This window comes from Narcine bancroftii, chromosome 11, assembly GCF_036971445.1.
Source record: "Narcine bancroftii isolate sNarBan1 chromosome 11, sNarBan1.hap1, whole genome shotgun sequence".
In the NCBI taxonomy this organism is placed as follows: Eukaryota; Metazoa; Chordata; class Chondrichthyes; order Torpediniformes; family Narcinidae; genus Narcine; species Narcine bancroftii.
In genome coordinates this window covers 35,177,576-35,249,664 of record NC_091479.1, presented here as the reverse complement: position 1 = coordinate 35,249,664, position 72,089 = coordinate 35,177,576, and the positions used below count along the sequence as shown (strand labels likewise).

At 44.3% G+C, this 72,089-nt stretch overlaps 2 long non-coding RNA genes across 2 annotated transcripts; one reads left to right on the top strand and one right to left on the bottom strand.

Annotated features, from left to right (window-relative positions):
• Positions 1-21,492: 21,492 nt before the first annotated feature.
• LOC138745724 (uncharacterized) lies at positions 21,493-51,496 on the bottom strand. Its single transcript, XR_011346451.1, has 3 exons — positions 51,368-51,496; positions 48,959-49,054; positions 21,493-21,635 (listed from the first exon to the last, which is right to left on the bottom strand). It is a non-coding gene; the product is annotated as an uncharacterized lncRNA (long non-coding RNA).
• On the top strand, positions 28,751-37,165 carry LOC138745723 (uncharacterized). The gene is made up of 2 exons (XR_011346450.1): positions 28,751-29,947; positions 35,056-37,165. It is a non-coding gene; the product is annotated as an uncharacterized lncRNA (long non-coding RNA).
• Positions 51,497-72,089: the final 20,593 nt, after the last annotated feature.

The window sequence follows — 72,089 nt, the reverse complement described above, 5'->3', positions numbered from 1 at the left end:
ACCTTAGTCTACCATATATCACCGCTAAATCCTATCCCCACTGTTTACCCAGTTTCACAGTATCTGCCTCATTCTACCGTACATCACTATTAAACCTTCTCGCCACTGTGTATCCAGTTTCACAAATCTGCTTCAGTCTCCCAAAAATCACCATTAAAATTTCTCCTCACTGTGTCACTGTATCTGCAACAATGTATCGCGTGTCACGATTAAACCTCCTTCCCACTGTTAACCCGGAGTCACAGTATCTGCCTCAGTCTACTCTACATTACCGTTAATCTATCTCTCAACTGTGAATCCAGTGTCACAGTATTTGCCACATTATATCATACATCACCGTTAAACCTTTTCCCCACTGTTAACCTGATGCCACAACATCTGCTGTAGTTTATTGTACATCACTATTAAACCTTTTTAATACTGCTGTGAACCCGGTCTCACGGTATCTTCCTCTTTCTTCTGTATATCACCGTTAAACCTTCTCCCCACTGTGAACCCGGTATAACAGTATCTGCCTCAGTCTGCCATACATCACCCGTTAAACCTTCTCACTACTGTAAGCCCGGGGTCTGAGTACCTGCCTCAGTCAACCATCCATCACAGTTAAACATTCTCACCTCTTTGAACCTGGTGTCTCAGTATCTGCCACAGTTAAATCACCGTTAAACCTTATCTCCACTGGAAACCTGTTTTCAGAGGTTCTGCCAAAGTTTATCATACATCACTGATAAACCTCCCCACTGAGGTCCCGGTGTAACTGTGTCTTGCTCAGTCTGCTGTACATCACCATTAAACCTTCTCCCAACTGTGAATCTGGTGTCACAGTATCTGCCACAGTTTATCGTACATCACTATTAAACCTTCTCACTTCTGTGAACTCATTTTCATGGTTTCTGCCAACATTTACCGAACATCACTGTTAAACCTTCTCACTACTGTGAACCCTGTGTCATAGTATCAGTCTCAATCTACCGAAAATCACCATTAAACCTTCTCCCTAATGTGAACCCACTGTCACAGGATCTGCCTAAGTCTACCGTACATTAATGCAAACCTTCTCCCTACTGTGAACCCGGTGTCGCTGTATCTGCCCCAGTTTAACATACATCACTTTTAAACCTTCTCCCCATTGTGAACCCAGTGTTTCAGAATCAGTCTCAGTCTCCCATGTATCACCATTAAACCTTCTCCACACTGTGAAACTGATGTCACAGTATATGCCAGAGTTTTTTGGACGTCACTATTAAACCCTCTCCCCACTGTGAACCCAATGTAACTGTATCTGCCTCAGTCTCCCGTATATCACTTTTAAACTTAGTCCCCACTGTGATCCTGGTGTCACAGTGTATGCTAAAGTTTTATGCCCATCACTGTTTAACCTTCTCACTGCTCTGAACCCAGTGTCACAGTTTCTGTCCCAGTCTACCGTACATCACCATTAAACGTTCTCCACACTGTGAACCTGTTGTCACAGTATCTGCCACAGTTTATTGTACATCACTGTTAATCCTTCTCCCAACTGTGAACCCAGTGCCACAGTATCTGTCTCAATCCACCACACATCTGAGTTAAACCTTCTATTCACTGTGAACCTGGTCTTCTAGTCTCTGCCACAGTTTATTGTACATCACTGTTATACCTTCTTAATACTCTGAGCTCGGTGTCACAGTATCTTCCAATTTCTACCAAACTTACCATAAACATTCTCCCCAATGTGAACCTGGTGTCAATGTACATGACACAATTTATCGTACATTACTGTTAAACATTATCCCCACTGTAAACCTGGTGTCACAGTATCTGTCTCAGTCTACCAGACATCACCATATTACCTTCTCCCCACTATGAACCTGGGTCACAGTATCTTCCTCTGTCTTTAGTACATCACCATTAAACCTTTCCCAACTGTGAAACTTGTGTCACTTTATCTGCCACAGCTTTTTTTTACATCACCATTAAATCTTCTTCTAACGGTGAACATAGTGTCTCAGTATATGCCAGAGCTTATCGTAAATCTCTGTTCAACCTTCTCACTCCTGTGAACTCGGTCTCACAGTTTCTGCCAAAGTCTACCGTACAGCACCCTTAAATATTCTCCCCACTGTGAACCTGGGATCACAGTGTCTGCCTCAATGTACTGTACATCACTGGTAAACCTTATCCTCACTGTTAACCTGGTATCAAAGTATCTGACACAGTTTATCGTACATTACTGTTCGATTTTCTCTGTCTCAGTCAACCATACATGATCATTAAAGCTTCTCCCCCTATGAACCTGGTGTCACAGTATCTGACTGAGTTTATCATACATTACCGTTAAACCTTCTCACTGCTTTGAATCCAGTGTTACAGTATCTGCCTCAGTCTACCTTACATCACCGTTAAACCTTCTCACTACTGTGAACTCGGTGTCACAATATCTGCCAAAGTCTTCCGTACATCACATTAAATATTCTCCCCAATGTGAACCATTTGTCACTGTTTCTGCCATAGTTTATCCTACATCACCGTTAAACCTTCTTCCTACAGTGAACCTGGTGTCACAATATCTGCCACAGCTTATCTTAAATATCTGTTCAACCTTCTCACTCCTGTTAACTCAGTCTCACAGTATCTGCCAAAGTCCACTGTACATCACCATTAAAAATTATCCCCACTGTCAACCTGGGGTCACACCATCTGCCTCAATCAACTGTCTTTCTTTCTTTGGCTTGGCTTCGCGGACGAAGATTTATGGAGGGGGTAAAAAGTCCACGTCAGCTGCAGGCTCGTTTGTGGCTGACCAGTCCGATGCGGGACAGGCAGACACGATTGCAGCGGTTGCAAGGGAAAATTGGTTGGTTGGGGTTGGGTGTTGGGTTTTTCCTCCTTTGCCTTTTGTCAGTGAGGTGGGCTCTGCGGTCTTCTTCAAAGGAGGCTGCTGCCCGCCAAACTGTGAGGCGCCAAGATGCACGGTTTGAGGCGTTATCAGCCCACTGGCGGTGGTCAATGTGGCAGGCACCAAGAGATTTCTTTAGGCAGTCCTTGTACCTTTTCTTTGGTGCACCTCTGTCACGGTGGCCAGTGGAGAGCTCGCCATATAATACGATCTTGGGAAGGCGATGGTCCTCCATTCTGGAGACGTGACCCATCCAGCGCAGCTGGATCTTCAGCAGCGTGGACTCGATGCTGTCGACCTCTGCCATCTCGAGTACCTCGACGTTAGGGGTGTGAGCGCTCCAATGGATGTTGAGGATGGAGCGGAGACAACGCTGGTGGAAGCGTTCTAGGAGCCGTAGGTGGTGCCGGTAGAGGACCCATGATTCGGAGCCGAACAGGAGTGTGGGTATGACAACGGCTCTGTATACGCTTATCTTTGTGAGGTTTTTCAGTTGGTTGTTTTTCCAGACTCTTTTGTGTAGTCTTCCAAAGGCGCTATTTGCCTTGGCGAGTCTGTTGTCTATCTCATTGTCGATCCTTGCATCTGATGAAATGGTGCAGCCGAGATAGGTAAACTGGTTGACCGTTTTGAGTTTTGTGTGCCCGATGGAGATGTGGGGGGGCTGGTAGTCATGGTGGGGAGCTGGCTGATGGAGGACCTCAGTTTTCTTCAGGCTGACTTCCAGGCCAAACATTTTGGCATTTGGCATGAGTTTTTCAAGCTTTGTTGGGACCAAGGTAAACTGCCTCAGGATCTTCGTGATGCCACCATCATCACCCTGTACAAAAACAAAGGCGAGAAATCAGACTGCTCAAACTACAGGGGAATCACGTAGCTCTCCATTGCAGGCAAAATCTTCGCTAGGATTCTACTAAATAGAATAATACCTAGTGTCGCTGAGAATATTCTCCCAGAATCACAGTGCGGCTTTCGCGCAAACAGAGGAACTACTGACATGGTCTTTGCCCTCAGACAGCTCCAAGAAAAGTGCAGAGAACAAAACAAAGGACTCTACATCACCTTTGTTGACCTCACCAAAGCCTTCGACACCGTGAGCAGGAAAGGGCTTTGGCAAATACTAGAGCGCATCGGATGTCCCCCAAAGTTCCTCAACATGATTATCCAACTGCACGAAAACCAACAAGGTCGGGTCAGATACAGCAATGAGCTCTCTGAACCCTTCTCCATTAACAATGGCGTGAAGCAAGGCTGTGTTCTCGCACCAACCCTCTTTTCAATCTTCTTCAGCATGATGCTGAACCAAGCCATGAAAGACCCCAACAATGAAGACGCTGTTTACATCCGGTACCGCACGGATGGCAGTCTCTTCAATCTGAGGCGCCTGCAAGCTCACACCAAGACACAAGAGAAACTTGTCCGTGAACTACTCTTTGCAGATGATGCCGCTTTAGTTGCCCATTCAGAGCCAGCTCTTCAGCGCTTGACGTCCTGCTTCAATCAACTGTATATCACTGTTAAACCTTATCCTCATTGTTAACCTGGTATCAGAGTATCTGACACAGTTTATCATACATTACTGTTAGATTTTCTCACTCTGTGCACCCAGTGTAACAGTGTCTGTCTCAGTCGACCGTACATGATCATTAAAGCTTCCCCCCCTGTGAACCTAGTGTCACAGTATCTGACTCCGTCTTCCGTACAACACTGTTAAACCTTATCCCAACTGTACACTTGGTGTAATGGTATCTTCCTCAATTTACCATACATCACCTTTAAACCTCCTCCCCACTGTGAACACAGTGTCACAGTATCTGCCTCAGTCTACTGTACATGACCATTAAACTTTCTCCTCACTGTGAACCTGGTGTCACATTATCTGACACAGTTTATCGTACATTACTTTTAAACCTTCTCACTGCTGTTAACCCAATGTCACAGTGTTTGTGAAAATTTATCGTACATCTCCGTGAAACATTCTCCCCACTGTGAAGCTGGGGTCAGGTTACCTGACTCAGCCTGCCAGGTACAGCACCAATTGCTCTCAGCCAAAGGTGCTGTAGTTGAGTTTGGGTGACCAGAGGTTACTGCTCAAGAAGGCCAGGGGCTGCCATTCCCCTTCAATGAATTGCTCCAGTGTGCCCCCTACTGCTGTGCTGGATACATCTACTGTGAGAGTGGTGGGTGTCTCTGGCCTGGCGTGTACCACAAGGATTGTGTTGGCCAGTGTGTCCTTGGCCCTCTGGAACACCTCCAAATCCTCATTGTCCCAGGTAATGTCTTTACCTTTCTCCGCATGATGTGGGCCACTACCAGTATGGATTGGTTATAAAAACTAATTGTACCGGTGAATTCCTGCAGCCCCTTCATTATGGGGGGTTTGGGGAAGCATTGAACAGCCTCTACCTTTTCAAGCAGGGGTTTAGTTCCGTGCCTGTTGATTTGATACCCCAGGAAGTCGAATGTTTCCAACCTGAACTGGCACTAAGTAAGGTTTATAGTGTCCAAATTGCTGCAGTCGAGTGCACAGACGCCTTAGATCACACATGTTAAACTCAGGCCCGCGGGCCAAATTTGGCCCATGATATAATTATATTTGGCCCGCAAGATCATATCAAATATGTATTAGAGCTGGCCCGTTGGCCGCCGTGCCAGTATAGCGCGTGCACAGCTAATACTACAAATCCCAGAATGCTTTGCAAATGCATTGGCACTGACCCATCAGCCTGCTAATCGTCCCCACCTCCTCTCTTTACTTTCATTAGGATCTGCGACCTGTCGCCAAACTCACGTGTAATAAACCCCTTATGAAAAATGGCCAAACGAAAAACAGAAAACAGGACCTTTCAAGACAGGTGGAAGGCAAACTCTGACCCCACAGTTTGATAAATTTGTATCTTTTTCCTATATCTGACATGATCATCTCTAATCTATTCATTTTTTCTTCTGTACTTTTAATTCTTCTTTTTATTTCATTAAATTCTTGTAATTGCCATTCTTTTACTGATTCCATATATTCTTTAAAAAAATATATCCATTGTCTTGCCCTTCCCTTCTTCTTCCATTTCTCTGTGTTCTTCTACTTCTTCTTCCTCTGGTTTGGTCATCTGTTGTTTCCTCGATTTATTTTTACTCTCTTCTTTCTTGTTCTCGTTGTTTTCTATGTTCTCTTCTTGATGTTGTGCTGTGGCTGTCATTCTCAGCTGTGGAGATCGACTCCTCAGCTGATCCCCCCTCCCGTCAGTGATTTTTTTTTTGTCTGCGCATCGCGCATGTGCGAGGAGTCGCGCCAGCGCAGTTGTGCACTTTTGCTTGGCTCCGCGAGCCATTTTTGTAGTCCAGAGCTCGGGACTTTGGGACTTTGACTGACCTGAGGGAGCGGGCTTCTCTCTCCACAGCGGGCTTCCTCGGACAGGTAAGGCCTTCACCTTCTTCTTCTGATGTCTTTTCTTCTTCTCTTCTTCCCGTTGCTTTCGACTTTTCTTTCTTCGCTGCCATTTTCTTCCCACCTTTACTTTCACTTTATTTTAATTTTTGTGTTTGTGCCTTTGTGTTTTCTGTGTTTTTTTTAAACTTATCCAGAAAGGGCTGGAGTTCCCCGACTGGCCACTACTCCATCACGTGACTCCTCCATGTGACACAGTTTATCGAACATTACTGTTGAACATTCTCCCCAATGTGAACCTGGCGTCACAGTATCTGCTACAGTTTATTGTACATCATGTTAAACATTCTCCCTACTGTGAACCTCGTGTCACAGTATCTTACACAGTTTGTCGTACATTACTGTTAAACATTCTCCCCTCTGTGAACCTGGTGTCACAGTATCTGACACAGTTTATCGTACATTACTGTTAAACCTTCACCCCACTGTGAACCTGGTGTCACAGTATCTGACACAGTTTATTGTACATCATGTTAAACATTCTCCCTACTGTGAACCTGGTGTCACAGTATCTGACACAATTTATCGTACATTACTATTAAACATTCTCCCCAATGTGAACCTGGTGTCACAGTATCTGACACAGTTTATTGTACATCATGTTAAACATTCTCCCTACTGTGAACCTGGTGTCACAGTATCTGACACAGTTTATCGTACATTACTGTTAAACATTCTCCCCAATGTGAACCTGGTGTCACAGTATCTGACACAGTTAATTGTGCATTAGGTTAAACCTTCTTCCCGCTGTGAACCTGGTGTTACAGTACCTACTTAAGTCTACTGTTTATCAACGTTAAAACTTCTACCCACTGTGAATCTAGTGTCACAGTATCTGACACAATTTATCGTACATTAATGTTAAACATTTTCACTCCCGTGAACCCATTGTCTCAGTATCTATCTCAGTCCACCGTACATCACCGATAAACATTCTCCCCACTGTGAAGCTGGTGTCAGAGTATCTGCGTACGTCTATCGTACATCACCATTAAACATTCTCCCAACAGTGAAAACAGTGTCACTTTCTCTGCCACAGTTTATCATACAGAACTGTTAAACGTTCTCCCCACCGTCAATCCCGTCAGTGTCGTAGCATCTGCCTCAGTTTCTCGTACATCACCAGTAAACCTTTTCCCCACTGTGAGGCCGATTTTACTGTACCTACCACAGTTTATCGTACATCACCATTAAACCTTCTCCGCGCTGTGCACCTAGAGCCATGGTATCTACCTCAATTCACCGTATATCATCGTTAAATCTTCTTCCCACTGTGAATAAAGTGTCACAGTATTTGCCTCAGTCTACTGTACATCACCGTTAAACTTTATCCCCAATGTAAACCATTTGTTAAAGTTTCTGCGAGCATTTATCATACATTACAGTTAAACCTTCTCTCCATTGTGAACACTGTATCATAGCTTCTGCCTCAGTCTACCATACATCACTTTTAAAACTTATCCCCACTGTGCACCTGGTGACACAGTATCTATCTCAATTTACCATACATCAGCGTTGAACCTTATCCCCCAATGTGAACAATTTGTCAAAGTTTATGCCAGCGTTTATTGTACATCACAGTTAAACCTTCTCCCCACTGTGAACACTGTGTCATAGTATCTTACACAGTTTATTGGACATGAGTACTAAACATTCTCACTACTGTAAAACAGGTATCACTGTATCTGCAACAATGAATCGTGTATCACTGTTTACCCTCCTTCCCACTGTGAACCTGGTGTCAAATTATCTGTCTCAGTCTATCGTACATCACCGTTGATTTATCTCTCAACTGTGAATCCATTGTCGCAGTATTTGCCACATTATATCATACATCACTGTTAAACCTTCTCCCTAATGTGAACCCACTGTCACAGAAACTACCTAATTCTACCGTACATTAATGTTAAACCATCTACCTACTGTGAAACCGGTATCACTGTATCTGCAACATTGAATTGTGTATCACCGTTAAACCTCTTTCCCACTGTGAACCTGGTGTCACAGTATCTGCCCCAGTTTATCTTACATCACTGATAAACCTTCTTCCGACTGTGAACCCGGTGTCACAATGTCTACCTCAGTTTACCATATATCACCAATAATTCCTCTCCCCACTGTTTACCCAGTTTCACAGTATCTATCTCAGTCAACCATACATCAGCGTTAAACCTTCTCCCCACTGTGAACCCGGTGAAATAGTATCTGCCTCAGTCTCCCGAAAATCACCATTAAAATTTCTCCCCACTGTTAAATCTGTGTCTCTGTATCTGCACCAATGTATCACGTGTCACCTTTACACCTCCTCCACACTGTGAACCCGGTGTCACAGTACCTGCCACAGTTCATTGAACCTCACTATTAAACCATCTCACTAATGTGCACCCGGTTTCACAGTATCCATCACAGTCCACCGTACATCTCTGTTAAACCTTCTCACTACTGTGAACTTGTCACAATATCTGCCATGTCTATCGTACATTAAGTTAAATGTTCTCCCCAATGTGAACCATTTGTCACTGCTTCTGCCATAGTTTATCGTACATCACAGTTAAACCTTTTCACTGCTGTAAACCCATTGTCTCAGTATCTATCTCATTATCATTAAACCTTCTCCCGACAGTTTATCGTACATTAGTGTTAAACCTTCTCCCTGCCGTTAACCCAGTGTCACAATGTTTGTGACAGTTTTTCGTACATCTCCGTGAAACATTCTCCCCACTGTGAAGCTGTGGTCAGATTACCTGCCTCAGTCTGCCAGATACAACACCGATTGCACTCAGCCAAAGGTGCTGTAGTTGAGTTCAGGTGGCCAGAGGTGTCTGCTCAAGAAGGCCAGGGGCTGCCATTGCCCTTCAATGAATTGCTCCATTGCGCCCCCTACTGCTGTGCTGGAAGCATCTACTGTGAGAGTGGTGGGTGCATCTGGCCTGGCGTGTACCAGAAGGATGGTGTTGGCCAGTGCGTCCTTGGCCCTCTGGAACACCTCCAAATCCTCATTGTCCCAGGTAATGTCTTTACCTTTCTCCGCATGATGTGGGCCACTACTGGTATGAATTGGTTATAAAAATTAATTGTACTGGTGAATTTATGGTGTGTTTGGGTAAGCACTGAACAGCCTCTACATTTTCAAGCAGGGGCTTAGTTCCGTGCCTGTTGATTTATGCCCCAGGAAGTCAAACGTTTCCAGCCTGAACTGGCAATAAGTAAGGTTTATAGTAAGTCCAAATTCCTGCAGCCGGGTGCACAGTCGCCTTAGGTGGTCTCTGTTTAGCTTCATTGCCACCAACTTGATATCTTGTGGTTACTGCCACCCTCTGCTGTTGGAGAATATATTCCTTGGTCTCAGCCCCTCAATGTGACTAAGAGCCCCTTAAATGCCCCAAATGTTTTGGCATTCACTCCTGGCAAGGCATTCCTGGCACCCACAACTCTGGGTAAAAGAAAATACCCCTGATATCTCCCCTAAATCTTCCTCCCTTTGCTTTAGACAGATGTCTTCTAGTGTTTGCTACTCCCATGTGCGTTTCAGGCAAATTGAAGGGCATCTTTCACCGAGTTTCTGGTTTTCCAGCAGTTCTGGATGTCTGTCTCTGGATGCTCAGCTCCGTGGACCACCCCGCAGTATCCCATCTAGTCCTAGAGTCTCTGTGTCAGACATTCTCTGCTGACCACTGCCTGATGGCTTTGTGGTCAAATGTGTTTGTCTATGAAACCGTTCCCAGGAAGGTAAAGGGGCAAAGTCTTGCTGACTGGAACATTGTGCAGCACCAGGGCCAGGCCAATCTTTCGCAACATCTGAGCCAGGTAGAACCTCAGCACATAGCGGCATTTGGTGCCCTTGCACTTTGGTTCCATGGACAGCCACACACAATGATGGCCATGCTGGTTACACCCTTGTCCCCATTGATTGAACATACATGGTCCTTCTCCAGACTATCCATTTTGGACCCCCACATGAATAGGAAATCTGTTTTGGGAATTGCCAGGGTGGAGGTGTGGAGACGGGCCACACCTGCCCCACGTGCAGCAGGACTGAGAGTTCCTTGCACCTTGCAACTGATGATCCGATTGACAGAGTTGGGCATCTCTGTGGTTCTCCCTGTCTCCTGGAGCTGGGGGTCTCTCTACTGCTCCCCATCTCCTTGAGTTGGTGCTTTGTTCTCCACCAGCCCCACAAGACAACCAAGACCCTTGGATGGAGAGCAGAGGTGCAGAGAGATCAGTGAGAACATGGGTAGTTTCAACAGGGTGGGGTCCATCCAGGTGCCTGATAACAGGTGGAAACCAAGGGGGAAGGAGAATGCAGGACATTCATTAGCAAGAAATTGCGAGAGAGTGGATTCCTCGAACTCTTGAGGGGGGAAGGTGTTGATTGATCCATCGGTTTAGGTGGGGCAGGGTATAGACATGGCAGCTGACTGGAATTGTCAGCGGGATACTGAGACTTGGGAGAGGAGGGGAAGTAGGGTGCAGGAGTGTTCTGACGAGAGAGTGCTGAGGGAGAGGCAACATTGGTGGAACCTCAAGGTAAGGGACCCCTGATTATTTGCAGGGATGGCATTTGTAAATAGGTTTCGAGCACAGAGCCTCTTTGTCCCCCTGCCATCAGGAAGGAGATATGGAGGAATAGAAGCAGGACAGCCAGTTAGCTTCTTCCCACAGGCCTTGAGATTGACAAGGCAACATGAGCTGTCTGGGAGCAAAGAATGAAAAGGGGGAGAGGAATATGGACTGATTACAACAGCTCAGCCAGCAAAAGAGAGGGGCCGAAGGTCCTGTTTCTGTGTTGTCTATCTGGATCAGCCTTTTGAGTTCAAGCTTAAAAAAACCCAACCATTTTTTAATTTAATAATAATGGTACAGAATGAATCAAGAGACAAGATGTCTGTCCAGCAGCGAGCATCGAAGGGACTTTCTGAAACGGAGGCTCTGAAACCACAGGGAGATTCTGGCTGGAATGAGGCCTGACTTCTGCTAGAAGGAGGAGAGGAGAAGCAGGGATAATGTAGGGGAAGGGGTGGGGAAGGGAGGGTGTAGAGATACCTTCCTCCATTCACCTCCCCTTTCCTCCACCCCGTTCCCTGTCCTGGTTAAACTTGTACCTCTCACTTTGTTCGTTTTAGATTGGTCACAGTGTTCGAGCTACCATAAGAAAATAGACATCCACACCGAGAGCAGTTCAGTTTAAACAAATGTTTATTACAAATTCAAAAGCTGATTTCAAACTAAATTATGCAAGCCCCTCCCAATTATACTTATCAACGCCTGGACTGGTCCCAACTGCCGAAGCAAGGCAATGACTGCACACTTGTAATAGGTTGTCGGTGCACTGGTTGCAGCTTCTCCACCTCCCTCGACCAGGACGTTAGCTGGACTCTAGAAGTTCTTCTTGCTGAAAGATGTTGCCACCACTCGGAGAGTCTCAAACTTCAGCAGCGGGACCATGGCTTATATTACCCAAAAACTGCTTACCCAAGCATGTATTCCCAGCGCAGTAAGAAAGATAAGCGAGCAAGCTAGCATGTTAGGCTTCTAAGAAATAACGTAATTTTCAGCTTATCACTTTGAATACAATGGTTATTTTGCATCAAGGCTAGGCCTCTGACAGTCTGTGACCAAAACAAGCAGGAAGATTAAATGTTCTTGGTACACAGATGTCCTTTTGTCAGATAACTGCATCTCTGGCCCCTTGGTGGAATTTAGCTTATGTCTGCTGATTGTAAAAAACAAGCAGGTTCTCAGCCTTGCAGAAGCAAAGGTTGCAAAGGTAAAAAAAAAAAAACACGGTTTAAATCTTCTATTACATTCCCTTCCCCATTCCCCTTCCCCTTTCCTTCCCCCGCTCGCCTCCCGGTTCCCCTCCCCCTTCCCATTCCCCTACTAACTCTAACCCCTAACAAACCCTAACCTTAACACTACCGATACCCCCTATCACTACTCCACATCCCCTAACTCTACCCCTACCCCGTCCCCTAACTCTATCTCTACCCCTACGACGTCCCCTAACCCCAACCCTAATTCTGCCCACCTTCCTCTAACCCAAACACTCACCGCACCTCTATCTCCTACTCCTAACCCCTTCCCCTAAACCTAATACAAACCCACTTCCCCGAACTCTCCTAACCCTAAACCTAGACCTAATCCTAGCCCATGTCTCCTAACCCTAACCATGATGTTACCTCAGTCCCGGCCCTAACCCTTACTCTCACCCAACCCAAGCCTAAACCCTACCCCTATCCTCTACACCTCTCTCCTTCCCCAAACCATACCCCTTACCCCTATCCCATACCCACACCCCCAAGCCTACCCCTTACTCACCCCGCTTCCATTACCCTCTTTCTCCTACCCCCCTTCCCCTCCCACTCCTTCCCCCGGTTAGGGTAGGAAGGGGAAAGGGGGGGAAGGGGAGGTGAAGGGAGGAGGGCTGAGGGAAGGGGAATGTAAGCAGGAGGGGGTTGGGATGGAGGAGGTGCAGGGGAGAAAGGGGGTGTGGGTAAAGGGACATAGAAAATGCAGGGAATGGGGTTGGCAGGGCCAGAGGGAGAAGAAGGGGAGAGATTCAGGCCATCATGATGTTGTCCATCCTCTGTTCAGCTGGGATGCGAGGTTCTTCTGGACTTGTGTCTTGTCTCTGAGATCACTCCTTCTCCTGGGAAGAGAAATACGAGTGATAGAGATGTGGTCTCCGAGGCCTGATCATAATGATTTTGGAGGGTCCCAATTCTTCCCCCATCACCCCCCTCCCTACCCCTTCACACTAGGGCCTTTCCACTTCCTCTGCTTTACCTGAGGAAGTGTGTTTTTGAGAAAAGCACAATCTATCTGTGCAGAGCTCAGAGCACCGTGTCCCCATCAGGCAACACCCTGGTTCACCACTACATGACAGCAAGATGCTGGACAAATCATGGATGGATCAGTCGAGTCCCTTCAGCTGACCCATCTGAACCTACCCCACAACAATATTACCCTTCCCTTCCTCACACCAGTACCCTCTGTTTTTCTTTTATTCCTGTCCCCATATTAAAATCTTTTTTATGCCTTTTTTGGACCAGCCTCCTTTAAATCAAATATTATAACAATTAATATCAAATCACAACGTTACAGTGTTTACAAATATATGTTGATAACATATAAAAAAGAAAAGAAAGGAAACGAAACTAAGATACGACTGTAGCGGCGGCTACTCTGTTACTGAATGACCTCACAAACAGACGGGTTGAGTTTAGTGAGCAAAAACTCCTTTATTCAGGTCTTATGCTCCGAGCCCGGACCTGGCTGAGAAGCACACCGGGGGCCCTGATGTCACTGGGGGGTCACGTGGGCCGCAGGTTGCGGGCTTCCGAGTCTGGTGCCGAGGTCGGCGAGAAACCCCCGACAGCGCCATTTTGGCTGGCTGCCCCGCCACGTGCGTGACATGAGGGGCTAGATCGCCTGCCTCATGGCTTGCCGCCACACACCCCCCCAGAACCGGCGTCAATGGCCTTTTTTGCCGGGCAGCCTCGCTTCTTGGTTTGAGCCGCAACCACTGCCTCGTTGGGATCGAGGTGTGCTTTCTTTAATCTGTCCACAGTAAACAGTTCCCTCTTACCACTGATGTCTGGTGTGAAGGTGGATCCCGAATGCTGGATGACTCTGTACAGCCCTTCATATAGTCTTTGAGGGAGTGCTGTGGAAGGGCCTCATCTGATAAAAAACATACTCTGTGGAATACAGCTCACTGGGGATGTAAGAGGCCTGTGTGCTATGTCTGGGCGGTGGTGGGGGTGTGAAGGAGTCCAACTGGGCCCGCAGGCAGAGAAGTAAACCGTGCGGTGACTGTTGCAGGTTGTGAGGTGCATTGATAAACTCACCAGGCAGGGCTAGTGGTTTACCGTAGACCAGATCAGCAGATGACATTTGCAGGTCTTCTTTGGGTGTCGAGCGGATTCCCAGGAGTACCCAAGGCAGCTCATCCACCGAGTTGGGGCCGGTGAGGCAGGCCATAAGTGCCGACTTAAGGTGGCGATGCAATTGTTCGACCAGTCCATTGGCAAGTGGGTGATAGGCCATTGTGTGATGCAGCTCAATTCCCAGTCTGTTGGTGAGCTGTGCCCAGAGTGAGGTGGGCCGGGATGCCGAACCAGGTAACCCAACCTGCTTGGGAACAGGAGTCTGTGGAGACATCTGGCATCGGGATCACCTCAGGTCAACGAGTGGTGCAGTCTACCAATGTGAAAGGATAACAGTTACTTCGGGAAACGGGTAAGGGGCTGGCAATGTCCACATGTATGTGGCTGAAAAGTCTCGGACGTGTTCAAAATCGAGCACGGGCATTCTGGTGTGCTTGTGTACCTTGGAAAGCTGGCAATGGGTGCAGGCTCTGCCCCAGTCCACAATCTGCTTTCGAAGCCCATGCCAGACGAAGTGTTCTGCCACCATATGAACCTTGGACCTGATGGAAGGTTGGAAAAGGTCGTGGATATGGTGAAAACTTGCCTGCGCCACTGCTGGGGAACCACTGGTCACATGGTGCTCATCACTGAGAGGCTTCGGGAGGATCTGGAACCGCAGGCCCATGATGGTAGTCCTGAAGGCCTGCATCTCCTCGTCGGACTTCTGATCCGGGACAAGCTGGTCGTAGTCTAGTCTGGGTATCAGCGAGCAAATGGCCGGTTGGGAGAGCGCTTCAGTAACCACATTGTCTTTCCCTGCCTTGTGCTGAATGTGGGTGGTGAGCTCCGATACAAAGGACAGGTGACGGTGTAAGTGGGCCAACCAGGGATCTCTAGCTATAGTGACAGCTTGAGTGAGGGGCTTGTGGTCGGTATAAATTGTGAAAGGCCTCCCCTCCAAGAAATAGCAAAAATGAGGCACAGCAAGGTACATGCCCAGCCACTCACGGTTGAAAGCACTATACTTGCAGTCTAGCGGATGAAGAAGTTGGCTAAAGAATTCCAGTGGTTCCACTGTCCATTAACCTGCTGCTCCAAGACAGCACCAATGGTAGTGGCAGAGGCATTGATGGAGAGCACCATAGGAAGGTCGGTGCGTGGGTGGAGGAGCAGGGTAGCCTTCACGAGGGCAACCTTCGTGGCTTTGAACGCCCTGTTGGCCTCTGGAGTCCAGGCGAGTATCTTGTCCTTGGCGAAGTGTGTCTGCATGATGTGTGCAGCTCCTGGAATGAATCGGTTGTAGGAGTTGACCATACCTGCGAACTCTTGTAGCCCCTTGTGGTTGTCCGGGCATGGAAAATCTCTGATTGCAGTGACCTTCATAGCAGCTGGTGTAGCTCCTTCGGCCATGATGATGTGGGCCAGAAACTTCATGGACTCTTTCCGGAACTGGCATTTGGCCAGGTTGATTGTTAGGCCAGATTCGGCCAGTCGGGAGAAGTGGGTGTGCAGGTGAGACTTGATTTGTGCCCAGTCTCTGCTGGCAACAAGAATGTCATCCAGATAAATGAACATGATATTCAAATCCCTGCGCACCGTATTCATGAGGTGCTGGAAAGTCTGGGTGATGTTCTTGAGCTCGAAAGGCATGCGTAGAAATTCAAACAAGCCGAAGGGGGTGATGATGGCCATTTTGGGGATGTCCTCAGGCTACAATGGGATTTGATGACACACACGCACCAGATCGACCCTGGAGAATAACCTCGCGCCATGCAGATTGGCCGTAAAATCCTGAATGAGAGGGATGGGGTAAGGGTCAGGTACTGTCGTGTCATTAAGCCATCGCTAATCTCTGCAGGGGCGCCAGCCACAGGAGGCTCTGGACCAGGTGGAGCGGCGAGGCCCCAGTTCCTGCAGATGCGAGAACTCCTCTTTCGCTATCTGGAGCTTATCCGGCAGGTTTAACAGTAATGTATAATAAACTATGTCAGATATTGTGACACGAGGTTCACATTGGGGAGAATATTTAACAGTGATATACGGTAGAGTTTGGCAGATACTGTGACATCAAGTTCACATTGGCGAGAAGTTTATGGTGATGTACGGAAGACTGACGCTGAAACGGTGACACTGCATTCACAATAAGGAGAAGGTATATCAGTGATGTACAATAAACTGTGGAATATACTGTGACACAGTTACACCAGGTTCACATGGTGGAGAATGTTTAACGGTGATGTACAATAAGTTGTGGCAGATACAATAACACCAGGCTCACATTGGGAAGAAGGTTTACTGGTGATGTACGGTAGACTTTGGCAGACTCTGTAACACCAAGTTCACAGTAGTGAGAAGGTATAATAGTGATGTACGATAAACTGTGCCAGATACAGTAAAACTGGTCTCACAATGGGGATAAGGTTTAATGGTGATGTGTGGTAAACTTAGGCTGATACTTTAACACCAAGTTAACAGGGGGAGAATATTTAATGTTGATTAAAGGTAGACTGAGGCAGAAACAGAGGACTGTGAAGGTTTAACAGTGATTTACTATAAATTGTGTCAGATACTGTGACAAGATGGCGCAGAGGGTAGACATGTGGTTCCACCCTTCCCCAGTTAGACTATTAAATGCTCAATTTTAAAAGTTGTAAAATTGATTAAAAATACTGTTTATAGACTTTGGAATAGTCGAGGATCGAAATAGCTGCAAATTTTTAAAAAAGTGAAAACTCAGTTACAGAAGAAATTACCTTACAAAAGTGTTGAAGAATCGAGGCCTAGTTCAAGTTGAAGCAATGGAGTCGTTGACTGGAGTCCCCAAGCCTCAGAAGACTCCTGCCCGGCTTAGTATTACAGCAGCGCCATCTTGTGCAATCGCAAGATGGTGCAGGCTCAGCGATGAGTTTGGCTGGTTTCAACTCATACGCTCGTTAACTCGGGGGCGAGGACGGGCCAACTGCGTGCCTGCAGCATTGCCTGGTGGTCCGGGGGTGCGCAGTGTAGCGTCGGAAGATACACGTGTGCGGTGGGTGGCCCGACCAGGCATGCGCCATGCGTCGAGGGTCCACGAACCTTTGGAGAAGGTGTGGGCTATGGGGGAGCCCGAGTGATGGCCAGCTGACGAGGTAGGCATGCTGTTGTCGGGTGTCCAGACCTGCAGCTGCACTGGAAGAGAACCTACTGCTTTGGAGGAAGAAGAGAGCTCAACTTCATTTGAATTTGAAGAACTGGGGACTGAGGCAAAAGACGGTCGGCCTCAAAGGGAGGTGATGGATCCTGGACTGGATTCTGTGTTTCCAATTCTTGAAGAGATTGCTTAGCTCATGGAAGATATGGCAAATATATCAATGCAGATGACTCATCAGATGACTCAAGGATTTTTGGAAATGAAAACTCAGATGAACACTGTGTGTGAAGAAAGAACTTTTCTGAAGCAAGATATTAATGTAGTTAAGAGTGATGTTACGAGATGGACACGATCAGTGGATACTGTGCAAAATCATTTTAAAAAGATTGAGGAGGCTTTCTTGAATGCAAGAGTCAAGTGGAGAGTAATAGAGAAAAAATGGAAATAGTGGAAGATCCTTTTGTAGATTGGGGGATTCAGAAGAAGGAATTATTGAAGAAGTTGGGCTCATTAGAAAACCAAAGTCGTAGAAATAATGTTATGATAGTAGGTCTTCCGGAAGACATGGAAGGTTTGGATCCGGTGAAGGTTTTGAAGAAATGGATCCCAAAAGTGTAGGGCAGGTAATTCATTCCAGATGGACTGGAATTAGATCGAGCAAACAGAGCGTTAAGGAAGAAACCGTTTCCAGGCCAATTACCACGAGCAGTTTTGATTCGCTGTTTTAAATATCAAGACAGAGAGGTGATCCTCCAATTGGTGGTGCAGAAAACACGGCAAAATCAGGCTCCACTGATGGTTCAAAATAATAGGTTTTTTTTTAAATGCAGATCTGAGTCAAGAAATTATCAGAAGATGCTGAGAATTTAATTCGGCTTAAGAAGTATTGTGGCGAAAGGGATATAAATTTGCTTTTCATTATGCATTTTTATGGGAATTTTTAATCTCAGTTTTTTGAAAATGACCATGATGCTTTAATATTTGCTAATTCATTGCCAGATGTACGAGGAAATGGGCGATCATCACCATTGTCACCGAAGGGAAGGGTCAATGGGAATGGAAATGGGAAGATTGGAAAATATGGAAAGAATGGGAAAAAAGTTGAATTGAAGCAAAGTCTTCGCAATATTGAAGATCCGGAACAATCATTGGGACTGGAATCACTGGGTTGAATGTTTTTGTTTCAGGACTTTGTGAAAGTCTGACTGGGGGTGGGTGACACTGAGTCCTTTAGTCACCTGCCACTTGTGGACTTTACCACCCCCAGATTTTTAGGGGGCTACTACTTTTGAGTAGATTGTTTTGGGATTGATTTTTCTCTTTTTTTTTGGAACTTTTAAAATAGGTGGGGATTCGAATACAGCGAGACTTAGAAGGGGAGCATTATTTTATAGTAGGATTCACATTTGTGAGAAGGTTTAACAGTGATATACTATGAACTGTGTCAGATACTGTGACACCAGGGTCACAGAGGGATCAGATTTAACGGTGATGTACAGTATGTTGAGGGAGATAGTGTGACACCAGATGCACAGTGGGGATAAGTTTTAATGGTGATGTACTGTAGACTGAGGCAGATACAGTGACACCAGGTTCAGAGTTGTAGAGGGTTTAACGATGATGTACGGTAGACTGAGTCAGATACTGTTACTCCGGGTTTTCAGTAGTGAGAAGGTATAAAAGTTATGTTCAATAAACTGTGGCAGATACTGTGAAAGCAGGTTTACTATGGGAATAAGGTTTAACGTTGATAAAAAAAAATAAAATGTGGCAGATAAAGTGACAGAAGTTTCACTGTAAGAAGAAGGTTTAACGGTGATGTAAAATAAAATGTGACAGATAAAGTGACACCAGGTTCACATTGGGTAGAGGTTTAATGGTGATGTACGGAAAACTGAGGCAGATACTGTGACACCGAATTCACAATGGGGATAAGGTTTATCAGTGATGTATGCTAAACTGTAGAAGATACTGTAATCGCAGGTTCACAGTGGGGAGCAGGTTTAGCGGTGATGTACGATAAACTGTGGAAGATACTGTGACCCCAGGTTCACAGGGGGAATAAGGTTTATCAGTGTTGTACAATAAACTCTGTTAGATACTGTGACCCCAGGTTCAGAGTGGGAAGAATATTGAAGATGATGTACGGTTAACTTTGACAGATATGCTTACGCTGGATTCACTGTAGTGAGAAGGTTTAACAGTGATGTACAATAAATTTTGGCATATACTTTGACATTGTGATGGTACAGATCTATCACCAATGTATATAGTGTATATAGTTACAGTATCTAGACTGTATTTACAGCGATTGGCTGAGAGCTTAGCCACGCCTACTGTCTGGGCCTTAAAGGGTTCTGTCCCTAGCCAGGTTGGATCATTCTGGACTGGTCGGCCACCTGTGAAGAGCTCCTGTCTTTTGCTAATAAAAGCCTTGGTTTGTATCAACAAGTCTTTGATTCTTTTGACGAGCTCTACAATTTTATTAGCAAAAAGAAAAAATATTTTTTTTTGAACAGGATAGAGCGTTTGACTCGGCAAGAAGAACTTGACATCGACCCACAGTCAGGTACAGCCTTCAAAGCCTTTAAGTTCTGGCTAATGAACTTTGAAAACTTCCTGAGATTCATTCGGGTGGAGGAGGATAACCAGCGTCTAACATCATTGCTGTCTATGGTGTCCTTGAGAGTCTACGAGAACATCCAGGATGAGACCACTTACACCACAGCCATAAAGGTACTGAAAGAACTGTATGATCAACCGGTGAACAGAGTTCATGCCCGGCTCATGCTTGCGTCGAGGAAGCAACAGCCCAGCGAGTCCAGCAGGGCATATTTACAAGTATTAAAGGGATTGGGCAAGGACTGTAACTGTGTGGACAAAACTGCTGCCGAGATCACTAGCGACCTTGTCCGGGATGCCTATGTGGCCGGGCTCCGATCGAACGAAGTGAGGCTGTGCTTGCTCGAACAAGGGGTAGAAAAACTAGAGGACATGGTCTGGATTTCGATCACAATGGAGGATGCAGCCTTAACGCCCAATGAGCTCTCTAGGGACTGGACCACACGTTCTGATGTCGGTAGAGTGCCCTTCTACCTACCACCCCCCGAGATACTGATGGCCTATCGGCTGCTGCTACACTGCCCCCTGCGAACCCAAAATGTTATTTCTGCGGGAGGGACAAGCACAGCAGGTCCCAGTCCCCAACAAGAAAAGCCAGGTCCCAGAAGTGCCTTAAAAAGGGCCACTTTGCTGCAGTCTGTAGGTCTAAAATGGCCGCCAGCAAACACAGTGCCTCGTGTGAAGCCCAACCACCACTATCCCATTCAAACTCTTCTTCCCCAGAGCTCTCGTCCAATGAGAGCGAGGGTTCCCTGCACGGCAACACCTAACGTCACGGAAATGCCAAACCCGGAAGGGGCAGCCCACCCTCGCAACCATGGTGTTGGCCCACCTCTCGCCCCCGTGCGGAACACTCGACCCAGCCACGGTCCCGACTGTGGCAACCGCTGCTGCTGCTGTCGCCACAGACACCCCCGGGGCCGACGCTACTGCTGCCCGCTCCCCGTCTGCCGCTGCCGACGCCGCTGCTGATGTGGCCACCACGACCGACTGGGACCGGCCGCGGCCAACGCTACCACTGTGGAATATACTGTGACCCCAGGTTCACAGGGGTAATAAGGTTTATCAGTGTTGTACGATAAACTCTGTTAGATACTGTGACCCCAGGTTCAGAGTGGGAAGAATGTTGAAGGTGATGTACGGTTAACTTAGACAGATAATGCTGACACCGGATTCACTGGAGTGAGAAGGTTTAACAGTGATGTACAATAAATTCTGGCATATACTTTGACATTGTGATGGTACAGATCTATCACGAATGTATATAGTGTATATAGTTACAGCGATTGGCTGTAACTATATTGGGGAGAAGGTTTAATGGTGATGTATGGTAGAGGGAGGCAGATATTGTGACACCAGGCTCATTGTATTGTTCATTTATCTTAATTACTATATCTAATTTATATGCTCCATTTTTTTGTGGTAACTTCCAAACATTCCATAAACTTCAATTCTAGTCAGATTTTGTTAATTTAAATAGGTCACCACTAAAAGCCCAAATTGTTTGGTTACTAAAGTACGCTGCACAAAATTAAATTCTTTACCTGGGTTTGGTTCAACGGCACTTCAGTCTCCTTCATTATTTTTTCAGTCCCATGTTTTGTGCTTTCTGCTTTGCTCAGCCAATTCCCCAAATGGGCATCCAGCCTCTGTCTTCTCAGCTTGACCCAACGTCTCCTCTGTAAACTTAAGCAAACCAAGGAGACCAAAGTTTTCACATCTGCATTTTCAAAAACAAAAATGACGCTGTGACTTGCAGTTTCAACAGATAGCAACCTGAAAGTTAAATACAATAATCTGCATCAGGAAGATTAACGGGCTTTTTAAAAAAAATAATTTCCACTATTGAAAGAAAACTCCTCTGGGAACACCAGGCTCTTGTTGAACAATTCCTGTTATATTCCTCAAAATGGTTTGAATCTTGATTTCAAGCAAAGTCATTTGGTGAGATTGTTGGTCCAGAACAAACCCTGCCCACACACTCCCTTAAACACCTGCAAAGTCCTGGTTCAGCTCTGCTCGATGCTAAAGCTATCAGAGATTTTCTGATGATATAACGGTTTTCAGATGATGATTCGTTGAGCACAAATAAACACTAATGCTTCCCTGAACAACACACCTCTATCTGAAAACCAACAAGAACCTTCCCGAGTGGTAAACATTCACCTTTTGTGCACCAAAGTCTGGTGAGCTTTTGATATGTTCAGTTCTGTGCACAGTATAAGAATGGCCTGCAAACAGTGGACTTGGAGGAATGAGAAGTGAGATTGGACTGTGAATCAAGGAACTTTTCTGAACTTACACATACATTACACACACGTGCACTTAGAATTAGAAGGGGGGGGTAAGTTAGGTAAAGTAAGTTAGTAAAATGGTGATAAGTTAAAGAGTAATTCTGTTTTCATGTTTAAAGATAATTAAAATCAACTTTTATTTAAGCAACCTTTTGTCTTGATGAATATCTATTGCTGCTGTGTTTTGGGATCCTCTGGTCTCGTAACAAAGCACCAAGCTTCAGAACAACCCGAATTCTTTAGGTTGTGATATTTGTTCATAATTGGGCCCCGGCATCTTTTGAAAGTTATTATTTGACTCTTCAATAATTTTTGGTAAATATCAACAAGACATAATATCATTTCACTGTTGTGTTTGTGTCGTTGGACAATTCCCTTTCCATTCAATCAGAAGTAGATTTTTGGGTGCCGTATTTGAGAAAAGATGTGCTGGTGTTGGAGAAGGTCAGAGATGATTTACTGGAATTATATCAGGAATGAAAGGGTTAGTGTATGAGGAGCAATTGTCGACTCTTCGACTGTACTAGTTGGAGTACAGAAGGATAAGGGGGTCCTCAGAGGCATTTCAAATAATGGAAGGCCTGGACAGAGTACATATGGCAAAGATGTTTCCCATGGTAGGGGATTCTAGGACAGGAGAGCATAATTTCAGGATAAAAGGGTGTCAATTTAAAACAAATGTGGAACAAATTATTTTGTCAGTGGATCGTGAATCTGTGGAATTGAGGTCATTGGGCGTATTTCAGGCAGAGATTGACAGGTATTTGATTAGTCAAGGAATCAAGGGTAATGGGGAGAGAGCTGGGCAGTGGGGCTGAGTGCAAGAATAGTGGAATAGACTCAAAGGGCGTACTTCTACTCCTTTATCTTGTGATCTATATCCTGCTGGAGACCTAGACAACCTTCCTGTTGTTTTCCATTCTTAGAAAACAGTCTGCATCATGTGTTTATGTCATGTGAACCCATTTCCGATTGAATCGCATGCTACACGTGACCCACACTCCTCCAGGATATTTGCTCTCATGTTATGCCATTTTAGCCAATTCAATAAGATAACTAAAGACAGCTGCGTTTCTCTCAATGCAAATTCTACATTGACAGGACTACATCTTCCTCATTTTGAAAATTAGTATCGAACAGCTCAAATGAGATTTCTTGCTTCTTTTTTTGAAAGGGAAAAAATTGCCATGGGTTAAATTTGAATCAAATAAAATAGGAGAGAGGAAAAGCAGAAGAATTTATATCCAAGTGGGAATTGAAATTAATGGTTGGTGATAAAGATAAACCATTGTTTAAACATTTGATTAATATATGGAATAAAATAAATTATGAAATTGGTGTAAGTGGATATACAAATCCTCGTATCTTTTTCAAAGGATCATCAATTTCTGGACAGCTGGTTTCGTAAGGGGATTATAAATGTTGAAGATTGTGATGAAAGGGGTAAAATAATGTCATTTGAGCAACTGAGAAATAAATATCGTATAACTCATTGCAATCTTTTTTGCTCTTTCCAACTAAGGAAATATTTGAAGGATAAGTTAGGACCAACCATGTTGTACTGAAATAGAAATTCCTTATAAAGAGGAATTGTTAAAATGTTTACTTCGATAATGTATTCTTTATTGCTAGTAGGAATTTTTAAATGAGGAGTTCATAAGTCTAGACAAATGTGGGAAATGGATTTGAATGTTGTAGTAATGTATGATATAAATTAGTTCAGTATAATTGTTTTTACATCAGTCATGTACCAGATGTCAGCAAGGATTTTATCTGAAAGCTACACCTAGAATCAGGTGACTCACGCAGTTGGATATGAAAAGCACTGCAGGAAGCTGATTTGGCAATAGGGATCACGTGATCCAGGGGAGTTGTATTAATTCACTTCAACTCAGCAGTCTGGAATTATTGACCAGAGTTCCACACTACAGCAGTGAGGAAGGAATTTACAACTAGTTTTTCTTCTACAGTTACTTCTTACACTAGAGAAATTGATTAGAATAAAATCAGAATTATCAGATCAATGTTTTAAGTGTGGTGAAGATGTAGCAACTTTCTTGCATTCAACTTATCTTTGTCCTAATGTAAGATCTTTTTAGGGAGAATTATAAATTTTTTGAAACAAGCTACAGGAGATGTTTTTCCGCAAAATCAAACTTTATTTTTATTAGGAAATATTGAATGAACAAGGCCCAAATTAAAACTATTAATATATCAATTGAAATTTGTTAAATTAGCCTTAGTGGTGATGAGGAAATGTATTTCATTAGTTGGAAATCAGATATATTTTTAGGGATGCCAAGATGACATGCAAACATTCAAAGTTGTATTCTTTTGGAAAAAATTACATATAGCTTGAGAAATATATACTCTATGCTTTTCCAAATTTGGCACATGAATATTCAAATATTAGGCTTCAATTTGTAATAATGCCCTTTCCATCCCTCTAGACATGGGAGATTCTCCTCTAAGTTGTAAAATTTTAATTTAGATGTGTTAAATTTCCTCGGCACCGCGAACTCTAGGGAAGCGCAGGACTAGCGCAGGGCACCAGAAAACAAGAAGACCAAACCCCATCAACATCTTAGAAGCAGAGGATTCAATCCACAGGTCAGTGACAATGGAAGCAGACCAGTGAGGGGTTCTGCAGCTGAAGGACCCACACAGGTGACAGGCTGTTGGTGACTTGAGGAGAGGAACCCACGCAGGCTGTGGGCTTCCGGATAAAGCAGTCAAGGAACTCACACCAGGCCGTGGATTCCTAGAGACTGGTTGAAAACTGGCTAAAAGGGTGTCAGACCTGGGATATGAGTGGGTGCTGAAGGATTCCTAATCGTGTCAGAGGTTCAAAACTGGAGCTCGCATTACCAATGGCTTGGATTGGTCTGTGAGCACTGAAAGAGAATCCACAGACCCTCAGTGACTTGACCCAGGATTCGGGATGGTGGGGGTGGGGGAGAGTGACTCTCTTTTCCTTCCTTCTCTGGCTGCAAGAGGCATTTCAGCCAATTTCTGCCAATGGCGAATCTGTCTGTCTTTCACCAAGAAAAAAACAATTTTGTGTGATATGACACATTTTAAATACATGAGAGTAAATTGTCTCCTGAAATAGAGAGAGAGGTTCAAGTTTCAAACTATTATAAACTCCACTCACCAGAGCTACCTGGATTATACCTCTTCCCACTTATTTTTTTGCAAGGACACCATTAATTTTATCACAACTCCTCTGCTGCATCTGTCCTGTGACAGATTATATATTTTACATTGTATATAGAGATGTTTTTGAAGGATAGATTGTAGGAGTTGTATAGGTCACAAACAAATACAAACACTTTGCAAAACAGCTCTTACTTAAAATGCAAGAGCTTTGCCGAGAGTGAGTCATGCAGGCGCCGAGAGCCGCCGAGAGCCTTTGCAAAGACTGTCTAGCTAAATAATTTTAAAAGCAGGTGCAAAATGGAATATTGTTTTTAAAACAACATATTATTGGACTCAGAAGTTAACTGTTCTAAGAAGGTCATGTGCTTTTGCAAGCAGAGAGGAGACACCAAATAGGCTTTTTGCTAAAAGAGAGAGAGATGGCAAGCTGGCATCTTGTTGAAACCCCATTTTGAAGACGGTTTGTGAGTTCTCAGTTCAGCCTGTTGAAAAACCTTGTTCTACATACAAGAGAAAATGGCTGGCTAGAAATGGTGTTTCACCTGAAATAAGTGAAACAAAAGGAACTCAATGGTGACCTGCAGAGGAGGTTATCATTTGGAAAACTCTGATGGTGAAAGTTTCTTTGGCAAGACACCAAAGTGGCTGATCAGAGGGAATCAGTTTTTGTGTGTCCAATGAGCAAGAAATCCCTCTCTGAAACCAACAAGAGCCTTCCTGGAGGGTAAACATTTACTTTTAAGCACCAGAGCTTGGTGAAAAGTCATAAATGTTGAATTCTGTGCACAGTATAAGAATTGATAGATACCGGTGAACTTGTAAGAATGTCAAAGAACTTTATACACATTAAATACACCTGTGCTTAGAATTATAAAGGGTTAATGTTAGGCAGTTACATTAATAGTGATAGTTTAAAGTTTGATCCTGTTTTTTTGTTTCAAGGAAATTAAAAAGACATTTGTTGAAGTATCCGTTTGTCTTGGTGATTTTCTATTGCTGCTAGGTTTTGGGGTCCTCTGGGCCTGTAACAACCCCAAGTTTAGGTCTTCATACCTGGATACCCAAAATGTCTTATTTCTTCAATAATTGCCGATTCCCCCATACATTCATTGATAAAGCCTGCAACCATATCTCCAATTATCTTTCTGCCTTTACCCCATCTCCTTTCTGGCAAAATACGGACAGAATCCCGCAGATTTCTCACTTACCACCCATCAGCTGCCACATCTGACACGTTATCCTTGGACACTTCCAACATCAGCACCATCCTCTAACCTGCTACATCTAACCCGCTCCACTCATATCCTTTTTTCATAGGTGCACGTCTTTCTGTGACTCCCTCGAAGGCACTTCCCTCTCCACCCACCACCACCTGATGCACTCCCCATTGGAACTGCAGAAATTGCCAAACTTGTCCCTACATCTCCTCTCACCTCCATCCAAGGCCACAATCAGGCCTTCCAGGTGAGGCAGTGTTTCACATGCATCCAATCCAACCTAATCTAATACATTTGGTAGACTCAGCTGACCTCAATATCAGCAAGACCAAATACAGACTGGGTGGCCATTTTGCTAAATACATGTGCTCCGTGGATCTAAACTTGAGCTTCCTGTGACCTACCATATCAATTCTCGAACCCTTCCAGCAACATGTCTGTTGGCCCCATCCTTCGCCAGGATGAGGGCAAACAATCTTAAAGAAAACACATTATATTCCTCCTGGGCAGCCTTAAACTCTATAGCATGAACACGAATGTTTCTAATTTAAGCAGCGACTCACCTCTGTCTGATTTCACTGTTTCCATCTCTTGATCTACTGCCCATTTGAATATAATTACTCCTTTAAGGCAGAAGACTTGACAGTGGTGTTTTCCCCATATAGCTTACATAGATACATAGAAGATAGGAGCAGGAGTGGGTCATTCGACCCTTCGAGCCCGCTCCGCCATCCAAAGAGATCATGGCTGATCTTAAAGTGCAGTACCCCGTCCCCGCCTTCTCTCCGTAACCCACAGATTCACCACCCTCTTGGTAAATAAATTCCTCCTCATCTCAGTCATAAATGGTTTGCCTATTATCCTCGAACCATGGCCCCGGGTTCTGGACTCCCCCACCATTTGAAACATCCCTTCCGCATCCATTCTGTCCAGTCCTGCCAGAATTTTATATGTCTCTATGAGATCCCCTCTCAATCTTCTCAACTCCAGTGAGTTCAATCCCAATTTGCGCAATCTTTCCTCATAAGTCATTCCTGCCATTCCAGTTATCAGCCTGGTGAATCGCCTCTGCACTCCCTCCATTGCAAGAACATTCTTCCTCAGATAAGGTGACCAAAACTGCACACAATACTCCAGGTGTTGTCTCACCAAGGCTCTGTACAGCTGCAGTAAGATATCCTTATTCATATACTCAAACCCTCTTGATATGAAGGCCAACATACCATTTGCCTTTTTAACCGCCTGCTGTACCTGCATGCTCACCTTCAGTGACTGGTGCTCAAGAACCCCCTAGGTCTCTCTGCACTTCCCCATCTCCCAATCTATTGCCATTCAAATAGTAATCTGCCCTCTGGTTTGTATTACCAAAGTGGATAACCTCACATTTATCCACATTGTAGTGCATTTGCCTGTATCTGCCCAGTCCCCCAATTTATCCAAATCACACTGGAGCTTCCTGACCCCCTCTTCAGTGCACACTAGCTTAGTGTCGTCTGCAAATTTGGAGATATTACATCCAATCCCCTCATCTAGATCATTAAAGTAAATTGTGAACAGTTGGGGTCCCAATACAGATCCCTGTGGCACCCCACTGGTCACCGCCTGCCACTCAGAAAACGAGCCATTTATCCCAACTCTCTGTCTTCTATCTGCCAGCCAGTTCTCAATCCACATCAATACCTTGCCCCTAATCCCATGAGCCTTGATTTTGCATGCCAGACATTTATGTGGGACCTTATCGAAGGCCTTTCGGAAGTCCAGGTACACCACATCCACTGGCTCTCCCCCATCTATATTACCTGTTACCATCTCAAAGAATTCCAATACATTTGTCAAGCACAATTTTCCTTTTGTAAATCCATGTTGACTCTGTCCGATCCCTTCTCTGCTAGTCATAGGCTCCGCTATTACATCCTTAATAATGGATTCCATCATTTTGCCCACTACTGATGTAAGCCTCACCGGCCTATAATTCCCCGCTTTTTCTCTACCCCCCTTTTTAAATAGTGGGGTAACATTAGCTACCCTCCAATCCATGGGCACTGATCCTGAGTCTATTGAGTTCTGGAAAATAATTCAGAATGTCCACTTCCTTAAGTACACTAGGATGTAGATTTTCAGGCCCTTGGGATTTATCGGCCTTCAATCCCTTCAATTTCCCCAAGACCATGTCCTTAGAGATACTGATTTCATTCACCTCCTCCCTTACATTAGTCTCTATGTTTCCCAACATCCTTGGGAGGTTATTTGTATCCTCTCTTGTGAAAACAGAACTAAAGTAAGAATTTAATTGGTCTGCCATTTCCTTATTCCCCATTATATATTCCCCTGATTCTGACCGCAAGGGACTGTGAGAGATGAGAAAAACTGACATTGCAATATGAACATGAAGAAATGAAGAAAATAAAATTGATACATAAGTAAATGAATGAAGCCAGTGCAAACAACATGAGACATGGATATTGGAAGGCAGGAAGCTGACACTGTCTGAGTAAGGTAAGAATCTCTTACACCAGCAAGTTCACTGAATGAAGGAGAGAAGGACAGACAATTGAGAATAGAAGTAGAGTTAGTCTGAACGAGATAAGGGTCGCCAAGCCCCAGATAGAATTAGCAAGGCTTGCATAAATAATTAGAAGACCTTAGACAGTATTAGCAAGTTATACATATATAATTAGTAAGCCATACAACAGATTTTTCAAGTATGCGTATTTAACTAGTAAACCCTAGACAAGATTAACGAACCCTGCAGATGAAGGGACTGTAGCCCTGAGAGTCGGGAAGGTGTGAATGGGGACAAGGGCTAGGATGTGAATAAGGACAATGGGAATAATGGCAAAAGAAGACACCGACAGGATACCCCCTGGTCCTCCAAGTATACTGAAACTGCACGTAGGCAGGAAGGATTGCCTCTGCCAAACCCATCCAGGGGGCAGAAGAATGTAAGGGGGAGGGTATTCTGATACTGAAATTTACTGTATAAAAGTTGGGTGAGCCCCAGTGTATGTGTGTATTCCCAGGGTAAGGGGAAGCACCCAACTTTGCATTGTTGTTGTAATAAATGTTCTTTGTTCTCAATATTTGTCTCGAGCAATTTCTTTAAAGGTACTTCTATTTCTAACAAATGGGGGCTCGTCCAGGATAACACTCCCTCCACTGACAGAGTGCCCGACGACGAGAGTAGGTGCATCCCGGCTGATTCAGCTGGACTCACGGACGACGGATGGCTGGTCAGTGGAAGAAGCGAGTGATATCCGAGAAGAGGCATTGAGAACAAACGACGGAAGAACGTTAAGGAAGCGCGCTAGAGCCTTGCTACTGGAACCCGGTAAGAGGAATTTTACTTGCCTATCAGTATGGGAAATATGGGTAGCAAGGAAGAGAGTCCTGGTAAAGGATGTGAGGATCAGATAACTACACACAGCCCGCTTGGGTTGATGTTATCTGACTGGGGCACGGGAAGGACCCGTGGAAAGGACAAACTGACCATGGTCAGGTATTGTTGTAGGGACTGGGTTAAATACCCGATAAAAGGGAGCTCCGTGTACTGGCCAAAACTCGGATCCGAGGATGACTGGATGTGTCAAGCTTTGAACATCTGGCTCTATCAAAACCAGAGAGAGAACCTAGAGAGCAAGGAATATGCAGCCTGCTGGCTTAGGGGATCGTGTGATCAATTGGTTTTGAAAGAAAAAGAGTACAGGGACAAGAGAGAGGAGGAACCTTTTGTCCCTGAAACACAAGGGTGGGATGTGCTACATTCCCTCCCTCCACCTTATGTTCCTCCTATGCCGGCTCCTATCTTTCCTCCCCCTCCTATAACCTACCCTTCTGCACCTTCCCCACCTCCCCCATCACTAGAGAAGAAAGAAGAGAGCAGGAGTGGTATGATGACTCGCTCACAAAGCACTCGATTACCACCCCCGTTGACAGGAGAGAGAGGAAACTTTAATTCAGAACAGTGTGAGACTCTTCAGGAAGAAAGGGCAGAGCCCCCCAATCCATCTCCCAGGGGGCAGGAACCCAGACCTAATAAGCCAGAAACCAACTGGATGCGACCCCTGCGGGAAGTTCCCGTAGGAGAGGGTCTCGGTTTCGTAAATGTGCCCCTGACCAGTACTGAAGTGCGTAACTTTAAGAAAGAACTCACTTCCCTGATAGAAGATCCCCAGGGATGTGCCGAACAGTTAGACCAATTTTTGGGACCAAATCTATATACTTGGGAGGAGTTAACATCTATCTTTAGGACCCTGTTTACTTTGGATGAGCGTGGAATGATCCGCCAGGCAGGGATTAAAGTCTGGGATAGGGATCACCAAGGGGGACTAGATGCGGTACCAGGAGAAACTAAATTCCCCTTGGCAAGACCTAATTGGGATAAAAATACCAATGACGGTCGGGTATTGATGGAAGAGTACAGGGTTAATTTGATAAGAGGAATCAAGGAATCTGTCCCAAAGAGACAGAATTTCAAGAAAGCCTTTGAGGTTCCCCAAGGTCCCGACGAGACCCCCTCCGCATTTCTGAATAGATTGCGCATGGCAATACAGCAATATGGGGGTCTCGACATAGAATCCCCAGCAGGGCAACAATTGGTACTAACTGGTTTTGTTACCAACTCAGCCCCAGACATTAGAAGAAAATTACAAAAAACAGAAAACTGGCATGAGCAAGGAATTACCCAGCTACTACAGATTGCACAGAAAGCATTTGTCCAGAGGTCTGAAGATAAGCAAATAGGGAAGGCAAAAACATTAATCCAAGCAGTCAGAGAGGTAGTAGATGAGCGACATAAAAAGGATAGGGACTGTGTGCCAGCTCCTGTATGCGGTGAGGGAAGCCACGGGTGGGGAAGTGCAGACCCCAGTGGATGGAGGAGTAGAGGAGGATTCCGGGGATGAAGACCCTTCCCGGGGCACCTTAGAAACCCAGGTAGAGATTGGGAAATGGGAACATTTGTCTGTTTCCATTGTAAAAAGGAAGGACACTTTAAAAAGGATTGCCCACTGCGAGCCAGGGACACACGATTCTACGCCCCGATGGAAGCAGATTATGAATAGGGGGGTCACGGTTCTCAGTCAATACACACTGTGGGGCTGCACGGAGAACCATTAGTTAATTTATGCATAGGACCCCACAGTGACAACATGATATTTTTAGTTGATTCTGGAGCAGCCCGATCTAGTATTTTACACCAACCAAAGGGGGTTAAAATAGAAGGGACAATGATAGTTTCGGGGGTGGGAGGAAGAGACTTCACAGTCCCTGTATTAAGAGAGGTCAGAATCCAAATGGGAAATAAGGTAATAGTAGAGGATCTTCTACTACTTCCCCAGGCTGGAGTATGCTTATTAGGACGAGACTTACAGCACCAATTGGCTATCGGTACCAGACCACTAGAATCAGGCATTGGGGTTCAATTTTATATTTTAAGCGAGGAAGATCGAGAACTTATCAATCCAAGAGTATGGTCAGAAAAAGGCAATAGAGGAGTTTTAGACATTCCTCCCCTCCAAGTTACTTTAAAAGACTCGCAACAAACAATTAGAAGAAAACAGTACCCAATTCCTATGGCTGGCCGCAAAGGTCTGCAGCCCGTAATTGACCAGCTGCTTAAGGATGGTATACTCGAACCTTGTATGTCACCCTTTAATACCCCGATTTTACCTGTCCAGAAACCAGACGGTACCTATCGATTAGTACAGGACTTAAGGGAGTTGAACAAAATCATTCTCACCCGTCACCCTGTTGTACCTAATCCCTATACGATCATGAGTAAAATCGATCCCCATAGTAAATGGTTTAGTGTGATTGACCTCAAAGATGCTTTCTGGACCTGTCCGTTAGCAACAGAAAGAAGAGACATGTTTGCCTTTGAATGGGAAAACCCTTTTACTGGACGTAAAAATCAATACCGGTGGACTGTCCTTCCTCAGGGCTTTACAGAATCTCCAAATTTATTCGGTCAGGTCCTGGAACAGATACTAGATGAGGCTCCTCGAAGAGACAATTGTCAGCTAATACAATACGTAGACGACTTGTTAATTACTGGAAGAATATATGAATTGGCTAAAGAATTTACTGTTGCACTTCTAAATTTTTTAGAAAAAAAAGATCTTAGAGTGAGCGAATCCAAATTACAATTTGTTCAATCAGAAGTTAAATACTTAGGTCATCTGGTAAGTCAGGGAACTAGGAAAATAAGTCCAGAGAGGATACGTGGTATTCTGCAGATTCCCCCTCCCAAAAATGCCAAGGAACTTAGGAAATTCCTTGGCTTAGTGGGATTCTGTAGAATCTGGATGGAAAATTATTCTAGCCTTGTCAAATTTCTTTACGATAAACTCACGATTATAGAGACCGAAGCTCTAGTCTGGACAGATGATGAGATTAAAGATTTTGACTTCGTTAAACATAGCCTTACGCGTGCCCCAGTCTTGGCACTACCCGACTTAAATAAGCCTTTTGATTTATATACTCATGCCAAAGGAGGTGTAGCCACCGGAGTACTAACCCAGGACAGGGCAGGCTATAGACAACCAGTGGTTTTTCTATCAAAGATTTTAGACCCCGTTTGTCGTGGCTGGCCAGAATGTGTACAAGCCATCGCAGCCACTGCTCTTTTAGTTGAGGAAGGAAGGAAAATTACTTTCGGCGCCCCTATGATAGTTCACACCCCTCACACAGTCCGCAATATTCTCTTACAACGTGCTGGGAGATGGCTCACGGACCCTAGAATTTTAAAATATGAAACGATCCTAATGGATAGGGATGATTTGACCTTGCTCACGACTAAAACCCTTAACCCAGCAGCCTTCCTCGTTGCTCCAAATTCGGACAATTCCACAAATGAATTAGAACATGAGTGCTTAGAAGTCATAGATCTACAAACCAAAATTAGGGAAGATCTAACTGATGTCCCTTTAAAAGAAGGTGAAAGGTGGTTTATTGACGGCTCTTCACGATGCATTGCAGGAACTCGCTTTCGTGGGTACAGTGTAGTGGATGGGAAGCAAGGACTAGTGATTGAAGCCGGTCGACTCCCTGGTCATTGGTCAGCACAATCCCGTGAATTATACGCCCTATGTAGAGCACTCCACGGCTTAGAGAACAAAATAGACACTATCTACACTGACTCTAAGTACACTTTTGGTGTAGTCCACACCTTTGGGAAGATCTGGAAAGAACGGGGAATGATAACTGGTAAAGGACAGAAGTTAGCCCATGAACAGTTAATTGTCCAATCCCTAGATTCTCTGACTCTCCCGACTGAAATAGCCGTAGTACATGTCCGAGGACATCAAAGTGGTGACAGTCCTGAAGCGAACAGCAACAGACAAGCTGATGCAGCTGCCAAACAGGCTGAACTTGCGGAAAAGATTCACATCCACCTATTACTGCCCACACCACTAGAGATTTAAAAAAAACCCATCTTTTCACGGGAAGAAGAGGTCTCAATGAAAGATCAGGGATTTCGCCAAACTGCCGACAGGTTGTGGTGGACAGCAGACGGACGTCAAGTCCTTAACAAAGCATTAGCCCGCCAAGTGGTAGATCAGCTACACCAACAGACACACTGGGGAACTCAGGCGCTTGTTGATGCCTTTCAACGATCTTCATACTGCTCCGGTATATATACAATTGCTAAACTTACTACTCGCAGCTGTCCGATCTGTCAGAGAATCAATAAAAAATCTATGCGGCCTGGCGGTCGCGACATAGCAGTTCGCCCGTTTCAACGCATACAAGTTGACTTTACAGAACTTCCTAAAATTGGTATTTACAAATACATTCTAGTCATGGTAGATCATTTTACACGATGGGTTGAAGCTTTCCCCACCCCGAATGATCGAGCTATCACTGTAATCGGAATACTTATTGAATCTGTGATTCCAAGATATGGTCTGATTCAAACCATTGATTCAGACCGAGGAACACATTTTACCTCTCAGGTTCTCCAGGGTGTCTGCAAGAAACTGGGAATAGACTGGCAACTACATACCCCATGGCACCCCCAAAGTTCAGGTCGAGTTGAAAGAATGAATCAAACTTTGAAAAATCAACTCACTCGACTTCATGAAGAGACTGGCCTCTCCTGGATTAAATCTTTACCATTAGCCCTGCTTAGAATTCGCACAGCCCCTCGTAAAGACCTTGCAGTCTCACCATACGAAATGATGTTTGGACTTCCATTTATGGGATTCCACACTGAAACCCCTATCCCTGAGGCTAATGATCAATACATTTCAAAATTTCTACAGGGTCTTTCTACTTCTATACATGACCTGAAACAGAAGGGATTATTAGCCCAAACTCCACCCCTGGAATTTCCTATCCATTCTATTAAACCTGGTGATTGGGTTTATGTCAAAGCATGGCAAGATAACCAACTGAAACCTGCCTGGGATAGTCCCTACTGTGTCCTTTTGATTTCAGACGCTGCCGTGCGAACAAGAGAAAAAGGCTGGACCCACATCCAACGGATTAAACCAGCTACCAAACCACAGGATCAAGACACTCAAACTCAACCCTCCACCTGGCGTGCAGTGCCTCATCCTTCTGACCTGAAACTTACATTACGCCGTGAAAAAGTGCCGTAATGTTGTTTTTATTCTTTATTGTATTGTTTAATTGTTGCTTCTCCATTTCTGGGACATCACTTAATTACTCACAATGTATTAAGTCCTCCTGGAATAGGGGCAGCAGAGGTCACAATTTTTTTCCTTTAGAGTTTAGACAAGGTGTAGATTTAGTTTTTAGCCATAGTAAGATATGTTTTAATAAGGGATTCCAATACGGACCAGGGGACCAGAACAGCTGTAGAGACCGTCACTTAACTTCCCACATAGATATTAAAGGTATGAGTTCTAAACCTGTAGCACAAAGAGAGCGATATGGCACAGACACACTGAATGTTAGTAACCAATGCACCTGTCAGAGAAAGAGAGAGAAGACGTTTGCTAATGTACACAGACAGGCTTCGACTCACAACTTCAATTCTACTCAGACTGTTAAACACATCTCTAATCGTAATGCACAATCCTCCCCAGACTGGTCTTTTCTCAAACATCCTTTGGGTTCCGCCGGCATTTACAATCCTTACTACTGCATCGTTAAGGGAAGTTCCAGTTATAAACGGCAACAGCGGCTACAGATCGCTAATGCTCCTTGCCACCTGAAACATCTAATCAGACTCCATGCAGCCTTGGGCATTATCATCCAACACAACACAATGGCCCTGAGGTTACGGGCTGAAGATAAACAACGTTTACCAGACACACTTCAACAACACCGCCTGCCTCTCGATTACAGCTTCGCTGCTGAACGCAGCACTTGTGAAAGACTCCTTAAAGACACTACTCACAACGGGCAGGCGGTTAAGAACACTTCTTCAGGACGTCAAAAAACTTCCCATGCCCAGGGACAGACTTTGCCACCTCGGTCCTCTGCAGGATCGACTGGACTTTTCACCGGTTACTGGAATCTGATACTCGCAACCCTTTTAACAGCTGGACTCATTACTCTCACCATCTTACTGCTTCCCTACATACAGACTGGTACACATCGTTTAACTCATCAACCCTTTCGTCAGAACACTTACACCCAAAGGATGTACAATTCCCAACATCTTTCTGAGGACATAGAAACTGCTATCCGTTTATTGACCAGCTGGGAAAACCGACAAGTTCCACTTTACCGCATCAGTAATACTGCTCTAAAAGAAAACGGAGGATTGTGAGAGACCAGTAACACTGAGATCAGTAACACTGATCATTGTGTGATATCAGTATTACTGATCTAAAAGAAAAGTGAGGATTGTGAGAGATGAGAAAAACTGACATTGTAATATGAACATGAAGAAATGAAGAAAATAAAATTGATACATAAGTAAATGAATGAAGCCAGTGCAAACAACATGAGACATGGATATTGGAAGGCAGGAAGCTGACACTGTCTGAGTAAGGTAAGAATCTCTTACACCAGCAAGTTCACTGAATGAAGGAGAGAAGGACAGACAATTGAGAATAGAAGTAGAGTTAGTCTGAACGAGATAAGGGTCGCCAAGCCCCAGATAGAATTAGCAAGGCTTGCATAAATAATTAGAAGACCGTAGACAGTATTAGCAAGTTATACATCTATAATTAGTAAGCCATACAACAGATTTTTCAAGTATGCATATTTAACTAGTAAACCCTAAACAAGATTAACGAACCCTGCAGATGAAGGGACTGAAGCCCTGGGAGTCGGGAAGGTGTGAATGGGGACAAGGGCTATGATGTGAATAAGTACAATGGGAATAATTGCATAAGAAGACACCGACAGGATACCCCATGGTCCTCCAAGTATACTGAAACTGCATGTAGGCAGGAAGGATTGGCTCTGCCAAACCCATCCAGGGGGCAGAAGAATGTAAGGGGGAGGGTATTCTGATACTGAAATTTACTGTATAAATGTTGGGTGAGCCCCAGTGTGTGTGTGTATTCCCAGGGTAAGGGGAAGCACCCAACTTTGCATTGTTGTTGTAATAAATGTTCTTTGTTCTCAATATTTGTCTCGAGCAATTTCTTTAAAGGTACTTCTATTTCTAACAGGACCTACTCTGGATTTCACCAATCTTTTCCTCTTGACATATCTATAAAAGCTTTTGCAGTTGGTTTTTATGTTTGCCGCAAGCTTACTCTCGTAATTTATTTTTACCCTCTTGATTAATCCCTTTCTCCTCCTTTGCTGCATCTTGAACTGTTCCCAGACTTCGGATTTGGTACTTTTTTGGCCAATTGATATTCTCTCTCTTTGGACCTAATGCTGTCTATAATTTCCCTTGTTATACACGGTTGAGTCACCTTTTTTGGTTTATTTTTATGCCAAACTGGTATAAACGATTTCTGCAATTCTTCCATTAGATCTGTGAATGCTTTCCATTGTCTATCCACCGTCAACCCACCCGCCCCCCATAAACACCACCCAATCAATCTTACTCAACTCCCATCACATACCATCAAAATTCCCTTTATTTAAATTCAGGACCTTAGTCTCGGTTTTAATTTCTTCACTCTCCATGTCGAGTGTGAATTCGATCATATTGTGATCGCTCCTACCCAAAGGACCTCGTACAACAAGATTGCTGATTAGCCCCTTTTCATTGCATAATACCCAGTCTAAAATGGCCTGCTCCCGAGCTGGTTCCTCGACATATTGGTCTAGATAACCGTCCCGTAAACATTCAAGGAATTCCTCCTCCTCAGTATTTTAACAAATTTGGCTAGTCCAATCAATATGTAAATTAAAGTCTCCGACAGCTGTTCCCTTATCTAATTTCTCTTTTTATGCCTTCCCTCACCTCTACATTACTATTTGGAGGCCTATATACCACTCCCACTAACGTTTTCCGCCCCTTGCTATTCCTCAGTTCTACCCATATAGATTCGGTATCTTCCGAGTTAATATCCTTTCTGTCAATCGTGTCGGTCCCTTCTCTCAGCCTCAATGCTACCCCACCCCCTTTTCTTTCTTGCCGATCCCTCCTAAATATCATATTCCCCGGGATTTTAAGTTTCCAGGCTTACCCACCTTGCAGCCATGTTTCTGTAATCCCAATCAAATTGTATTTGTTTGTCTCAATGTCCACAGCCAATTCATCTACCTTGTTCCGAATGCTTAAGATATAAAGCCTTCAAATTTGCTTTTTTTACCTTCCCTGCTCTTTCTGATTTTTTTACTTTCGCTGCCCAACCTAACTTTTCCTATTTTATCTTTCCTGTCCTTTGCCCTATCATACAGGTTCCCATCCCCCTGCCAAATTAGTTTAAACCGCATCCGACAGCTGTACCAAACCTAGCTGCCAATATATTGACCCCTTTTGGGTCTAGGTGTTACCCATCCTTCTTGTAAAGGTCATGACTTCCCCAAAAGAGATCCCAATGATCCAAGAAGCCAAAACCCTGTCTTTTACACCAGCCCCTCAGCCACACATTTATTTGTCTTAACCTTCCATTTTTGTCCTCAGTTGCACTTGGCACAGGTAGCAATCCAGAGATCACCACCCTGGCGGTCCTTTTTTTTAGCTTCTGTCCCAGCTCGCTGTAATCCTTTTTTAGTACCTCCTCCCTCTTTTTATCTATCTCATTGGTACCCAATGAGGCATATACCAAGACATCAGGCTGCTCACAGTCTCCTTTCAGAATACTCTGGACCCGATTTGAGATATTCCTGTACCCTTGCACCAGGGAGGCAGCACGCCATGTGGGTATACCTATCTGGCTCACAGAATCTCTTGTCTGTACCTCTGACAATGGAGACCCAATGACCACTGCATTCCTTCTCACCTTTTATCACCTTGATCCTGAATGTTGAATGTGTATGTTCATGTAATTTCCCCGTCTCTGTCGGTTTCTCCGTCCTAATTAGAAGTGTAGAGGCTTGCCTAACATATCAACCCTGTTGTCCTGTTTCCATCCCCGAAATAAATGTGTGCTTTGTACCTCCGCTTTGGTCTGGTTCTTAATCTGTGGGACCCACACGAATGTGACAACAATGGAGGAGGGGAAGCAAAGTATGTCAAAATGTGTTATTGCCTATGAACAGAGGCAATAGAATATTAAATTTATGTTATGACAGAGTATAAGATATTTTGAAGACGCTACATGGAAGAAATTCTTCAAACAATTAAACACAAATATGGAGAGGCAAGTGGGACCTTCTTCTGTTTTCTCCCGCTTAGATCGTTCTTATGAGAAAGATAGGGACCAACATTGACGCCACCTAAAATTAGTGAAATGGAACAAAGAGTTGGATGGGAAATACACACAAAGTTATCAATGAAATGTATGATGCTCTCCAGAGAGAAAATCCAAAACTAGGATAGCAGAGGTCAGGAGAAAGATGGGAGTCGGGCTTGGATGTGACGATTTCAGAAAGAAGCTGTTCAGAGTGGTGTGAAGATTGAAATATACAAATTCAAGAAGAAATAGGGTCAGGATTGTGTCAAGAGTGTTACAAATATGATTAATGCCAGATATAAAAATAAAAATCTCCACATCAATTCTGCCATACTACATATAAATTAAATGGACTATCTCCAATTATTCCGAGAAATGTTTTCAATGTAATCAGGTGATTGAGACTTTTCTTTCCTTTCGGTTTGGACCTGTGTAAAAGTGGAAGGATTTCAGTCTATTATTAGGACAAATTATGAAGATTAAAATACAAAAGGATGTGAGAATATTTGAGCTTGGTCAGAGATATGAAGCAGATACAAAACTGAAGTTGAATAAATATCAAAAACATTTTCTGAGTCCAGCCATAACAGCAGTGAAGAAATGTGCAGCATGAACGTGGAGAGCAGAGAGTTGTGTAACGAGAGATGGGACATTGAAATGAAAACTGTGGCACCATGCAACCATATAACCATTTACAGAGCAGAAACAGGCCATGTCAGCCTTTTGAGACCGCACCGGTTCACTAGAACAACTCCACTAGCTCAATCCTCCTGATTTCCGCCAATATCCCTCCAACCCCCTCACCTCCATGTACACATCCAACCTTCTCTTAAATGACAGAAGGGACCCTGCCGCAACTATCTCATTCGGAAGATCATTCCATTCTGCCTCCACTCTCTGAGTGAAGAAGCATCCTCTAAAATTTCTCCAGAAGTTTTGCCTCCTTACCATTAACTCATGGCCTCTTGTTCCAACCTTCCCTTCCCTCACGGGAAAGTGTCTGTCTATGTCTCGTCTATCTATTCCTTTCATAATTTTAAATAGCTATATTGTCCCCTCTCATTCGTCTACGTCCCAATGAATAAAGTCCCAGTCTCCTTAATCTCTCCCTGTAATCCAGATGCTGTAAGCCAGGCAACATTCTCACAACAGCCTCACAAAGATAAGCGTATACAGAGCCGTTGTCATAACCACACTCCTGTTCGGCTCCGAATCATGGGTCCTCTACCGGCACCACCTACGGCTCCTAGAACGCTTCCACCAGCGTTGTCTCCGCTCCATCCTCAACATCCATTGGAGCGCTTACACCCCTAACGTCGAAGTACTCGAGATGGCAGAGGTCGACAGCATCGAGTCCACGCTGCTGAAGATCCAGCTGCGCTGGATGGGTCACGTCTCCAGAATGGAGGACCATCGCCTTCCCAAGATCGTGTTATATGGCGAGTTCTCCACTGGCCACCGTGACAGAGGTGCACCAAAGGAAAGGTACAAGGACTGCCTAAAGAAATCTCTTGGTGCCTGCCACATTGACCACCGCCAGTGGGCTGATAACGCCTCAAACCGTGCATCTTGGCGCCTCACAGTTTGGCGGGCAGCAACCTCCTTTGAAGAAGACCGCAGAGCCCACCTCACTGACAAAAGGCAAAGGAGGAAAAACCCAACACCCAACCCCAACCAACCAATTTTCCCTTGCAACCGCTGCAATCGTGTCTGCCTGTCCCGCATCGGACTTGTCAGCCACAAACGAGCCTGCAGCTGACGTGGACTTTTTACCCCCTCCATAAATCTTCGTCCGCGAAGCCAAGCCAAAGAAGAAAGAAGCCAGGCAACATTCTTATAAATCTCTGCACATTCTCCACCTTATCTATATTCTTCCTATAATTTGGAGACCAGAACGGAACACAATTCTCCAAACATGGCCTCACCAATGCCTTAAACAGCTGCACTCTAGCCTATGCTATGATTTATGAAGGCCAGCATGTCATTTGCCTTCTTAACCACCCTGTCTACCTGGGAACCCACCTTCAGTGAACTCTGTACCATAACTCCAAGATCCCTCTGTTCCTCTTCATTCCTCTACCCCCTCCCTTTAACTGCATATGTTCTATTTTTTATTTTTTTTTCCGGAATGCAGCACCTCACACTTGTCAACATTAAATTCCATCTGCCATCTTTTCCAAACAAGAAAATCTACCTCACTGTCCACCTCTCCCCCTATTTTCGTATCGTCTGCATATTTGCTTACCCAGCTAACCACACCCTCCTCTAAATCATTAATATTAATGATAAACAACAAGGGACCCAGCATCGATCCCTGAGGCACTCCACTTGTCACAGGCTTCCAACATGACATATAGTTGCCCACCATGACTCTCTGCTGTCTATCTCCCAGCCACTTCTGAACCCATCCCACTATCTATTAATCCCTGATGACTGAACCTTCCTAAATAACCTTACATGCAGCACCTTATCAAAAGCCTTACTAAAATTCAAATAGATCTCATCAACCACCCGACCTTCATCCACTTTTCTTGTCAACTCTTCAAAAAAATTCAACAAGATTCATCAAACATGACTTTTCTTTCAAAAACCCATGCTGGGTGCCCCTGATCTATCCCTGCCTATCCAGATATTTGTACATACTATCTCGAAGTATACCATCCATAATCTTCCCCACTCGGAAGTCAAACTTACTGGCCGATAATTACTTGGACTCCACCTACTGCCTTTTTTGAACAATAGAACTATATTTGCAACCCTCCAATCCCACGGCACCACACCCTCCTCCAGTGATCTTTGAAAAATTGCTGTCAGTGCCCCCGCTATTTGTTCCCTGACCTCCCTTAAAGTCCTGGGAAAAATCCCATCAGCACCAGGAGACTTATCCAGCTTAATTGACCCAAGAAGCTCCAAACCTCTCACTTTACTAATCCTTATCCTTTCCATAACTAACCCCTTTGCCTCTCTTATCTTGTATTGCCCAATGTCCGTTTCCCTCGTGAATACAGACGAGAACAAATTGTTCAATATTTCTCCATCTCATACGGTTCCTGACATAGTTTCCGGTCCCATCATCCAGTCGACCTATTCTATGTTTAACCCTCCGTTTACTGTTCACATATCTGAACAAACCCTGAGGATTCACCTTCGCCTTATTAGCTATGGACACCTCATCCCTTCTTTTTCCCTTTCTAATTTCCCTCTTCAAGTTCTTAAGAGTATGTCAAAATGATCACTGGATCCGAAGTTCTCACCTCTGTCACCTGCCCCATTGCATTCCCAAACAACAGATCAAACGCTGCTCCCACTCTAGTTAGCATCTCAACATATTGCTGCAAAAAGCAATCCTGAACACAATGCATAAATACTAAGCCATCCTGCCCTTTCACTGACTGCATTTCCCAATCAATATTTGGAAAATTGAAATCCCCAACCAACACCACCCTATTTCACCTGCATATCCCACCTATTTCCTTGCACATTTGCTCTCCTCGTTTCCTTTCCCCATTTGGAGGCTTATAATATACCCCCATAATAATAACCTCACCCTTCTTATTTTTCTGCCTCTCTTGACGAGCCCTCCAGTCTATCTTGCCTCAGCACTGCTGTAATATCCTCCCTGACATGTAATGCCACACCTCCCCCTCTTAATCCACCAACTCTGTCACATCTGAAGCAGCAAAATCGTGGAACATTCAACTGCCAGTCACAACCTTCTTTCAACCATGTCTCGCTAATGGCCACACATCATAATGCCACATGTCAATCCACATTAATCCTCGCATTAAAATAAATACAACTCAGGGATCTCCTACATCCTACCTTCTGCATATCCTCCTATCTACCATTCTCACAATTTTCACTGCAGTATCTGTTTACTACTTCCTGCTTTTCCTCGCTCAAATTATCTAAACTTGTCTCTTTCCTTATCCTACTAACCCTCACCCTACCGTCCTGCCTAACTTGAAACCCTGTCCCCAACCATACTAGTTTAAACTCCTCCTGACAGCCCTAGCAAATGCTCCCACCAGGAGACTGGTCCCTCTAAGATTAAGATGTCACCCATCATTATGGTATAGGTCCCAGCTTCCCCAAAAAAGGTCCCAGTTGTCCAAGAATTGAAACCCAGTCTCTGACTCCACCCCTTGAGCCACATGTTTAACCTCCACCTAATCCTAGGTGCTCTCTGGAAGTGCTAGCAGCCTGATGTTCCTCTCGGAATAAGTGAAACAGGAAGGACCACTGTGCTAGCCTGAAAGAACGATATTATCATCTGGAGAACCTGATGGGCCAAGTTTTATCAGCGACACATTGAGCTGACTAATGGTGTTAGATCAGTTGTGAAAATCCTGGAACAACAAATCTCTCTCTGCAAACCCCATGGAACTTTCCTGAGTGGCAAAGCCTGATCACTGGATCCAAAGTTCTCCCTAACGCTCACCTCTGTCACCTGCCCCATTGCATTCCCAAACAACAGATCAAACGCTGCTCCCACTCTAGTTAGCATCTCAACATATTGCTGCAAAAAGCAATCCTGAACACAATGCATAAATACTAAGTCATCCTGCCCTTTTATTGACTGCATTTCCCAATCAATATTTGGAAAATTGAAATCCCCAACCAACACCACCCTATTTCACCTGCATATCCCACCTATTTCCTTGCACATTTGCTCTCCTAGTTCCCTTTCCCCATTTGGAGGCCTTTAATAATCCCCATAATAATAACCTCACCCTTCTTATTTTTCAGCTCTACCCATACTGCTTCTCTTGATGAGCCCTCCAGTCTATCTTGCCTCAGCACTGCTGTAATATCATCGCTGACATGTAATGCCACACCTCCCCCTCTTAATCCACCAACTCTGTCACATCTAAAGCAGCGAAATCCTGGAACATTCAACTGCCAGTCACAACCTACTTTCAACCATATCTCGCTAATGGCCACACATCATAATGCCACATGTCAATCCACACCTTTATCTCATCCAGCTTCCTTACTACGCTCCTCACATTAAAATAAATACAACTCAGGGATCTCCGACATCCTACCTTCTGCATATCCTCCTCTATACCATTCTCACATTTTTCACTGCAGTATCTGTTTACTACTTCCTGCTTTTCCTCGCTCAAATTATCTAAACTTGTCTCTTTCCTTATCCTACTAATCCTCACCCTACCATCCTGCCAAACTTGAAACCCTGTCCCCAACCATACTAGTTTAAACCCCTCCTGACAGCCCTAGCAAATGCCCCCGCCAGGAGTCTGGTCCCGTCTGAGATTAAGATGTCACCCATCATTATGGTATAGGTCCCAGCTTCCCCAAAAAAGGTCCCAGTTGTCCAAGAATTGAAACCCAGTCTCTGACTCCACCCCTTGAGCCACATGTTTAACCTCCACCTAATCCTAGGTGCTCGCTGGAAGTGCTAGCTGCCTGATGTTACTCTCGGAATAAGTGAAACAGGAAGGACCACAGTGCTAGCCTGAAAGAAAGAAGTTATCATCTGGAGAACCCTGATGGGCCAAGTTTTATCAGCGACACATTGAGGTAACTAATGGTGGTAGCTCAGTTGTGAAAATCCTGGAACAACAAACCTCTCTCTGCAAACCCTACAGAACTTTCCTAAGTGGCAAAGCCTGATGAACTTTATACATGTTCAATTCTGTGCACAGTATTAGAATTGCCTCCAACCAATGAACTTAGAAGAATGAGAAATGAGATTGAACTGTGAACCAAATAACTTTTCTTAAATTTACACACACATCATACACGTGCACTTAGACTTAGAAGGGGATTAAGGTTAGTTAAGTTAATAGAGATAAGTTAAAGTTTGATTCTGTTTTCATTTTAAAAGATAAATAAAACAACTTATTTTTAAATAATGACTCGTCCTGGTGAATGTCTATTGCTGCTGGGTTTTGGGGTCCTTTGGGCTCATAACACCATAGTCTGGTGATGTACATGGACCTCCTTCCCACTCCATCCATTTTGGACCCCCACATGAAGAGGGAAACTGCTCTGGTAATAGCCAGGGCAGAGGTGTGTGGGATGGGCCACGCCTGCATCACACGCAGCAGTACCGAGAGCACCTTGCACCTGATGACCAGGTTCTTCCCCATTACTGAGAGGGAATGTCATTCCCACAGACCCAGTTTCTGGTGGACTTTTACAATCGGCTCTGACCATTTTTTTGTTGCATGCCTCGGCCTCTCCAAGCCAGTTCCCTGACACCTTCAGGTAGTCAGATCTGACTGTGAAGAGGACAGCGGACTGATTTACCAAAGTGCATTCCTCGCTTTTGTTCCAGTTTACCCTGGAACATAGATTTGTATACTTCCTGGTCCAGCCACTTACAGACTTGTGTACAACTCAGCCGGTCTCCCAGAACTGGGGGGTCTCTGTGCTGCTCCCTGTCTCCTGGAGCTGGGGGTCTCTGCACTGTCCCCTTCTTGGAGATCTGGGGGTCTCTACACTGCTCAGTGTCTCCTGATATTGTTGTTTTATTCTCCACCAGTCCCACAGCACAACCCTGACCCCTGGACGGAATGTAGAGGTACAGAGGGATCAGTGAAAATATGGGTAGTTTTTCCAGGGTGGGGTCCATCCAGGAGCATGATAACAGCAGGGAACCCGTGGAAGGGGATGGAGGGCATTCGATGGTGCACCAGCAGGATGCTGCTGAGGGTGCAGATTCCCTCAGGCTCTCAAGGGTAGAAGGCGCAGGTTATTCCAATGGTTTAGGTGAGGCCAGGGTCCAAATTAGAGCTGGCGCAGGTCATCAAGGGTCGACATAACAGGTGCCTGGAACTGTCATGAGGATACTAAGGGCTGGTAGAGGTAGGTAGGAGGGGATAGTTGTGTACCGACGAGGGATTGATGAGTGAGGGGCCACATGGATGGGACTTCGAGACAAGGGGCCTCTGATTGTCCTGGGATGGGGCCTGTAAATAGACCCGCAGACATCCAGCACACTGCATCTTTGACCCACTACCATCAGGAAGGAGATATGGAGGAACAAAATCAGGCTGCCAGACAGGGAAATAACTTCTTCCAACAGGCCATGAAATTGACAATGCAATGCGAGTTGAATGGGTCCGTGGAATGAAAAGGATGAGAGGGATATGGACTGTTTGCAAGCAGCTTGGCCATCAGAAAAGAAGGGCCAAAAGGATGGTTTCGGAGTTGTCTATCTTGTCCACACTTTTGAGTTGAATCCTTAAATAATTCATGACAGGCAGGACTATCATTTTAGATGGAGATTTAAGATTGACACATGCAGCCCGGGAACAGGCCCTTTCAGCCTCTGAGCCACAACCACTCAATTACACCAATGACCTACAAACCCCGTTTTAAATGGTGGAAGGACCAGGAGCAACTGGTGGAAATGCACGCAGACACAGGAAGAATGTACAACTCCCCAGAGACAGTGTCAAATTTGAACCCGGCTCGCTGGCCCCTTATCAGCGTTTTTCTAACTGTGGCACTAACCTCGCCACTCTCAATTATTCCCAGGGTTCTTCCTCCTACTTTCCATGAGCTGTGATTGCTTCCAATTCCAGTGCCCTTGTTTCCCTGAGACTCTGACCCCTGCCCAGTGACTCTGTCCCTAATGCCTCTCCCTGGCCAGATGATCACCAGTCTCTCCTGGCTCTCACCCAAATTTTCTTACCCAATTCCACCACCTACAACCCCCTCGTCATGGCCCACCCACTCGCCCACAGGGCCAAGGGTAGCAAGGTGGGGGAAGGTCCAGTCTGTAGTCACAAAGCTTGTCGAAGGACAAGTGAGAGCAGGAGTCCTGGGGCAAGGGGTGAAGGGCAGTGTGTACTGTAGCAGCCAGCTACACAGGGTCACAGCCTCCAGGGTGGGGGGAGAGAGAGAACTGGCTCAGATGGGACAGATGTCCCGGTGCCAAGGGTCAGGGAATTCCCCAGCTCGGTGAAGGTCTGGGACACTGCCACCGGCAAGGAGACTGGACCACTGCCCTCCCCACATCTCCACCATCTGGGGATCCCAGGAGCAGCTCAGGTTCCAAGGCCTGTCAGTGGGGGAAGGGGGAGGTTCGGGAATTGGGGTGGGGTAGTTCTGAATGGTGATCGAGAGGATCGGTCCAGTGGGAGGACAGACATGACACACATGAGGGCTGGGGCTTCAGGACAGATCCCGTGGGGAGGCAGGAGTTTTGGGGTCCAGCCGGTGGGGGACAATGGCTTTGGAAATGGACCTGGTGGGGGTCAGGGGCTTTGGGGAGAGACCAGTGGGTTTGTGGGAGGACCTGTCGGGCAAAAGAATTAGTGACAGACCAAGTTGGGAATGGCATTGGGGATTGGAGATGGGATGTTGATGGACCCGGCGGGGATGCGTTTGGGAATGGATCCGGTGGGGGATGGTATTGGGATGGATCAGGTGGGGGATGGTATTGGGGTTGGACCCAGTGGGGGACAAGATTGGGGATGGACCCAGCGGGGGGTGGGATTGGGGATGGACTCGGAGGGAGACGGGATTTTGGATGGACCCGGCGTGCACAGAATTGGGGATGGACCCGGCGGGGGACGGTATTGGGGACAGATTCAGCGGGGGACGGTTTTGGGGTTGGACCCAGCAGGGAACGGGATTGTGGATGGACCCGGCAGGGGATGATATTGAGGATGGACCTGGCGGGGTCAGTTTTGGAGATAGACATGCTGGGGATGGACCCGGCAGGGGACTGCCCATTGACTCCGTCTTCAATGCCTCACACCGGCCGGATGATCACCGTTCTCTTTCCCAGGTCTCACCCAAACTTTCTTACCCCAATTCCACCACCTACAAACCCTTGTCATGTCCCACCCACTCACCCACAGGGCCAAGGGTAACTAGGAGGGGGAAGCTCCTGGCTGTGGGCACACAGCTCGTTGAAGGACAAGTGGGAGCAGGAGTCCTGGGGAAGAGGTGAAGGGCAGTGTGTACTGTAGCAGCTAGCTGAACTGGGCCACATTCTCCAGGATGGTGGGTGGGGGAGAGAGAGAGAGAGAAGACTGGCTCAGATGGGATAGATATCTGTGTGCCAAGGGTCAGGGGATTCCCTAGTTTTGTGAAGGTATGGGACATTGTCAACGGGAAGGAGATGGACCACTGCCCTCCCCACATCTCTACTGTCTAGGGGTCCTAGGAGCAGCTCAGATACCAAGGCCTGTGGGTGGGGGAAGGGGAAGGTTAAAGAACTTTGGTGGGGTAGTTGTGATGGGTAATCGATTGGAGAGGGTCCCAGTGAGGGAACTGGTCTGGTGGGAGGACAGACCTGGATACAGGTGAATTGGCGTGGGGGACGGGGACAGGGACTTTTGGCTGGTCATGTTGTGGGACAGGGGCTTGTTGAAAGCCCTGGTGGGAGACAGGAGCTCTGGAGACGGTCCAAGCAATGGGTGGAGCATTGGGGATGGGCCCAGTGGGGAATAGGGGCTTTGTTGACAGGCCTGACAGTATTTTGGGGATGATCTCAGCAGGGGGAGGGGTTTGGGGACAGGCCTGGTGGGAGATGAGGGCTTTGGGGAAGGGCCAGGTGGGTGACAGGGGACAGTATTAGGGAAGGACCCAGAGGACAAAACCACCCCTGGAGCTCTGGTTCACCTCCGGTCACTCACCTTGGCCCACGGACGTGCTTTGATCTGCGGGAAGCTGAATTCGTTGCAGTTTAGGTTCATCTCCCAGATCTGCTCCCTGGATGAGCTCCGCAACACCTGTTGGGACAGAAACCACCTTCACTACTGGCTCAGGGTGGGGGGAGCAGGAGGGTGACAAGGGGAGGGAATGCAGTGTATGTGTACCAGGTCATGGACAAGGGACGAGCCCTAGAACTGGGGTGGTGGTGAAGGCTGAAACCTTAGGGGTATTTAAGAGGCTCTGAGTCATGTGGATGAAAGAAAAATGGAGGGTTATGAGGGAGGAAGGGGTTAGTTACTTTTATTTTGGTATGAATACATCGGTCGGCACAACATCGCGGGCTGAAGTGCTTGTACTGTGCTCTCATGTTCTATGTTAAACGTGTCCTGTCAGTCTTTCAGCAAGCGGATATGTCGGGGAGGGACCGCTGCCGACTGGCACATTCCAGGCTGCAGGGGTACATGCTGAGGGATGCACGGAGGCTTGGCGTAGCCAGCACGAAGGCACTAAGGGGATGGATCATAATCCTTCCATAACCGTGCACTGAGAGGCTGAGAGCAAGGGGAACTCCTCCAACAGCAGAGGGGGGCAGTAACCACACGGTATCAAAGTGGTGGCAATGAAGGTAAACAGAGACGTATGCAGCAATGTGTAGTGAAGGGAATATCTGGATACAACAGGAGGAGGAGAAAAGACGGAACGGTCTTCCTCTTTGGAAAATATTTGTAAATAAAGTCAAGTTTGCGGGGTTGGGGGAGGGGAAGAGAAAAGCCCTACTCAGTCAACTTTGCTTCATGAGATACATTCTCCGATCCAGGAAATCTATTCTGCACCCGCTCCAGAGTACAAGATCAAATTTATTACCCTTGGATAGCACAAGTACGACCTGATAAAACAGAGTTCTTGGGATAAACATACGCAAACACACAACCAAGCCCTCACACAACAGACAAATGATACATGTGCAGCACGACCAGAAAAATTACTCGATATTGTTGAGTAAATAGCAGAGTGGAGGAGTATTTGTATGAGCAGCTCATCAATCGTTCCACGTTCTCCCTGCCTGGAGGAAGAGGCTGTTCCTGGGCCTGGAGGTACTGGCTCTGAAATTCCTGGATCTCTTTCCCGACGGGAATAGCTGGATGATGCTGTTGGCCGGGTGAAGGGGTCCTCGATGATTTTGTCAATGATCATAGTGGATCACATTGATATTTGTGATGGTGGGGAGCAGGAGGGTGTCCCCAGTGTTGCTCTAGGCCACTTTACGTCCTGTGGATTGACCTCTGATCATTTTTTAAAAATATTAATTATAAATAAAATCCACAAAGAATTCACACAATTAATAATAACACAAATCAAATATAAATACACTTGTCATAGTTAAAAGAAGGAATAAAGAAATTCCCCCCCCCCGATTAAACCACCCCATCTGCCCTCCATCCCCTTGCTAAAAGAAAAAGAAGAAAAATGAGGACAAGGGACCCCCAACAGGAGAACCAATTACTTTAACGTTCCTTTTCAAAAACTGAGGCCTTAAGGAGAAAGGGAATGTTAGAGCCACCCTTTCTAAATATGGGGTCCATATTCTTCCACAATATATGGTTGAGGCGGCCTGCTCACCAGGACGAAAGCCAGTACACAAGATGGATGACGAACGCGGTGACTACACAGATCCTGCGGCAACCAATCATCTTCGTCCCAGGTGACATCCCACACAGTGGGAAGCAATGAGCAATGGCGAGAACACCCACCAATCCGAGGCTGGCTTTGCCGTCTCGAAAGACCTGTCATCACTAGCGAGAGAGTATATAAGCAGAGCTGCCAGTTCAACGAACCAGTCTTCGACTTCGACTTCACGGGTGTGTATCATTCATTCCACACATCATGGTGAGTGTGCTGGATATCGGTGCGAAGGAAGAGACTTTCACCATTGACCACCTCAAACCAGCACATCTGGACATTAGCAAATTCACCCCCCACGACCCAGATATAGGCGACCGAAAGCAGCGAACAGCGCTGGTTCTAGGGAGGTGGGGCATCATGCTAACTGGGATGCCACCCTGTACACAAGATGGCCGACGAATGTGGCAACTGTTCAGAGTCCACGGGGACCAACAACTTTCATACCAGGGGACAACGCGCACGGCAGGAATCAACAAAGAAGGGAACACCGAACAATTGGAGGCCGGCATGGATGTGACATCACTCCAGTCGATAGCAGCAGGGAGAGAATAGAAGCAGAGCTGCGAGTGTAATAAAGGAGTCTTTGACTTTGATTTTTTTGGGCGTGTGTCCGCCTTTACACCCATCACAGTAGCGCACACGCTCCAAGTTCACATCGAATGGTCTTGCTCATCTTACATCGGGAGTCACGTGTACAGTTTCCTTACCTGAAGCATGAGAAGTGCACAAAAATCGTCAGATTTGTTTCTGGGGTGTTTTAAGCAGGTGATAGAAGGAAAGTTTGAATGTGGATCTCTTGGTCGTTGGTAAAAAGGGAGATGACCTTACAACATTATGAGAGGACACAGCAGCACGGATCAAGAGAGGATAATGCAAAGGAGCCGAACACCAAGTGTCACAATTTCCCAATAACCGATCAGCTGCTTAGACTTTAAGATATGTCTTCAATGAAAATGTAATATCCTTGGAATTCTCTCCGCTTTTGAAGGTGCATTTGAAATTGGGATCCATGGACTTGTGATGAGTTTATTGCCGTACCCACTCGTAGAGGGATCATATGCATTGAACTTAGATGTAGATACTTTGAAAAAAGTAGCAGACATTAAATTGGAAGCGGTAATAAATATGAAGGAAAGATTGAGAATAAATAGTCTCCCTTGCAGTTGGGGTACAATGTATTGCTTGAGATCAGAGGAATCCTGGAGCCAAGACAAAGTGATCCTGTGTTTCCCAAGGATTTGATTGTTGTTGGATTAGTAAAAAGTGGAAGGGCCGAAGGGTCTTCTGATCCTTCGACTGCTTGATTTGTCTTCTGATGCTGATTGGGTTCACCTGTGTATTCGCTCGCTCGCTCGCTGATTGGTTGCTTCAGTTACGCGAGGCAACGGGTTGATTCGGTGAGGCCGCTATTTGATTAGACCCTGAAGTCGGGTTGGATTGATGGGCGGGTTCGCGGGTTGATTGGCTCTTGATGTGAGGAGGCGGGACGTTTGCGGCAGCGTCGTCTGCTCCGGGTCCGTCGTGTCGCCTCGGGAGCGAATGGGAGTAAGTTGGCGGAGGCGCCGGAACCTTCCACAGCCGCGCGGTCCAGGGTAAGCGGGCGACCCGCAGCCCACCGGGCCCCACCCGGGAGCGGCCGGTACCGGCGGGGTGTTTGGGTGGAGCCGAGGCGTCGGTGCAAGGCCTGATGCCGCCGACAGGGCGAGGCTGGAGGCCGCGGGGTTACTTGCAGCGGGAAGGGGCGGGGTCAGGTGATTGGCAAGTCTTGTTTGCGCATGCGTGGTGAGTTCGCGCATATGTTGCAGATACGCATGTGCCGATTGAGGGCGACGAAACGAACCCTTTGCGCTAGCGGCAACTGACGACTGGCGCATGCGCACAGAAATTAAGATGGCTGCCCCCAGCTAATGGACCTTGAGTCACAAAGTCAATCCTGTGACTGTTCTCGTTTGTCAAATCATTTGATTTTAAAAATAGGCTCTAAGACTTCAGGTCTCCTCGCTCGGGGGCAATACCCCGACTTGCGACCATCGTGGACCCACCCTCCTCCCCGACTCGACCTTTGTGGGACCTTTGGACTAAACTCCTTTAATTAAAATAATAACTATTTATAAACTCCTACAAGACTTCAGGGCTCCTCGCACGGGGGCAAAACGCCGACTTGCGACCATTGTGGGGTCTGATTGATCCTTTGGACTACACTATGGTCGCAGGTCGGGGAGGACCTGTCGGGGTCATTGGGTCGCTGAGGAAGGGATGGAAAACCAATCCATTTTTTGCTTCCCAATGCTCATAGAATGTGTCTGATTCCATCCGTTTTTCCTGTTGTTGTATCACATTCTTCATAAAGTTAGATGTTATTTTTTTAAAGTTGTGTTACTTGAACAATAATGCTCCAATCCTTCTGATCCTGATGTACCATGTGTTTAAAATGTAATGTTTCTCAGTTACTTGATCGAATTCCTTAAAAATATAGGGACTTTGGTGTTAAAAATACAGTGTAAAGATTTCACCAATCCTTTTGAATTTATGATCTCTGAGATTTCTGGTCATGTTTTCTATTTAGGTTGGTGTATCTTGCACACCTGTTTGGTTGCAGCAAGTAAGAAGTTTTCCATTTGTAGCATCCGCTGCGGCAGCGCTACCAAATAAAGAGACATCCAACCAAGGTGAGTGTAAAACAAAGACTGACTTTTCTGGTTTAAATTCCCCACATGTGCTCACTGGCCCACCCACTTCTGGTGACGTACCCCTGATTTCAAGCATCACTCTCCAGCTGGCTGGCCGCTACGCGGAAGTGAAGGGCATCTCAGCCCGCACATGGTGCAAGGCCCAGGCTCCTGCTCAGTGGTAAAGGGGACTCTGTGCCATCTTGGACTGTCCAAGTGTTTCAGTGATTTGGCCTTTTTTGCTTGCCCAGTTGCCTGGTGCGCTACAATCTCAGCGTTGATAAGGGGGAAATTCTTTCAATGTTTTATTCACTTTTATTACAGAATTCTTCCTAGTTTATCTGTGTAACATTGAAAATTATGGGTTTTCATGAACAGGGATCATGATTTTACTCATAATTTGGTGAGCCAATGGATAGGACAGTTTTTGCTAATGCCCCATGGGAAGCAAAATAAAAATGAAGTGACAAAATTAGGAAGGTTTCTTGACCCTTCTTTTTAAGCAGTATGTCAGGATGATTTTCATCTTGCTTGCTGAATTAAAATGTGATTTGTCAGTTCTTAATGGCAGCTGCCATTATTGGCATTGCAAGGAGAGATGGGAAATGGGTCAGGTCTTTGGTGGTCCCAGTAATGCAACGTAGAAAGATGTCACGGGGCTGAATGTGGTTTAGGGAGGGAGAGGGTATTAATTTTTAGGAAAAGTATGTGGCCAGCCACCTATCAATATTTTTTTATCAAATAGAAATTCCTGCTGGTAGAAGCCATTTCCTACTTTGAACAGGCCCAATGTCATTATCCAAGCAGATATTGTTAAGAGCCCAAAGGATCCCAAAACCCAGCAGCAAGACAAATGGTTTTTAAAAGAGAAGTTATTTTTAATCAAATTTAATCATGAAAATAGAATTAAACTTTAACCTAACTCTATACTTAACAAACCCAAATTAACCCCTTTATAATTCTAAGTGCACATATTTGTAATGTGTTTAAATTTAAGAAAAGTGATTTGGATCACAGTTCAATCTTACTTCTCTTTCTTCCAAGTTCTCTGGATGCAGGCAATTCCGCTGTGCACAGAATGGAATGTGTATAAATTTCAACAGGATTTGGTGCTCGAAAGGTAAATGTTTACCGCTCAGGATAGTTCTTGTAGGGTTTTTAGAGAGATGTGTTGTTCCAGGATTTCCACAACTGAGGTACCACCATTAGTCACCTCAATGTCTCACTGATGAACTTTGCCCCGTTAGGGTTTTCCAGATGGTAACTTATTTCTGCAAGCTACTATAGAGTTCCATTCCTCTTATTCCAAACAACAGGAGTTCTTTCTTCTGCTTAACCTAGTGTTAGATAAACAAAACCTAGGAGTGACTTTCCTGTAAGCAGCCTGCAGAAAAGTACTTGTAGCCATCCTGGCTCCATTTCCAAACAATGGTCATTCATTTTATGACATCAGTTCGATTAACACCTACTTGTGAATGTGCATAACATTCTCCAGAGACCTTCAATATTTCTTCAGTCATTCAAATAAGATGTTTTAAAATGTATGTGTGTGTATGTATGTAACCTACTCTTCTTTTTTTTCTTCTTTGGCTTGGCTTCGCGGACGAAGATTTATGGAGGGGGTAAAAAGTCCACGTCAGCTGCAGGCTCGTTTGTGGCTGACAAGTCCGATGCGGGACAGGCAGACACGGTTGCAGCAGTTGCAGGGGAAAATTGGTTGGTTGGGGTTGGGTGTTGGGTTTTTCCTCCTTTGCCTACTCTAAATCTTACCAAAATCCCAAATATTACCAAATTCTCCAAATATATTTATCCATTACAATATCACGTAAGGAGCATTTAAGAGACTCTTAGACAGGCTTATATGGGTGAATGAAAAACAGGGTTGTAGCGGATGCACAGCGCAGTATTACAAACCACCACCATCAGTTCACAGACTTACCTGACACGTCGCGGGCTAACAGTGCTGGGTACCAAAGTGCAGTGAGTGGATCAGATGAAGCCCCTGCCTAAAGGCATGGGGCACTAATGGCTCGTAGCTTTAACTTGCTGGTCCTGTGGACCGGAAGGTGTTCACTAATATTCTCATTGACAGGCAGGGAATAAAAGGTCTCTGTATGTCTGCAATAAACCAGTCTTGAGTTGACTACCTTTGTATGTGTTTGCCTTTGTTTAGTAGCATCTACCGCAGTAGCCGCTACAGGGTATTATTTTTTTGTTAGAAATATCAAGATCAACACATCGTGGGTCAAAGGGCTTGTACCGTGCCGTAATATTCTGTTATTTCTGTTATTGCTTGACTTTGAATATCTGTTGTAAGTACTGTGAGACTTCAATAATGTAGCAAATGTGCACAGCAACATTGCAGTCAGGAGTTTGTATCTCCTGGTTGACGAGCTTTTCTCTTTTTTACACAATGCTTTCTAGATCTCGTCAGTAAGAAAAGAAATATTGTGCATGTTGAATATGTCATTATGTCTAAAATTAACACTGGAAAAGAGTCAGTAACACCAAGGTAAATAGCACCCTTTAGTGGCTGGTCCAGTTTCCTGACGGGCACAAGTTATCACTTGGTGGCGACAGTGATGTGAAAATGTGGGTAAATTATTTTGTATATGATTTATACATGTTAAAATTAGCTGTTGTTTGTTCCAATTTCAGGTAGGTGTGGTTGCAAAGTGGGTAAGGATAGAAAATACTTGGGGATAAAAAACTGGGGCTTGCATTTGATGGTGTGAAAGTCAAAATGGAAACTCAGAATAAGGCTCATCTGATTTAGCAAGCCACTGGCTCTTATACTTCCACCAGAAGAGAATCTAGAATTGAATTTTGAGTCATTTACGGTGGGTAACTTCAAAGTCTGTTGATAGTAAGACTAAATTAAGAGCCCTTTTGTCCCTGGCTGTGCTGAAAGATTGTTTTGTTTATTAACTAAATCTTTCTGAAAGGGAGAATAGTGTGAAGCGGCTTTCCAACTCGTTGGTGATGAATCTTGCAGTAAGATCTTTCAAATAATTATAGATTCCTAATTCCTCCCAGTCCTTGGGCATTTTCTCCTGCAATCTACATCAGTTACCACCATCCAGGGATTCTCATGAAGGGTAAGTTTCAAATTCACCTCCTCCAACCATGTCCGCGCCCTCTGTGGCAAGAAACCCAATCCAGAGTAAATGACAGATTGGCTGAGCGCCTCCACTTGGATCACAATGGCCATCTTGGCTCATGGTCACAAGATGTTTTAAGTTCCATTCCATTCCCACACTGACCTTTGTCTTCTGCCTCCTCCATTGTCTGGGTGAGGTCAAATACAAAGGAACCATCTCTTATTGAATTTGTGAATCGATGGTATGAATATGGAATTGTCCAAGTTCATGTAACCAGCCCACACCCCCCCAGGTTTTCTCTCTGTCCTGTTGATCCACCCAGTTCCCCTCATATTTTCCCTTCCAAACCAGATGACTTATAAATGTGGGCAGAGAAATGGTAGATGGAGTTTAATCTGGACAAGTGTCTTGCACTTTGAGAAGAGTTGTAGTCGTGTTGCAATGAGGGATCTTGGGGTGCAAGCGCGAGCTCCTTGAAAGTGGCAACAAAAGTGTAGGGTGTTAAAAAAAGTATTCTTCATTGAGCAGGGCATGAAGTATAAACGTGGTTAGACCACATTTCAAGTGTTTTCTGCATTTCTAGTTGCTGCATGACAAAAAGAGTTTATCGGGGGTTGCTTGGGATAGAGCATTGGTTCTGGGGAGAGGTTGGACAAATTTGGATAGTTTTCTCTGGAACATTGGAAGCTGAGTGATGACCTGGTTGAAATTTATCCAATTATTGTAGTCCTGGAGAAGGTAGATTTCTTCTTCCCCCTTCCCTGTGGGAGATGTAAAAATACTACGATGCCTATATTGAACTGAGAGGGGAAAAGGAGAGAAGTGAGGCAGGTTTTTGCACAGTGCGGTGGGGGTCTGGCCCACGCTGCCAGGATAGTGGTGAAATCACCACGATTTAAGAGGTATTTGGTTGGGCACATGAACAAGAGGGAATAATGGGTGATGTGTATGGACCATGTGCTGACAGATTGGATTATGCTCTGTTGGGTGATGATTCATCTCTTTTCAAGGATTGTTGCCGATGGGCAATAAACTTTTCACAAAGGTCTATCTCCAATGAATGTATTTAGAACATTTCCATGAGTTAATTCCCTGTATAAACACCAGTTTATCATTCAAGCTGTGTAGCTACAGCAATAATGCAACATTTGAAGGCCATCATTACTGAATCCATTTTAATCAGCCTTCACCTTGTACAATGTTCAGTTGAGACAAGAAAATCAAAATGCAACTTTTAACCTCAAGGAAAGATGAGTAATCCTCTGTACCACAGAATTATTGCTGAAAAAATATTTGGAAAATTTTGTGAATTCAGCTTCCAAACAGTTGATGAAGAGGAGCCACAACAACATTTTTAAAAATTAAACCCAGAACATTTATTAGAAGATGTTTATCACAATAAACATGTTCAGGTTCAGTCATGATCGATTCTAGAATGGCATGTGGCAATAATAAAAAGAATGCAGGATAGATATATTCCAAGGAAAAAGAAATTAATGATTTGAATTGTGGTTTAAATGGTTTTGTGGCCAAATTTGCGGAGGTCATCAGGATAGGGGACAGAGTCGGAAATGTAGAAACCGTAAAGTTGCAGAAGGATATTGACAGATTAGGAAACTGGGCAAAATGATGGCAGATGAGATTTAACACCGAGAAATGTACAGTTGTACATTTTGGCAGTGGAAATAAACAGGAAACATACTATTTGGATGGGATGAAAATTCAGACCTTGGATGTGCAAAGGGACCTGGGTGTCCTTGTGCAAGGAAAACTAAAAGTTAATGACCAGGTGAAATTGGTAATGAAGAAAGCGAATGCTATGTTGGCATTCATTTCAAGATGAATAGTGTACAAGGGAAAAGAGATGTTAATGAGGCTCTATGGGGCACTGGTGAGCCTCCTTTTGAGTACTGGGTGCAGTTTTGGGCCCCCTATCTGAGAAAGGATGTGATGTTGTTGGACAGGGTTCAGAGGAGAATGATGAGGATGATTCCCAGAATACAAAATATAATGTACGAGGAGTGTTTGACAGCTCTTGGATTGTATTCATTGGGGTATCGGAAATTAAAAAAGAAAGCTCATGGAGACATTTTGTATTTTGAAAGGTTTAGATAGGGTGGATGCGGGTAAGATGTTTCCCTTGGTGGGTGAGTTGAGGACAAGAAAATTAGAGGTTATCCATCCAAAACAGAGATTGGGAAGAACTTCTTTCGCCAGAGTGTCATGGAGCTGTGGAACTTATTGCCTCATACAGCAGTGGATGCCAGATCACTGGGAGTGTTTAAACAAGAAATAGACAAATATCTCGTTAGTGAGGGCATGAAGGGATATGCGGAAAAGGCTGGAAATTGGAAGGAGTGTAGAGTAGCTCAGTGTGTATTTACGGAGCAGATTCAATGGGCCTGGTGGCCTGGTTCTGTTCTTTTGTCTTGGGATCTTGTTCTCATTTGAGAGAGATTATCGAAGGCAACTGAGAAAAATGGAAACAATTTGAGGCAATTGTTGGAGTAGGTTATTTGTTTGCCATCTCTATGTAAAACTCCAAAATTATCTGTCACTTTGGATCAGTGCTGGTCCCTCCAATCCCTGAGGAACATAGTTTTTCTAATTTGTCATGTGTTCTTTCAGCTACAAATTATTCTCTTTTTCAAACATGGCCACAGGTTACTCGTGCTTCATTTCTGTCTTACAATCTTTTTGGGTGGTTTTTCAGTTGTAAATGTGGAAAATTCCATTTTGGGAGTGGATTTCTTGTCACATTTTTCCGTGATGTATTTGAAAAAACGTTGTTGTGTGGACTGCAGGTCTTGAATGCAACTGAGCTGCATTTGTTGTCCTTCCAATGCCATCTGCTGCCTGACAAGCCTTCAACCTGATTCCTGCCCTTTCTAAGCCTTGCGCAAGTGTTTTCCTCGCCTCGTGACCCCATCGTAACGGTGTACAGACATGCAATAAGCCACCATATAAAGGCAGGGTCTGAGACGCAGGTCGTAATTCCCCCAGATTATCTTAAAATCGCAAGATTGGATTGGCAAGAGTTGGGTGTCGTCCACAGATCTGACAGCTGCTGGGCTTCACGGTTGCATATGGTTCTGAAAAATACTAGGGATTGGCGGCCTTGTAGAGATGATCGTTCCCTGAACAATTCCACCGTGCCTGACTGATACAATATTCCAAATTGACAAGACTTCTCAGCCAACCTCCACGACAAATATGCATTTGCTAAAATAGATCTAGTACATGCTTACTATTAGATTCCATTTGACTCTTCGGATGTCACGAAGACAGCAGTGATGGTCCCGTTCGGCATGTTTGAGTTTCTGAGAATACCATTCGGTCTATGGAATGCAGCTCAGACATTCCAGTGGTTCATGGACCACGAACTCACTGGCCTTGTGTTTTTTTTGGTGCTTGTGTTGATCGAGGAGATTCTGGTTGTAAGTGTGGATGAAGAGAAGCACAAGAGCCACCTTATCTCATTGTTTCCGAGGCTTGAGGAATGTGGCATCGTGATCAATCCCAGGAAAGTGTTTCTGGAGCTGCTGTTCTTGTATTTTTGGGACGTAGAGTTATGGAACATGGTATTTTGGCTGATGAATGAGAAGTGTGTGAATTTTGAGAATTTCATCTCCCCATTAAGGTTGGCCAATTGTGATGGTTTTTAGGTATGAGGAATTTTTATCGCTGTTCCCTGGTGAATGCCACAGCATCTCTATTACCTCTTGCTGAACGACTCAAAGGATCTGATGTCTGCTTCAAAAAGACCTTAACTTTGTGTATGCTTTCCATGATGTGAACACTTTTCTTGTAAATGTCACTAAGCTTGTACATCAAATGCCTAAGGCCTTAGTCTCTTACAACAGATGCATCTGTCAGTGCTGTGGGAGCAGTGTTCGAACAGCTAGTCTGTGGGCAATTGGAACCTTTGATGTTTTTTTTCAGCCAAGCGGTCACCGGTTCAGGCAAAGTATAGTACATTTGGGCAAGAACTCTTAGCTATCTATCTCGCAGTGAAACATTTCTGTTTTAAAAAATATATATTTATAGTTTTGTATACAGTTCAATATAATAATAGAATCGTATCCAAATGATACGTTCAATGATCAAAATAGAATAATAAAATAAATGTTGTACTGTACATAAAAGTGAGAAGAGAAAAAAAGTATAAAAGAAAAAAATACAGACCTAGGTGCAAAGCTCCTGTGATTACTATTCCCTCCCAAAAGGAAAGGCAGGATATTAATAAAATAGTAGAATTAAACCAACATGATAAGGTTCAACCATTAAGATGAAAGAAAAGTGGTGGTGGGGTGGAGAAGTGAATACATTAGATATCTAAACCCATATCTAAATATGGTTTCCATATTTTGAAGTAGGTATCATACCCAGTTCTAATATTATAAGTCACCTTTGCTAAGGAAATACAATTTTGCATTTCCCCACAATCAATTTTAAGATGGGATTCAGATCTAAAACATGAATTTGAAAAATTAGGAATAAATTAATAGATGTGCCATTAAATATAATTGATGAATAAGTTATTATTACCTAATCTATCAAAAACATTAAGTACTGTCCCAACAAATGTCAGACCAGCAAAAAGGGTCAATTTCAGTTCCCAAATCCAATTCCCATCTTTCTTTTGATTTATTCAAGTCTGGATTTGGAGATTCCTCTTGAAGGAGAAGATACAATTTGGAAATGTTTCTTTGTAATTCCCTCATGAATCCCAATTTCTAATCCAATATTTCAGCTTTTTTATTGGAAGGTCATCCTTTGACCATTTGTACAGACCACCAGCCTCTTATGCATACTGTATCTCTACTTGCCAAGGGAGATTCAGCACTTGCACTTCATCCTTCAATTTTCATCGGACACACGTGACATCTGAGAGAAAGCGAATTGGTGCCCAATCCAGGTGCGACATTACATACAACTACTGACATCAATTTCAATGCCATGGCTCATGTACGGTGCACTGATCCCGATTTCATCCGGTGTTACCAGATCAACTCTGGTCTCCATCTTCAAGATGTGACCCTGGATGAATCGGCTGAAATGTTGGTCTGACTTTTTTTCCCCCAACAGGAAGGACTAGGCTATTTGTGTGGGCAGCTATGAGGCAGGAGATTTTCCCTTCACAATCTATCTATTCCTGGCGGAACAGCATCAATCAAACTGGTTAAGGAACATCTTACCTGGGTTCATTTAAAACAGAATGTTGGATTATGGGCAAGGACTTGTTTGCTGGGTCAATGCCCTAAAGTCTCCAGGCACATGAAATTCAAGCTGGGGGATTTTGTTGTTTTGGATTCCCATTTCCAGCATATGCACCTTGTGGCTTGAAAGGTCCACTTCTGCCATCTCGGCAATGTACTTTTCTGCTCACGTGTGAGGACAGGACTACCAGGTGGAAGGATGAAATTCCTATCATCGGCATCTCTGCAGAGACAATTGATGGGACTTTTGTGGATCATTGGATTCCATCATTTGGTGTTCTGGGCACTATTACAACAGATCGAGGGTCTCAGTTCGAGTCAGCATTGGTCCGAGCTCTCACTGATCCTTTGGGCACTACCTGAATTATGGCTAAGCATTTCAGGGCCAACAGCTTCTTTGAGCATTTTCCTTGACGATCGAAAGCACCATTGACAGCAGGTGGCAAATCATCGACATGGAGCGAACGTTTGCCCATGGTTCTCCTTTGTGTGACTACAGCTCTTAGGGAAGATCATGGATGTTTAGTGGTAGAGCTAGTCTATGACTGTATGCTGACCTTGCCAGGTGAGTTTGTGAATCTGAGTCCAGACACAGTGCTCATGAACAGGTCAGTTATCTTGATTTTCTTCGAAAAATGAGATTACTCTGATGTTCTCCTATGTGGCAGCATCATCTCCAGTGGATGTGCCAAATGATTGACAACACTGTACTCGTGTGTTTCTTTGGCATGATGTTGTTCGTAAACCACTTTAGCCCATTTACGATTGGTCCTTTCCAGGTCTTATGGCACCATCCATAGTGTTTTGAGATTGACAGGAATGGAAAAGGTAACACTGTTTCCATCAACAGGTTGATGCCAGTGTATTTTGAATGTCCATGTTCTGCATCAGGGCCAGAGGGCCAGCGCGCCAGAGGGCCAGCGCGCCAGAGGGCCAGCGCGCCAGAGGGCCAGCACGCCAGAGGGCCAGCGCGCCAGAGGGCCAGCGCGCCAGAGGGCCAGCGCGCCAGAGGGCCAGCGCGCCAGAGGGCCAGCGCGCCAGAGGGCCAGCGCGCCAGAGGGCCAGCGCGCCAGAGGGCCAGCGCGCCAGAGGGCCAGCGCGCCAGAGGGCCAGCGCGCCAGAGGGCCAGCGCGCCAAGAGGGCCAGCGCGCCAGAGGGCCAGCGCGCCAGAGGGCCAGCGCGCCAGAGGGCCAGCGCGCCAGAGGGCCAGCGCGACAGAGGGCCAGCGCGCCAGAGGACCAGCGCGCCAGAGGACCAGCGCGCCAGAGGACCAGCGCGCCAGAGGACCAGCGCGCCAGAGGACCAGCGCGCCAGAGGACCAGCGCGCCAGAGGACCGTTCGTACCCCTGCATCTCCTGTCTTGCAGTATCATACGAGATCAGCCTGAACTGTCAACCATCCAGACCGTTACCCTGGGGACAGTTCCATTCAGTCACCTCCTTGCATGGAGCGGAGGATGGAGGTGGGGGGAGGGGGCTGTCACGGTGATGTATCTGCCTGCTTTGGGAACGGTGCCAGTTGCCGCTGATGATGTCATTGGATCGTCGCACTGGAGGAATAGCCCACGTGCGCAGGTGCGTTAAGCGTCAGTATATGGGTGACGGATCTCAGACGCAGGAGGAGTTGAGAGAGAGGGTCAGGATCACCGTGTGGTACTGAGCTAAGGAGAAGGTCAAAGGGGTTTGGCTGGGTGATGTTTGGGGAGTTGAAGAATGCAATGTTGTGTCTGAGGAGGATAAAGAAGGTCGACTGCATTGTCTTCTGGAGGAAACGAGTGAGGGTACTCTTTAATTGTTTGTAAACGATGGTATATCAGTGCCGTTACAAATCTAACCCTTCCCCACCTCACACTCATTACTCTCTATTATATTTCCATCCATGTATCTTAGTCTTTTGAATGTCCTCATTGTACCAGCCCCCACCTCCACCCGAGCAATGCATCCCAGACCCTCACAGGTCTGTATTTAAAAAAAAAACTTGTTTAGACAATCAAATCAAAAGATGAAAGAAGTTCTATTGCTTCATCTCGTGATCTCATCATCATTTCTTTGCAAATTATGGGCAGATTGAGAGAAAAATGTTTGTCTTAAATGGACACTATGAAGGAGAGGTGGAAGGGTGGATCCCTTATATCTGCTGGTCAAATACTGCGAGCTGCATTGTTACACCTCTTAACAACACATGTTGAAGAATACTGCGGAATGGTAATGATCTAAAATACCCAAACTGGAGAAATAAATTGAGATGAATGCCTTTGGAATGAACTTTGGAAGGCATCATTGGGTTTTCGTGACTTGCTCATGAACCAGAATTTCTCTCACTTGGGTTCTGGCTCCTGAGCCTATTCTCTTGCTTCCATTTCAATGAAGTGGCTACTTTCCCTTCCTGGCTCCCATGCAAGCTCGCTGTGGCTTCTTTTGTACTGACTGTTATTATGTTGTTGCAAAGTACTGTCCATCCAACTTTTCTCAAAATCTGGACTAATCCGTACCAACTCATGAAATATTGATGCTCTCCATTTATTGACTTCCTTGATTTGAGTTTCTTCCTGTCCAACATGGTTCAACAGTGGATGGCAGAATCGCAACTCTGTTGCGCTGCCAGTGATAGGGATGGTGTTCAAATCCTACTCTCTCTGTGAGGAGTTTTTATGTTCTCCATGTGTGTTTGTAGGTTTTCCCTGGGGTGGGGGAGGGGGGTCCAGATTTTTCCCACTGTTCAAAAAGTATGAGCGTGTTGAAGGTGAATTGGGAGGCACAGGTTTGTGGGCCTAAAGGGTCTGTTAGTGTGCTGTAACTAATCTTGAAGTATCACATTGACTCTGATATGTCACTAATGTAAATCTTGGTAGTAATGGTGTGTATGATTCTGCTTTGTCTTGATCTCTGCGGCTATTGGCCTCGCCTCTCATGTGGAACCCTATAACTTGGGTGTTTTGGAATTACCTTGTTGTGAGGAGTATATCTGAATGAATAGCTTCACTAATTACTCACCATGTTCATGTTTAAAGTCCATCTATCCTTGTCTGCCCAGTCTGGACTGGAAAATTGTAAATGTTACTCCACTCTTTAAGAAGGAAGAGAGGCAAAAGACTGTAAATTTTAGACCAATCTTCACATTTAAAAAATCACGTAATTTGTTATCTTTTCCAAATAAATACAAGCTTTCATTTTGCCAACTATTCATATTTAAATCCACATAATTTTTCCAAGTAATCCCAATAAATTCAATTAGAGATTTATCCTTTCTTAAATCCATTGATAAAGTTGTAATATACCCCATTTTAAAAAGCAGTGGATCTAACATTAAAGTAGTCTCCAATAATTCCGTCTTAAACTCTTTAATTTTTATCCTAAAAGACTTACTTTATCACACAACCAGACAGAATTGAAAAAAAAAAGTACCAATTTGAGTCCCACAATTAAAACATAAATCCTAATGACTAAATCCATATCTTTTTAACTTTTCCGGCATTTAATACAACTGATGTAGAAAATTGTAGTTCACCAAATTTAGTCACACTATCTTCACACAGAGTAGTCCATCCTTCTTGGGATAATTCTAAGGATAAATCTTTCTCCCATTTAGGCTTCGATTTATCTAAATCCAGTTTAGCTATTTTTTCTTGCAACAAAGAATACATTTCTGAAATAAATCCATTTCTGCCCTATTTACAATTAAATTTTTAAATTTAGTTAACTTAGGCATGTTCAATTCCCGCCCAAAACTCTTCACTACTGGAGCATGTACTTGAAAATATGCAAGCAAAGAATTTAACAGTACCTCAATTTTTTCCTGAAGCCTAACATAGGAAAAAAATATCCCATCTTCAAAACAATCTGCTAACACTTGAACACCTTTCATCTGGCAAATCTTTAAACACTGAGATTATTCATCGAGAAGGAGATGTATTTATCCTGATATGATGGAATTTGTAATGAAACCTTATCTCCAGTTCCTATTGCCAGATTTCTTTTATACCAAGTATCACATAAATGTCATAATACTGGCACATTATTATAATGCAAAAGACGAGGAGTCCATCTAAATATACACTGATGTATAATAAAATGTGAAATCTGTGATAATAACATTTTAGCCCAGTGTGGAGGTTGATTAACATTGAACATCCTATTAATAAATTTTAACTGATAATTAACTAATAATTTAATGAATAATTCTGAAAATGAGGCCATTGTCGTCCCTAATGCATATTGCCATGTTAAGTTTTGCAACAATACTCTAGCCAATGTACCTTTCTTTAAAAATATTCTGATTGCTGCATAACTCTTTAAAAATATGTTTGGAAGCGAAGATGGAATTGATTGAAAAAGGTATTGAATATAAGGAAAATTATTATTTTTAATACAATTCACATGTGCCATTCATGTCAAAGGAAGGTTTTTCCATTTGATTAAATCAGCTTTAATTTTATCAATAGAGAAACATAGTTCAACTTACACAAATGTTGATAATCCACATCAACCATTACCTCTAAATATTTAAGTTTCATTTTTCATCTAAGCTGTGTAATCTGTTTACAAGCAGGATAATCTTCCTCTGTAATTGGTAATATCTTCCTCTTATCCCGATTAACCTTATAACCAGACATTTCTCCATATTGTACCAAACAGGTTTGCAGATGTCATAACGATTACTGAGGATTTGTTAAATATATTGGTACAAAGGAACCTTATATTCTCTTCCTTTATTTTAATCCCACTAATTTTATCATTTTGTCTTTATAGCTTGGGCTAGCGGTTCTATCACCAATGGTGACAAAGGACAACCTTGCCAAGTGGAGCGTGTTAAATTAAACGTATCTGAAATTTGTCCATTTGTCACCATCCTCACCAAGGGATTTTTATACAAGTCTTTAACCCAACCAGGCAAAAAAGGTCCAAACTTAAATCTTTCAAGTATTTAAATAAAAAGTACCTTTCAACTCGATCAAAGGCTTTTTCTGCATCTAATGCCACTATCATTGATTGATTCAAACAATGTCTTGACACATGAATCAACGTCAACAGTCTAACAATATTTTCAGAAGAAAATCTATTCTTAATAAAACCTGCTTGATCAACATGTATTAAACATGATAAATACTTCACAAGTCTATTAGCCAATACCTTAGCTACTATCTTATAAACTACATTTAATAACGATATTGGTCGATATGAGGCAATTTTCAATGGGGCTCTTCCTTTTTTGCAATAACTAAGTCTAGCTCTAGAAAAGGATTCTGGAAATGCTTTTGCTCTTCTGTAGCTTGTTTAAGAACATCCATCAAAACAGGAGACAAGACTTCATAAAATTCTTTATAAAACCCTCCTGTAAACCCATCTTCTCCAGGTGATATTCAATATCACTTCTTCAATTTCTAAATCACTGAAAGGAACTTCCAATTCTGTCCTATCTTTATCGTCCAAAACCGATAACTCCAAACTACCTAAAAAAAACTCAACACGTTCCTCATCCTGATTTACATCAAAAGGATATAAATTCTGGTAAAATGAGTGAAATTCATCATTCATTTCCTGAGGTTTAAAAGTAACTCTTATATTATTTCTTATCGCATTTATTGTCCTTGATGCCTGTTCAGTCTTTAATTGCCAAGCAAAACTTTATGCGCTCTTTCCCCTTACTCATAGTAATTCTATTTAGATCATTGTATTAATTTTTCATATTTATATGTTTGCATTATATTATAACAGTTTCAACTGAATCAAAAAAGTCTTTTTATCCACAGTCGAATTTCGTTGGAATTCCTTCTCTCAAATTGTTATTTCCTTCTCCAAATTTTGCCTCTCTGCCAAATGCTGCGTCTTAATTCTTGCAGAATAATTGATTATCAGACCTCTTAAATAAGCTTTTGAAGCATCCCACAGAACAAATTTACTTTGTACTGAATATGTATTAATTGACAAATAAGATTGAATATGGTCTTTGATTTAACTTAGAAACTTTGGTTGCTTCAATAACATCCCATTAAACCTTCACCGGTAAGGGGTGTCTACATTATGCAAACCAGAACATGTGCAGGTGCACAATCCTTTATCCAGATTCCTTTGTGGGGGGGGGGGGAGGTCACTGTGTTCTGAATTTCAGATTTTTTTGGATTTTGGAAAGCCAGATTTAAGCCCACCCAAATTATGCTGCTGTATCCACCCCCACTCCATTCCAGTCACACTGATATTTTTGCTCCACTCCTCACCTGCCTGACTCGCGCTGCCATCTCTCTCCCACTTGCTGATGTTTGGAGCTTTCCGGATTTTAGATGTCTGGAAAAAGGATTGTGTACTTCTACTTAACAATGAGGAATGATCCGATAAAATCCTACTCATATACTCTGCATGTATAAATTTACTCTGTAATTGTGCTGATGTTAAGCAAAAGTCGATTCTCAAAAAAGGATCATGTCTGGGTGAATAAAAAGAAAAGTCTTTTTCTGTCAGAATTAACTTACTCCACATTTCCACCAAATTCAAATCTTTCATTGAGTCTAACATCCATTTAGCCATTTTGGTTCTTTGTACAGTTTTTAGAAATTTATCCAACACACAATTAAAATCCCCACCAACCAAAATATTTTCATTAGCTTGACCCAGATTCAAAAAAGTTTCAGAAATAGCATCTTCGTCATTTTCATTGGGTGGATAAACATTCATCAAAGTCCATGCTTCAGCAAAAATTTTACAATTCACCAACAGCTCTCGACCCAATGTGACAGAGAATGATTCCAACTGAAACGGTATCTTCTTATGAACCAAAGTAGCAACTCACCTCGAGCTTTCGAATTAAATGGAGATGAAAAACATGTCCTACACAATCTCTCATCAATTTCATATGTTCTTTCTCAGACAAATGAGTTTCTTGCAAAAAGGCAACATCAACCTTCATTTTCTTTATATATGCCAATATTCCCTTCCTTTTCATCGGATTATTAAGTCCTTTAACTTTGAAGGTCACAAAATTTAAATGAGCCATAACTTAATTTCCTCTTGAGATTGGCACTTCACAGAGCAATTACATATTTTAAAAAACCTAAACCCCCCCCCTTTCAAACAATAAGAAACCCGTGTAAAAAATGTAAAAATCTACAAGTACAAAAGTCGGACCCCCCTCTGTGGACCAGCTGCAGTTAATACCACATTTGACAGATGACTTTAGAAGTAGCAGAGTCAATCACCACCCCCCCAACCGAACATTAAAACCCATCAGTCATCCCAGTGATAACACCCACATTGAGCTTCAGCTTCATCTTCAACATCACTCACCAATTCTGATTCCAATTCGTTTCCATGTTCTGTTCCCAATTTTAACCTTGGGCATTTTCCCCATCAATTCCTTCAAATCTGGGAAGGAATTTGCAAAAGATAATGCACCATAAGGACTCTCAAAACATTGAGACTGATCTGGCCCATAATTCACCTTAAATATCGTCGGACACCGAAAAGTAAACTTATACCCTTTCTTCCACAGCACTGCTTTGACCAGATTAAAATCTTTCCATCACTTAATAATCTCCTGACTTAAATCAGGATAAAATAAAACCCTATTGCCTTAAACCATCATTGGGCTTTGATCAAGGCGAGCTTTCTGAACCGCAAGCCGCAAAATCATTTCTCTATCCTGATATCGCAAACATCTTAAAAGAACCGCTCTTGGCATTTGACCCGGAAAAGATTTTCTCCTTCACACCCTATGAGCCCTATCTAAAAGGTCTCGACTCCCAACATCTCTGGAATCCATTTCCAGAAATAATTTTACAGGATCTGAACCATCAATATCTTCCGGCAGACCAACTATCTTAATATTAATTCGACAACTTTGATTTTCTAACGAATCAATGTTTTTTAACAAATCTCTCTTCTGGACATCCTAGCCTGTAAACAACTCCTCAATATGATCTATGCTCTCCGCATAATGGTCCCCACAGTCCTTACAGTCAATAAAAATGTCTTCGATCTTCTTAAATTGATCTTGTCTAGTGTCCACTGCTGTTAAACTCTTATTAATATCAACTTGAATAAATGTAATTTATTCACACATACCAGCCATTATTTCCTTTATAGCAGCAAATTGATCATTTAAAGTTTCAAAATATTAGGTCATAGAAGACATCATCTTTTCATTTGGTTGGATCAGTTCTGTAGACATGAAGTTGACTTCCATCCCTGTTGCAGGGGCCTTAAAGACTGGGGAAGGTGTCTGTGGTTAAACAACAGCTTTCATTGGAGATGGAGATGTTGTTAAAGCCTAAGGCCTTCCTTCAGTAAGTCCAACTGCAGCAAATAGTCATTCGTGCTCTTCTTCTTCTCGAATTTCTGAGTTGTCCTCCTCCACCTCATACCTGGCTGCCCTACTGTGGATTTCCTGCATGTGAGAACATCCATCCATGCTGAGAAGCTCAGTAGCACCAGATGAGCATCTTCAGATGGGCCGCTGCATACAGTCATTCGCCTTCCCGCGAACACGCGCGCACATTCGGGCACCCACCCCCCTGGTCTCCTTAGTCAAGCCAGGCTTGGGTCGGATTCCACGCTCACTCTCCTGGCCCACCCCCAGGCCAAAGATCTTGGCGATATCTTGCGTCTCTGGAGGCGCAGAGGATGCAGACGTTTCTTCCAGCTTCTCTTGGGTTCCACATTGAGGATTTGGATCTATCTCTAACTGCTCCTGAGTTTCCTTCTGGAAGGTCGGCCTTGCTTCTTCTGCACTTTTCACAGGTTGAAAACCTAGGTTTTTTTCTAAGTTGCTGGTAATGAAATGGTATTGTATTGACTGACCAGTATCGGCATGGGCTGGCCACCCTCCTGATGACATCCTCTCCGAGACTCCTCCCTGGACTCCTCCCCAGTGACCCAGGCCATAAAGGTCGAGCAACGTCTTCCATCCCTTCACTTACCTAGCTTGCACGCGGGCCTGCAGTCTTGTGTGTAATAAAGCCTATCGCTCCCCTTAGTCTTTGTCTTTTTGATTATTAGGGCAACTGTCAGTGCCCAACACTGCTGTTTTCCTTTCTTCATTTCCAGAATCCTACAGTAGTAAATTAATGTTCAAAACATTGATAAAGTCAAATAATTCACTACAGTTCGAGTATTGAATAGTTCAGTCAGGGAGAGGTGTCTTCTCACGTCATTTTCCGATGACATCTTTCCACGACCCCCCCCTCCCAACCTCCCCTCAGCTGACTCCTTGAACACCATCCAATCCATGAACTCTAGGCAGCCCTGCAGCTGTCTTCCCTCACGTGACCACCTTTTGGTTGTCCTGATCTCGTAAGTGTTGTGAGCAATTTTAGGCCCCATTTCTAAGAGAGGATGTGATGGTCCAGAGATGGTTTAAAAGAATGACCCTGGGGATGAGAGGAATAATTTGATGGTTCTGGGCCAGTACTCGCCCGAGTTTAGAAGGATGAGGCAGGACCTCATTGAAATCTGATGAATAGTGAAAGGGCTGGATAGAGTGAATTTTGCCAGTACTGGGAGAGTGTAGGACCAGTGGGCACAATCTCAGAATAAAAGGATGTCTGCTTAAGACGGAGATGGAGAATCATTTTCATCTCGAGCAGTGATTTTCAAACTCCTCCTCCACACCCCCACCCCCTGGATCATATTCCACTTAATCCTTGTGCCAGAAGAGCTCTGTAGTAAGGAATTACTTAAGGTGGAATGTGATTGGAAAGAAAAAGTTTGAAAACCACTGTTTTAATTGTACGTCATTGACTTATTCTGTGTGTGGTTTCATAACTCTAGAGGAAATGGACCAATGACAATTTTTCTCAAGCAAAATTTTTCCTTCACAATTGGGTCAACGGCAGTCTTTCTCAGCCTTTTTTCCCATTCATATTCCACTTTAAGCAATCTCTTACTCATTTTTCGACACTCCAAGGAATAAAGTCCCAACATGTTCAACCTTTCCTTGTAGCTCAACTCCTGAAGATCTGGCAGCTTCCTAGTAAATCTTCTCTGCACTCTTTCAATCTTACTAATACCCTTCCTGTAGCTAGGTGACCAGAACTGCACACAATACTCTAATTTTTCCCTCACCAACATCTTTTACAACCTCACCATAACTTCCCAACTCCTAATTTCAATATGTTAATTAATGAAGACCAAGATGACAAAAGCTGTCTTTAGATCCCTGTCGTCCTGTGACACCACTTTCATGGAATTATGTAACTGTGTTTTATCTCTTGCCAATTTCTATCACTTCTCTGTTCAATTTCATAATGTTGACTTCTGGACTATTTTATTGTGCCCCTTGATCTAGAGAGTTCTGGCAGAGCAAAGCAATTTTGTTTTCTTTTGTCAGGTCAAATTTTGTCACATTGATCCAAAAACAAGTATTTTCACCATTCCTTCATTTCAGATTCTCTGCAGCTGTCGTATTGAACCTCACAGTGACGGCATCATGTTTGTCTTGTTTATCCTTTAC